At 37.5% G+C, this 65,935-nt stretch overlaps 1 protein-coding gene across 1 annotated transcript; it reads left to right on the top strand.

Moving 5' to 3' along the window:
• The first annotated feature begins 21,789 nt into the window (after positions 1-21,789).
• On the top strand, positions 21,790-65,489 carry LOC150090291 (uncharacterized). The gene is made up of 11 exons (XM_090389790.1): positions 21,790-21,949; positions 40,720-40,846; positions 42,951-43,084; positions 44,501-44,600; positions 48,192-48,406; positions 49,137-49,275; positions 49,587-49,720; positions 53,807-53,900; positions 55,252-55,589; positions 58,739-58,862; positions 63,794-65,489. The coding sequence occupies exons 1-11, from the start codon at positions 21,883-21,885 to the stop codon at positions 64,020-64,022; spliced, it is 1,701 nt and encodes a 566-aa protein (XP_090245916.1). The 5' UTR covers positions 21,790-21,882; the 3' UTR covers positions 64,023-65,489.
• Positions 65,490-65,935: the final 446 nt, after the last annotated feature.

Raw genomic sequence — 65,935 nt, 5'->3', positions numbered from 1 at the left:
CTGATATTCCCTGTCAGAGACTTGGCTATTTGGAATCTCCTCTCTTTGATCTTCTCTGGCTTAAAATCTCTCTGCCTCATTCTGTGAAATTCATCTGTTGTCTCTACCGTTCTCCCAACTCCACTAATCATTTGAGTTCTTTGACTTCCTCTCTTTGCAACTTGGCTTTCTCCAGTCCAATTTTCTTAACAATGAGGTAATTTTCATTGGTGATTTCAATGTTCACAACTCCAGCTGGCTTCCGTTTTCTAGTCACACCGACCCAGCTGGTCGAGATGCTGAGGCTTTTGCAATTACTAATGACCTAGCACAGATTGTTCATTTACCTACTAGAATACCGGACAATCCTAATCATACAGCCAATACGCTTGATCTTTTTCTCACAAACAACCCTTCTAAGTACACGGTCGAAGTGAGAGGTCCTTTAGGCACGTCAGATCACAACTTGGTGATTGTCTCTTCTCCAATGGGACCTTTATCTCATGGTTATTCCCAACCTCGTGTTGTTTGGCATTACAAGAATGCAAAATGGGATGACCTGCGAGACTTCTTTTCTTCTTTTCCTTGGTCGGATTACTGTTTCAAAACTTCTGATGTCAACGTTTGCTCAGATCGTGTCAGTGAAATTATTCTTGTAGGAATGAAATCCTTTATCCCACACTCCACTTTAAAATCTTCTCCTTTATCTAAACCTTGGTTTTCCAATAAATGTGCTAAGGCTGTTCGAGAGAAGAACGTTGCATATCGTAATTGGCTTGATTCCAATTCTCCAGTTTCATTTTCTGCCTACAACAAAGCTCGCAACAATTGTAAAGCAGTTATTAATCAGTCCAAACTAGATTTTGAACAGGCTAAGAGTAGAAAACTTGCTTCTTGTCCTAATGGTAACCGAGCATTCTGGTCTCTTGCCAAAGCTATTGGCCGCAACGTTTGCCCATCTCTGCTCCCACCTCTGTCAACAAAACCAGATGGTTCTGTTGTCACTTCAACCAAGGATAAGGCTGACCTGTTAGCATCTAATTTTTCCTCCAACCCGTGTATTAATGATCTTGGTAAAACACCTCCCACCATCCCCAACACAATACATTCAATACCACCTGTGGTCTTCCGCCAAAAGGATGTCACAAGAATTTTGAAGAATCTTGATGCTAAGAAAGCTCCAGGTCCTAATGATATTTCTCCACTTGTTCTCGAAACCAGTGCTCCTGAACTTACTTAGGTTCTTTGCCGGCTTTTTTCACTTTCTTATTCGAAAGGTGTTTTTCCTTCTGCTTGTAAATTTGCTGATATATCCAACCAGTTCCTAAAAAGGGTGACAAGTCCCTCCCATCCAATTACCATCCTATTGCAATTACTTCTACTCTTTCTAAAGTAATGGAGAAATAAATTAACCGCAAACTCTTAAACTACCTAGAAACCTTCCGTCTGATCAACCAACGCCAGTAATAATTCCGTCAGTGTCGATCCACTGGTGATATTCTGGCTGATGTTAGCCATTTATGGACTAATTCAATGGAAAAGTTCGGTGAAACACAAATAAATAAATTTTCTGTTTATACTTCGGGACGATCACACCGGTTAGAGGAGTTCTCAAGGTAGAGAGAATACAAGAAACAGCACCGTATTCAGCAGTCACTGGCTTGAACCCAGGTCACTCAAGGCACGTATACTTATGCACCCGCGCGCATGACCACTCGGCTACGGTGGTCTTCCTAAGCAGTTGCTTTTGACATCTCACAGTCTTTCGACCGTGTTTGGCATAAAGGTCTTCTAAACAAGCTTCCATCTTATGGTCTGCCAACTGGTTTTTGGAATTGGTTATCAGTTTTCTCTCTGATCGCTCACTGATGGTGATGGTAGATGGCTCTCTGTCTTCTAACTTCTCCACTAATGCTGGTATCCCTCAAGGTTCAGTTCTTTCCCCCACTCTTTTCCTCTTGTATATTAATGACCTTCTTCCATTGACTGGAAATCGTATCCATAGTTTTGCCGATGATAGCACATTGCATTCAACTTTCCATTTTGAGAAACCTTGCCCTGCTCAATCAGCTTCAACTTTTCGAAAATCTGCTACCAATTCCTTAAATGCCGATCTTCAGGTAATTCTCCAGTATGGCAAAGACAACTTAGTTGATTTCAACCCTTCTAAAACTCAGTCTTGTCTTATATCTCGCAAAAAGGATTCTTCTGCTCCTATGCTTATCTTTAGTGACACTCCGATTTCTGGGCAAAATGATATATCTCTTTTGGGGATTACCCTGACTTCTAATCTCTCTTGGCACAAGCACATTACAAATATTGCTTCCTCTGCATCTAAAAAACTTGGTTTTCTCTTTCCCTCTCGGCGTTACTTTTCTTCCAAACAGCTGTTGACTCTGTACAAATCGCAAATCCGCCCTGCCATGGAATATTGTTCCCACATCTGGGGTGGTGCCCCCAAAACCTCTCTCAGGCTTCTTGATTCCGTTCAGAAGAGGGCAGTTAGGTTAATTAATGATTCATCTCTAACAGAGTCTCTCCACTCGCTTTCTCATAGACGTTCTGTTTCTGCTGCATGCCTCTTCTGCAGATACTTCCATGGGCACTGTTCTTCTGAATTGGCTTCTATAATTCCCGCTCTCTCTTTCAAAACAGTCCGAACACGTGCTGCCATTAGCCAACATCATTTACTGTCCAACTTCAAACTCACAGCTTTTCATCTTCCTCGTTTATTCATTCAACTGCCGTTTTCTGGAACAACCTTCCTTCCAAATTTCCTGAAAATTACAGTCTACAGAAGTTCAAGTCCAATGTCAACAAATACCTTTTTTCGTCTTCTCAATCTCCAACCCAAGCACGGTAATAAGTACTATAGGTTCTAATACTTCTCGTGTTTGGGGTTTAAAAAAAAAAAAAAAAAAAAAAAAGATAAACCCTGTGCAAGAGCTTTGTTTGTCTAGCATTACCACACGATACTATGCTTGATTTTCATATGAAACGTATTTATGTATTCATAATTGAGGAAGAGACACGCACACAGTGTCGAAAGCATCTGTAAGTATTTTATCAAAAGAAGCGAGCGCAGCAAGCAGTGGGCGAAGTCCCATTGTTATTATTATTTCTTATTTTTGCTCATATTATTTCTCCTTGATTGGGGGTTCCACCTCGTAACGGGTATTTCTACCAAGCACAGGGTTGTTTTTGTTATGTCTGGTGTTACTGTTGGTCGACGAACTCTCTGATTATCCTACAGGTGTCAGGATTGCCTCTTTCTGGAGTTCCTTGTAGGTGTTCGCTGAGAGACCTATTGCTGCTAGGCTGTTAAGTAGGGTCTTTGGCACCATACCTGTGGTTGACACGATGATCGGGATTGTCGTTACTTGTTGCATATGCCGCATCTCTTTGATCTCCTGTCTTAGGTTCGTGTACGTCCTGATTTTTTCCCCCATGGGTTTTCTGCAGGTTGCCAGTGTTGGGTACCGCTATGTCAATCAGATAGGTAGCCTTTTTCCTTCTTGTCCACAAGGGTTATGTCCAAAGGTGGAAATACCAGTTGATCAAAGAAAGTGTACCTAATTACAAGAACGAACCCTAGGCCGTACTAGAGATCCCAACCCACAAGCAGCATTGCGATCGCGCCATAATAACGGACAAGACAATCCGCACAACAGACCGGACATAACCCTCGTCCACAAGAAGGAAAAGGTCTATCTGTTTGACATACAAATGCCCAACACTGGCAATCTGTAGAAAACCCAAGAGAAAACAATCAGGAAGCATACGGACCTAAGACAGGATCTACGCGTTGTGGCATCCCGATCATCGTGTCAACTACTAGTACGGTGTCAGAGACCCTACATAACGGCATAACAGCAATAGATCTCCCAGAGAACACATACAAAAAAAAAAAAAACTATTATTTTTAGGCCACCCGAATAATTAAATTCATCTGCCGTGCTGTGTGTCTTATGTCTGTTAATTGCGTGTGTTCTCTGGTCGATTTATCTGTTTTGCTGGACGAAAACTCCAGTTTGGGGGGGGGGATCTTGCTATCCACGCCTGAGACCGACTGACTTAGTCGCGGAGTGAAAAAAGTTCCTTTAAAGTTCCTCGCGTCATTGACGTGATTCGAACCCGGGCCTTTTCCACCCGGTGTGGGGAGGACGGTGACGATACCACTGTGACAGAATACACATACAAGTAACTCCAGAAAGTCCCAATCCTGAACACCAGTAGGACTGCTATAGAGTTCCTCGACCAACAGTAACACCAGACATAATAACCGCCCTATGCACTTGATACCGTAACGGTATCAAGTGCATAGGGCGGTACAGGGGTGGAACCTTCCCCATCAGGGAGAAATAAAATAACAAAAATAATAATACAATAAATTGCGAAACACTAGAGTATTGTGTAAACCTGGACAAAATAAAATACAATAAAAAATCAAACTGACAACCAGACATTTGGTCTAGCTCAAAGTGATGGTCAATAGCAGATGATTGTACAATATCATTAGATTTGTCTATGACCATAACCAAAAATTCAGGTTAAACTAGAATCAACCTGAAATATTTTCCATTATTAGTATTAGCATTTAGGACTGGAAGTAGCAAATGATGCAAGAGAGCAAGCTTATGCAGAGTCAGCAAAAGAAAATAATAAAAAAGCACTGCCCATGTCGTCTGTCTGACATTCGTCTAGTTCCCCTTTAAATATAGTCGAACTAGCCACTTTCACAATACTAGCTGGAAGTTTGTTCCATCAATCAACCACTCGCTGGCTAAAGGCAAGCTTCTGTACATCTAGCCTGCAACCACCCTTCCTTAAGTTGAATTTATATCCCCCAATATGTGTAGTCTGAGCTACAGGAAGGATTCCATCAACACTGAGCTTATTCAATCCATTCAAGGCCATAACAAAATTTGTGAATTGCAGCATCTTTGCAAATGCTATAATTTTCAAAAATGAAGCCTTTCCTGGTACGATCAGCCTTTTCCTCCTCTCACTCATCTCGTTGCCCCTCTTCTTCTTTGCATCCTTTCCAACAGATCCACATCCTTTCTAAAATCAGGTTACCAGCCCATTCTCCATCCGATACACCACACCTGCATACCAATATTATAATCATCATTAAAGACAAAATCATCCAAGCAGTGAATCGAATGATCAAAGAACAGCTATGAGCCATGACTGAAATTTGTCTGTATCTTAAAAGCTACATGGAGGTTTATTATTTTACAGAAAAATCAAAGAAACAGACCATTTTCTTTCCAAAAATAGCATCAGCACTCCCCAGTGAGCAATCGAACTACACTTAATTAATTTTCTATATACACTGCCCTACCATTAATATCCGAACACCTGCCTTTAGACAAAAAAAAAAGCTTTATTTCGCCATTTAATATTTTGTGCTGAAACCTTTTTCTTTTATGACGGCCTTCAATCTTCGCGGCATACTCTCAACCAGATTTTTATAAATGTTAGGTGATATATTCCTCCACTCGGCCTTTAATGCAGCCACCAGATCGGCCTTGTTGTTTGGACGATCTCGACGTGCACGTACCCTACGAGCCAATACATCCCAAATATGATCGATAGGGTTCAGATCAACACTCTGGGAAGGCCAATCCAACTTTTCTACACCCATGTCCTCAAACCACTCTGTTACGACCCGAGCAGTATGGCATGGCGCATTGTCTTGCTGAGACAGGTATGGGCCTTCCCCGAAGTATTGCCATAATGTTGGAAGTACATAATTGTCCAGGCTGTCCTGGTTCATGTTTTGTCGATAACGACTAATGGACCAAGCCAAACCATAAAGGGAGCTGGTTGGTTGGGGATTTATTTGGCGCATCAGCATCTATGGCCATAGTGGGCCACCATAAAGGGAGCCCCATACCATGACACTGCCTCCACCAAACTTCATTGTTTGGAGGATACAATCAGAAAGGAACTGTTCCCCTGGTATCACCACACTCAGGAATGGCCATCAGACTGGTAAAGTGCGAACCTCGACTAGTCTGTCCATAGGACTGTTTTCCACTGCTGAACAGTCCAGGATTCGGGCTCCTTACACCTTGTTAATCGGCGTCTAGCATTTGTTGAGGTGATCAATTCTGTTGAACGTGTCATCTTCCATGCCCACTTGTCTGTTGGAAGCCCAGTGTGCATATTTACAGCAGGTTCTGTAACGTGTTGCATACATAGGACCTGTTTCCCAATCCAAAGAGGGGTGTCCAGATATTAATGGTAGGGCAGTGTATATGCAGATGACTTACAAATCGGTATGCCCTCCTGGGTAGCACATTTGCCATAATCACCATCTACCCAACACTGAGTGGAAAAGAACTGACTTCGAATCCAGCAATGACCCGAGGAATTTTTATGGATCTTGTTTACAATGTAGCTGAGTTAATCGGTCTCTGGAGAGGGTAGCATGGCTTTTTATTCCCGAAACTTGGGTTCTCGTTCAGAAAACAGCAAATTAACCATAGAATAAATGGAATTTACAGATACAATATACCGTACATACGATGCAATATGGCCTAAGTTGCTGTTGCACCTAAAATCATATTACAACAACAATTGCTTATCATTTTTCCATCAAATTCTATTCTGGGATTACTTTTTCTTTATGTATTACCTACAATTTTTCAATATTAAAATATTGAATTTCAATAATAAACACCTTGCAACCTTACTTTTTGAAGTATACTCTTTTTTAAAGATATTTCTCAAAAGTATTTTTGAAGTACATTAATTTTAAGTAATTAAATGATACTGTGTTAATTTTTATTCGTTCCTAATGGTTTTTTATCCCGGAAACTCGGGTTTTTCGTACATTAAACAGAAAATCGACCTCAGAACACACGCAATTTACAGATAATAATGTGAATGGAAAATTTTTCAAGTTATTATTACATATTACAATCTAAAATTTAATTATTAATAAAATATTTTAAGTTAAAAACTAATGGCGTTATGACTATTAGCCTATAAGAAAAATTGTAATTAAAAGTTTTCGCGATCCATATTGATCTCACAAATTAACTATTTGCTCACTAGATGGCGACTCTTCAGAAGAATAAAACGTTAAGCTATTAGAATAATTCTATCATTTTTATGCATTTTTTTAGTTTTATATTATCCTAATAATATATAAAAATAACTCTGAAATGGAAATTATTTATTACTGATGTAATGTGAGCGATAATTCTTTATTTAATGGAAACTAAAATAAAATAAAGATAATAAAATAGCTTTGATAAATAAACTAATATAAAAAACAAAAAATATATAATAAAAATTAATTATATAATTTAATTGAATTATTGATAAAATTATTTTATCGAAATTTTAAAATTCATTTTTGCTCTATGAATTTTTCCTAAAATATTTGAAAAATTATAAACAGATATGGAAAATACATAGTTTTATATTATTATGTTTTTTGAATGACACACTAAAGCCATCCGGAATATACTTTCATCTGCCCAAGCGTATTTATTATGTTCACGATCTGCGTGTGTTCTGGTCAGGCAAATCTGGTCGATTTATATGTTTGCTGGACGAAAAACAAGGCCCCTTCCCCCGAGTTTCTGGGGAGGACCTTGCTCTCTATGCCTGAGACTGATTAAACTCAGCCAAGGAGTTAAAAAAGCCCATAAAAATTCCACGCATCATTGACGGGATTCGAACCCGGCCCTTTCCTTGTGGCAAAGACGGCAAGAATGCCACCGTGCTACATGCGCAGACGCTGTAGTTGGATATTATTATGCATCAGGGAGTATTCTACATCTACGTCATGTCCGTGTGATTTATATATTGATTAGCTTCATTGGAAACAACTTATAACCACAACGAAAGAATTAAGAAGCTTTCAGGACCACTTACAGATTTAGTGTCTGGACACACCCTGCTTCATGAGATATTTCTGAGATATTTCAGAGAGTAATGGTCATGGGAAGTCATCAGTTTCTTTAAAACTGTATTGTCATGCTAAGTGAACGGAAAGTTTGCCATATAATATCCATAAATAACTGTTCTCCTCATAATTCATCTCAATTGGAGTTGAACTAAACTTGTTGATTATGTGTAAATAGCCGAAATTTCTTTTTGCAGGAGGTCATTACTGGCTACAAGCAGTCTTCGAATACCGCATTTTTTTTCCTTTCCCTGTTGTGTACTCATTTATATTCCATGTCGATGAACATATAATTATTGTCTCGTCATGCTGATGCACGTGTCAGTGACGTTTAGTTTTGTGCATTTCTTCGAATACACTGATTTTGTCACAGCGTGACATGTGGCGGCTAAATTTATTGCGACATCCTTCGATGTAACTAAAAATATAATTTGTACGGCTGTACACTTCGATGTAAGTTCCTTTAAACAACAAATAAAACGCAAAAATTAATTTAATGTACCTTACATAAACATTTTTAGATATTTATTGTTTATGTACTTTATCTTGTTCTTCTGGATTCTTCAAAATATAAAAAATACTGTAGTCGACCTCGCGGTAGCACAGTGATTATGAACGCCGCCTTCCACAGTGTTCGAAAAGGACTGGGTTCGAATCTCATCAAGGCTGAAGGAACCTTTAATACCTTGGCCACCTTAGTCGGTGTGGTCGAAATGGTTGAATGATACTATTTGTTTTGCAAATTTATTACAGAATACACAAGTGCTTCGTGGTTTTGGTTACCTTGGCATAAAATCGAACAACTAACCAACCAAGAGATAGCCATCTGTTGTTGGGCTAGGAAAGTGGAAATACTTCACATCACAAAACGAAGCAGGGATTTTATATTTTGTAAATACAATATCTAGCACGTTGTCTTCGCTCCTTTGCAAGCATTCATTCACTCTCAAGGTCAGGGTTTCCATTACCCTTGGTGGTGAATTTTCCGGTATTTCCTAAATCCTTCTGAAATCACAATCCTTTATTTGTGCTTAATGTTCTGATGATAATATCTGTACATATCGAACCATATTTTACAATATTCTGAATACAATTAATTCCTTTTGAGTACGACAGAAGATCTGTTGACGCTCTTGATGCAACCATTGCCCTATTGTCTTCGAACAATATCTGTTCAAACGGAAATGAAGCAACTGCGGTGTTTTGCCATTCAATAGCATGTTGATATTTCACATTTACAGGTTGACTCTGAGTTAGTGCAGTGCCGTTTTCAGCCTTATTTGCCTCAGCGCAAATTCAAATCAGCCAACTTAAAGTGTAAAAGAAAGGCAGTTCTGGTTCGTGGTGCCAGTCTGAATATTTCAGCAATGGGGCGATGGTTGCAGCGAGAGCGTCAATTTAGGGCAGTATGAGATAATTTACATATCATTTTCCCCTACAAGGTATTTGATTCTGAAGTTCTATCTTTTGATAAAAATTCCCGTTCTTCCTTTTTAAAAAAGAGGAACGCGAAGGGGTCTGTATTTTAAATCAAATTGCAAAACGCTATTTGATTTAAAATACAGACCAGGTCATGCTGTTTAAAACCTTTATATAGATCAGTTCTTCCAATAAACATAAATGACATACTTTCCTTGAGGTCACTTTTGTAAAATGGCATTGAAATTAATTACAAACGAATTAGCAATTTTTGTTCATTTGAAAGACCAAATTTCAAAAATCTTTTCCTGAATTTCTTGTTAACCATGCTATTTGAATTTTTTTTTTCTATTTCGTATTTTTGAATGATTTGTTATACACTCACCATTATTGGGTTAAACGTGTACTATACATTTACTGAAATTAAAGGAGAAATCAAATAAGGGATATTTGCAGCTGAGAGCATTTATATCGAAGAATTTCTGACCATGAAATTTCCAGGTTCTTTTTGACCTGGAACGATTTTTATATGGCATAAGGGGACAGCGGGAGGAGTTACGCTCAATGGTAGTGTCGAAAAGTCTGTTCTGCTTGAAATGGGGAAAGTACCAACACGTGCTGAAAATAGTAGTAAGAGCACGGGCTGAAAGTGTAGTTAACGCTATTTTTGTATGACTTATGACCTTACTCCAAGAGGTTAAACCCGTATATTTACACTTCAAATTGCAGGATTTTTTTTTAACGTTATTGACCTGATAAAAATGAAGTGATCAAGTTCTTCAGTTCTAAGCTGAAACTAGAATACTTTTGATATGAAGAAATTTAAGTAGGCTAGTACTCCACTTTTATTCCACTGTAAAACAGATGTGTCACGCAATAATTGTAGTTGTTTAGAATTTTTAGGAAACGAAGGACATGAGATTCGGTAATCGTTTCTGTGAAATGGTCTGTTTGCTGGATGAAAAGGCTGGTAATCTAGGATTTTGTTTCGATTGAAACCGACTAACTCGGCCACGGTGTGAAAAACACACGTTTCTTTCATTGGAAATCAAACTGAGGACTGCAACAAGCGGACGGGGTTGCCAAAGGTTGGCAGAGACCGACTAATACAATAAATAAAAGAAATGTCCAGCTGTGGTGGGGGGGGGGGAAAGAGTAGTCCTTAATTTATATACATACATATGCATACATATGTCTTTACTCTTCCTTAAATTTTATTTGAATATGTATAATAATAATGCTTTATTAAATATTTTTTATTTGTACTGTTGTTCCCTTATAACTATATAGACCTCTATTCCTTACACCCCCACGTACACATCTGACTTTGCTTCACAGGAGAATTCCAGATTCAAGGGAACTTCTCAATTATGTATAATTCCCTTCGGAAAGGCTGAGTGTTCAGGAATAACAAACTCACAAATTAATAAACAAAAAAGATTATTTACATATATATATATACAACATAATATACAGTTGAATTAAAAAAACATGTAATATGCATACAAAGTTAAATCAAGGATACCTTGCATATATTATTCTTATTCCTGTTTCCCTTCACTAGCTAATCTGAGTTGACCATTATATGAAAACACTTGATTCATTCTTCTTGCCCTAACTAACTCCTAAGACTTATACACCTTCACCACACCTATTTCACTTACTCCTGGATACAATTGTGTTTCTTATATTAACAATCAATATGCTACTTTCATCATTATATTCTGCGTTCTCACCATTCTGTTACAATACACTGAAGACCAATCCTAACTTTCCTAAAGTCTCTATTTGTTATTAGTCTTTCAGATGAACCAACAATTCTTCATCAATACAAACACTATATTCAATTATCTATCCTCAAAACATATTCAAAGTTTCTTATATAAACCTTACTACCCTTCTAACACATTATAATCATTTGAACAACAATTTAATCTATTACTCATCCTTCGTTTCTCTTGTATTTTACAATAACCTTTTTTTAATTAATTAAACTCTGTTATCATATATATAATTTACTTCAGAGATAATTTATCTGTCATTTTACTTCTAGTGCTACCCCTTTTTTTTTTTTTTTAATTAATCACTATACTGTTTCACTAACAGTCCTTGTTAACTTACAGTACTTACTATTATCCTTTTTCTTTCCTTTTCGGGGAGGTTTGAACCTTCCATTTTAGGCTCTCAGGCTACCTTCTGGGGATCTCCTTCATCTGTTTTCACCTGAATCTGCTATAGATAATTATCAGGAACTCTTTGCTGCATGGGTCTGGCGTCCTTTCTCCACCTTACTCGGGCTACTTCTATCTTTTCCATTCGCTGCTTCCTTCCTTCTCATCGAGCTACTAATTCCGAGTTTTCGCTCCTTCTCTCGAGCTACTAATTTTGCGGATTTCGCTCCCTTTCTCTCCACCTTATTAAAACCTTTCACAAGGAAAAACTCATAGGGTGCTACCCTCGTTTTTCCGCTCCACCTATTAAGAACTCTTTCAAGAAGAAAACTTCCCAGGGCGCTACCCTTCTCTTTTCCTACCACGACCAAACACTCAACTGTTAACTGACACATATTTCCTACCACAACAGAACCCTCAACTGTTCATGTTACTAACTCATTTTACTTATATCGACGAAAATCTCGACTGCTGTGTCCGCTGACTATTTCATTTTCCCTAGCACCAACAAAAAACTCAACTTAGAATCCCACTAACCCATTTTCATAAACACCCACAAGAATCTCAACTTTGGGTTCTGACCTTCTCACATTTTCTAACACAAAAAAAAACTTCAGCTGTGTCTCCCCTAACTCATTTCCATAAACACCCACATGAATCTCAACTTTGGGTTCTGACTCCTCTCTCCCTGTTCACTCGCTTTTTTCATCTCAACTACGTACCGCCCCTTTGTGTCAGGCACGCCCTTGTTTTCAGTCTTAACGAATCTTTCTCATTTTATCAACTTCCACTCTGTTCTAATTTGCCCGTTATCTTTTCCCAAGCTTTCTGTTTATTGCTGGATCTAACTTCTTATTTTAAGAAATTTGTAAAATTTCTCAGGCTGTCTGTACCTTTGAAGTCAGCTGCTTATAGTTAAACTTTAGCAGACTAATTTCCCAAGATCTACCAAACCTGCCATCGCCGACAGAAAAACGCCAATCTTAAATCTAATTCCCAGCATTTGTTCCGTATTTACTTCCTGTCTCTTCTCCAGGTGTCACCAATTAAAGAAATGTCCCGACATGGTCCTTCGCGCCATTGTTTTCCAGAGTTAACACCTTCTACTAATAGCAGTAGCTACTTGTTGCTATTGTTTGGTTTGTCTGTGTGAGCTGGGAGTCGAGTGTACCTAGGTTGCTAATAGCATTTCAGCCTACCGCTCCCCTTGTATAGACGTTGTCTAATTTAATCCCTTGCGAGTGATCTTAGTAATATTCTTGACTTGTAGGGTTTCGTTCCCCCATATTGCTATATTACTGTTTTACTTTAAATAAATCTCACTTTTCTATAAAATAATATATTTGTAAAATTTTACATCTTACACAGCGTTACCAGCAAATTTTTAACGCAAGAGCGAGTGATAGAGATAATTTGACGAAAGTACCAGTATATGACAACAAATCTAATATTGAGAAAATTTCGTTTACCATTAGGAATAATAAAAAAATTCATAACACGTTTGAATCGTAGATGACATGCTCTGATAAAAGGGCAAATAGAACGAAGCTCATGGACATTTTTTGAGAATATAGAAACAGTACGATATAAGACCCGATGAAGGATAGACTAGGAGCACCATGGTCAAAGTTGCCCATGTGCTAACAAAACTGAAATCAATCAGCCAACGTAATTAAGGTCCTAAAGTTACTTGGTTATAGCACAACCGATGTTTCTAGCCTCACCCTGTAACCCTGGGAAAACCGTGTTTTGTCAGTTTAGCAATAAACATAATTGAATCGTATTTATTGTCCGTTAATAAAATTCTAGAACAGATATTTTTCCTCTTTCAGGTAGATGCACTTGCTGAGATTTCTCTAATAGATGTCTAATGACCTTCCTTTCAGTGTTGTGAAGATATACTGCCTTACTGCGAGTTTTTCAATAATAATATACACCGATGAGCCAAAATATTATGACCGCCTACCTAATATGATGTTGGTCTCCCACGTGCAGCCAAAACAGCTCGTACCCAGCGAGGCATGGCCGCTACAAGATTTCTAAATGTGGCTTGTGGTATCAGGTACCAACACATATCTAGCAGATCCTTTAACTCCTGTAAGGGCGCCTCCGTAGCCAGGTGAGAAGGAGCAGCAGTGCGTAGCACACGCTTCTTGATTAGACCGGGGTTCGAGCCTGTCACCACCAAATACGGAGGATGCGGAAAGCTCAGGGAATGGCCACCGCATATCCCGGAGCAATATGGCCTTAGTTGCTAATGCTCCTAAGAACCAAATAACAAACAAACAAACAACAAACAACTCCTGTAAGGTCCGTGATTGTGACGCCGCAGATCGGAGTTTCTGTTCCAACACAAACCCCAGATGCTCAATGGGATTAATGTCTGTGGAATTTAGAGGCCAGGACAATACCTAGAAATCTTCCTCATGTTCTGCAAATCAGTCTCAAACAATCCGGGCGATGTGGCATGGTGCATTATACTGCTGAAAAACGGCACCGTCAGAGCGGATGACCATTGCCATGAAAGAGTGTACCTGGTCATTAATGATGTTTAGGTTGGTCGTAAAGGTCAAAGTGCCTGGCACATGGATCACTGGACCCAGGGTGTCCCTGCAAAATATCGCCCAAAGCATGACACCACTGCCACCGGCTTGTTTTTGTCCTATGGTGCATCTAGGCGCCATCACTTCCCCAAGTAAACGACGCACACGTACCAGGCCGTCCACATAGTGCAACAGGAAACGTGATTCATCGGACCAGACAACCTTCTTCCAATCACTCAAGGTCCAGTTTCGATGCTCGCGTGCCCATTGTAGGCGCTGTCGCCGGTGAACCGTGGTTAGCATGGGCACTCGGAGCGGCCTGCGGCTACGCAGGCCCATTTTCAGCAGGGTTCGATGTACTGTGTGTTGTGACACATTACTCCCATCACCAGCATTTCAATTACCAGCGAGTTGCGCCACAGTAGCCCTTCTATTGCCATGTACCATCCGGGAGAGCCTTCGTTCACCACGAGCATCGATGAGCCGTGGTCGTCCAAGACCTCGCCGGCGGTTCGTGGGTTTGCCCTCCTCGGCCCACCTTCCGTAGGTACTAACCACGGTTGACCGTGAGCATCCCACCAGCCGTGCCATTTCGGATATGCTCTGATCCAGTCGTCTGGCCATTACAATTTGGCTTTTGTCAAACTTGCTTAACCCCGCTGCCTTTCCCAGCTCAAGAACAAGAGTAACACTGATTAACGGACCTCAGCGTCAGGTGTGTTTTATACCGTGTCCCGACCCGCGCCGTAGTTCACTTGCAGTTGCTTCGATTTGCATAACGATTCGCTGTCATAATGTTTTGGTTCATCAGTGTACGTTTCACTTGTACTCTGCAAGTGAATAACTTGCAGAGTACAGAGAACAGAGAATCTCCTAATATAATTCCTGTACAACCGGCAAAGGTGCTAGACCATACTATGAGAAATAATGCCATACAAAATCACATGTACTCAGAAATCCTTGTTGGCACTGTAAGCAGAGAACTTTCTCCAGGAATTCTCAACACCCACACCTTCACATTTAACCGGTTGTTGTTGTTTTTGTGTTTATAGGTCCTTCAGCAACTTAGACTATATTGTGCCGTATGTAATATATATATGTAAATCGCGTGTGTTCTGTGGTCGATTTGCAGTTTGCTGGAAGAAACACCCGAATTTGAGGGAGAAAAACCATACTATCCTCGTTGAGACTGACTAAATCAGCCACGTTGTGAAAAAGGCCCATGCAGAATGCTAAACAACTTCACATGCGCGCCTTTCCTGGCACGTGAGATGTCCAAGTGACATTAAGTTTCCCTCCACGTGTTCTCCAGCATTTACGGTGTAACTGTTTCGATCGCAGCAACAATTCTGAGCTTCAATTAAGTGTTATACCTCAGGCACTTTTCCAGGGTTCTGGAAAGTGGCTGTGGTGAAATTAATTCGTTAAGCTAATAAAGAGCTTACTGATCCCCGTGCCTATAGGCCGATTTCCTTGCTTCCGAATTTGGAAAAAAATTTTGAACGTTTAATAGTGTTGAGATTGACTAATTTGTTGGGGAATCTAATGTTCAATTGTTGTTTCAATGTGGTTTTAAACAGAAACATTCTGCTGCAGACACACTTAAAGATCTAGTGGAATGTGTTACCATCTCTACGAGTAAATACGTTCTTGTCATTTATGTTGACTTTGAAAGAGCGTTTGATAGCGTTTGGCATGAAAGTACACTCAGTTCTTTAAGAGATCTTAAATGCCCACAGGTACTTTATAGGGTTAGTGCCAGCTACTTAAAGAATAAGAAAATTATAATACGCTCAGAACAAATGGTTTATTCTAAGATTGTAACGCGTGGTTGTCCCCAGGGCTCTGTTCTGTGGCCAATGTTTTGGAATCTTGTTTTGAACTTGTGGTTACAAAAGCCAAATGTACAGTGTCATAAGATCGCGTACGCTGATGATTTAGTTTAATATTTCCCAGGTAAGTCTAGACAGGAACTGCAAGACTGAGCGTCTTTAGTTATGGATGATTTACTTTCATGGGCTCAAGAACATAAATTTAAAATATCAGGGAAAAAAACAGTCATGGTGTTATTCAAGGGGAAATTAGATGTGGAGAGACCTATGGTATTTGTTGAGGGTAAGTTAATCCCATGGTAGATACTACAAAACATCTGGGTGTCATTTTTGATAATCCGCTTTCTTTTTCGCAACATACCTAGGGTTTGACAGTTAAATTTAAACAAAAATTAATATCCATACAAAGGAAAATGTTACTCTCTCTGTTTAAAGTTTGTAGAACTGTATCGAATAATGCTCTCCAGGTTTTGTCTGGATGCATGCCCTTGGACTTATGTGTTGTATATTAGACCTTTTTTTACTTTCTGAGAAAGGATTGTCAGCTGATACTCATGGGTATAACTTCTAATATTAACATTGAACGTAAAAAGGATAAAAAGTTAGTAATGGATGAATTAATGAGTGTTTGGCAGGAATGATGGAATAACAGTGATACAGGAATAGTTACTCGATTATTTATACCTGATGTTAAATTTGTTAGTGGTAAAAAAATAACAGGATGGCTTTTCCCTGAGATGGAAACCTCATATTTTATTACGGGCCACGGCTCGTTTAACTCTAAATTACATTATTTTAATTTAGTATTGGATCCTTTATGTTACTGTTGGATCCCTTATGTTACTGATTTTTGTGAGGAGTATTATTGGTTCCTACGCCTTCTTTATATACCGATCTAAATGAGGGTGTTGAGAATTGTTCGGATACTTTTTGGAGTGTTGACTATATACTCATCGAGATGTTACATTGAGGGAAATCACAACGTAATGATAAATTAAGGATAGTTTTCGTTTAAGATAAAGACAACCCTAGAATTGGTTAACACACCCTTGTATAGAGGGTGTTTCTAAATTGCAGGAACAAACGTAAAAAGTCTTTATAATGAAGTAAAATGGCAAACACACCTGGAATTAACAGTAATAAATTGGTCATCCTATAAAGTTTCGTTTTAATAAGCAAACAGAGAAACTCCACGCCACAAAAAAGCAACTTAATCTTCCTGATGTAAAACAAAAGTTTTCCCCATATTAGGTGACGAAGCCGCAAAGTTAAATATAGTTTCCTTGTTGGACAACACAGCAAAGGGCATTGAAGAAAATGGCAGTGACGTTACCAGCAGCTGATTTCAAGGCTACTGACAAACGCTCATTATTCTGGACTCGGTAAAAGTACACACATCTCAGAAATGTTTACGTTACTAAAGTTTACTATATATGTGATTTTAATAAGGTAACGAAGGTATATTTTTAATTTTATTTCATCCGATTTTTCCACGTACACAGCGAGCTAACAATTTCAACACTAAATAATATTATGGTACTTAATAGTCAATTGGTACTTAATAGTTAATAGTCCCTTAATCAAGTGGTAAATGCAGATAGGGAAATCCGCATATCGCGTATTCGAGTGAGCACGACATCAGTAAAGTTACATTGCGTTGTTGACGGTACTTACTATGGTTATAAACTCCTCTGACCACTTACCGGATGTAGCAATAAAGTGGCGCAATAAATAGAACCCAAAGTGAAGGAGCTAAAAATGGTTTTATTTTTATTCAAAGTAATCACCACCTGACTGAATATACTTATTACGCCGGGTTAGGTTTTCTTTATGTCTTCAACATCTTGAAATCCATTTCTTTTGATGGAAGTTTTCAACTTGGAAAAGAAGAAGTCCGCTGGTTCTAGATCTGAAGAGTAGGGTGAATTGATCTGTAGAATGCCATGTTTCGTCAGAAATGTCCTCACAACAAGTGCGAAACTGGACAGAGGCATTGTCGTGCAACAAGAACTAGCTGCTTTTCTCTCGAAATTGGGGCCTCACCTGTGAAATGCGCCTCCGTAATCTTTGAAGTACATGTGCGTAGAACGCAGCATTGACTCTCTCCCCTTCAGTTACAAATTCCTTGTGACTCACACCCTGTTTGTCGAAAAACATGATTAGCATCGTCTTGGTCCTGGACTTCTGTAAACCAAAATTTTGGGCCTTGGTGATGATTTTGAAGTCCACTGCATTGCTCTGACGCTCCGTCTCTGGGTAGTTCTGATATTCTCAACACTTACATCCAGTAACAATACAGTCGAGGAAATTAGGATTGTCTTGACAAGCCTGGATAAAGTCTTCGCATAATTACACTCTTAGTTGCTTCTGCTCAACCGTGAGGCTGTGGAGTCACAAATTTTGCACAGACCTTCCTTTTCCCTAAATCTTCATGCGGAATTCGACGAATTGTCTCCTTATTCATATCCAACTCATCAGCCATCATTCTGAGGATCAAAAACAACCTCTTGGCACAATTTCCCGAATGTTTGCAACATTGGCCTCATTTCGAACGTTTTATTCAAAGTAATCACCACCTGACTGAATACACTTATTACACCGTTCTAAAAGTTTCTGAAAGGAGTCAGCGAAGGCATCCAAAGAGATTTTCTCTTTGGACGCCGTCGTAGGGATGTACCCGATAATCCGCTTCTTGGATTATCGGGAACATCCTCACGTCCGTCTTTGAACTACTTATACTATTCAAACACACTGGTACTTTAACCTTTCATCACCAAAAACAGTTTTTAACATTTCATGCGTTTCTATAGCAGATTTTTCCCAGTTAAATGCAAAATCTGATATTCGTTCGTTGCTTCATTGCAAAACCGTGACACGAAACTTTAACACTACTAACGAGTGTGGTTCTTGCCTGCAACCTGTCAGCTTACTGAACGATTTCTGTACAACCATCTACTAGAGAAAGTTTGAACTACAGCATACCACTTCCATCTAATTTTAAACTCATCGAACGTGACCCCAACAGCACCAGTTTGTGAACTTTATTGCCACAACTAGTATTACCATCCAAGAGTATAAAGAGATGCTTTAATGATTTTTAAATTATTAAGAAACCTGTTTAACCTCCTCCCCCCGTAGGAGTGTATACGTAATATAGATCATATGGGGTTCTGAAACTTTAGTAACCTACCCCCACCTCTTTTAGTTTTAAATTTTTTCTGCAGATACTAGGGATACGCAGAAGCAGGATTGTTTTTAATGCCTTAATTTTTTTCAGCTTTTTAAATAATTATAAGAAATTTCAGGCACTGTTCGCGAATCCCCTGGAGTGTCTTAACATTCAGACAAGAAATAATTTTACATGTAAAAAGCGTTAGAGATTTAAGAGAAAGTATTATCTGAATGCATACAGGGTAACTAGATTCATTCATTATATAGGGCCTGCCCACTATTATTGTGGTAGGTGGACCCTGTTAACCGTGACACGTGTTAATGAGGCCAATGACAGCATTTGTGGAGCTTCATGGACATGCAGAGATACAAAAGGTATCTTGGAGTTAAGTGGAATAACAGCGTTTTCACTTCAACTGTAATTATATGTAAGATATTTTCATGTAAAACCACTGATGGCACGTTCAGACTAGTATTAGGAAAAGTGAATCGCTGAAAACTATGTTTACAACTGATACGATTGAAGGATTCTTATGTAAGTCAAACAAAGACTATTTTTTCTTTCTTTCTTCCTTACTTCCATTTAGATGCTATTCACAAAGCTGACTCAGACTAATTATTAACACTTTTACTCTTGAAAACTATTTTTTTTTTCATTCGTGTAGTGTTTAAAATTCCTTAAGTCGACCTAAAAATTTCCAAAAAAATATTTTCTGCTATTTAAATGCTGAGAGAAATAATTTTCGTCTTATTTTCTGTTTTCTTAATGATTAAAATCGGTGATTACACGTATTTATATGGTTTGGCATCAGTGATGTCGTTTGGCACCAGAAATATCGTTTGGGCACTAGAAATATCGTTTGCCCTTAGAGATGTCGTTTGGTACAAATGTCGTTTGGCATCTGAGATGTGGCTTAATTTTTAAACAAATTTCTAACAAGTTTTATTAAGCAGGATAAACGATGCTTAATATTGTATATTTTATTCAATACACGGTATAAATTCAATTAAAACTACTCGTAATTTAAAAACTACACTAATATACATTTTTGATTAAAAAATCTTCTTTTATCGATATTAATAGATAAACTTATACAATTTTAGCTGTTAATTCCGGGTCTGTAACTGATTTTATTCTATCGCATAGCTGTACATAAATGGTAATGTATGTATTAAAAAAATTATTTTGGCCAGTGTTATTCAAGGCTAAAGGATAGCTTCCGGGATTGCAAAGTGCAATTCCTGGTACACACACTTCGACTAGCTAAAGAAATATATACATATTTTTTTTTATTCCTTTAATGTTTTAATAGAATTGTAAAGTTCGATATGGTGGTGTGACCAAGCCCACTTTGTACTACTTCGTATGAAACCACCAAATAAAAACTGCGCATTAACCTTGGTAAACAACGAGTGCCTCATTTGTGTAAATGACTGCTCATTTGTGTAAACAATTATCTTAACCTCCATTGCCAAGAACAAGTTGCTACCAAAAACAATAATTACGTAATACTGCATTTAAAAACAAATGATTTTATAAGTATTATAAGCAGTAACCTTTTCCAAACTATGGTAATATTGAATGAGTAGAAGGAAGTGACGAATTACAGTAATTTAGGAACTAACAAAACTCGATATTGTTCTGGATCAGAGCCAAACTTTACCTTACTGCCCAATTAGGGTTAAAAATAAGGAAATAAATAAATAAAACTTCCTTAAGAAACGGTGTGTAAACATCTTGAGAAACAAGGTCAAATGTGAAATGAAAGAGAAAGTCATTGAGCCTTCACGTTTGAACAGGATGGGCTTCTAAATGGGGGAAAAAGAAAGAAAGGCTTATGTTTTTTTTTATGTACAAGATGGGCCACAAAAAATTACCCGAACTTAAGAAATTATTAAATCTGAAATTTGTTGTTGCATTTTTTTTATATTATCCATGAATAAACGTAAGTTTTATTTATCAAATTACAAATTTAACTATAAAATCATACGCGAAACGTTTAAAAAGATTGAAAGAGCTGCGCTATCTATAATTTTGGCGTGATTTAAAATCCAAAGACTGCTTTTAATAAATTAAATTGTATTAAAGTATAAAGGACTAAGTATACGTATTGAATAATGAATATGTTTTAAATATGACAAGATGGCAGCTCGGTGGTGTACCCGAAGATTTGAAATTGCTTCATTGGAACTTCTGCATTTCAAAACGAAATAAAAGTTACAAAATGCGGTTATTTTCATATTAATAAGATGCATTTAGAGAAGTCTAACGAAATACCTAAGATGGGAGTCTTAATAATGAGTATTTATGAACACAGTTGGTCTGTGATAAGAATTATTATTACAGACTCATCGGTGCCATTACGAGTCAGTTTATGAGCGACCCCCAAGAGGAGACGTCATTCAGTTGCCACATAAAGAAACCGCTCAACCAAACAATTTTTTTAAATTATTATTTTTAAGGTTGCATTTTTGGTTTTAGACAACTTAACGAACTATCCGAACTGTAAACATCGTACTCGGTGTCCATCAAACGATTCTACAACACCTCTACCCGGAAATTCGTATTAAACCGTAGCATCTACCGTGTCTCGTGGCAGGTAAAAGAGCTTTCACAGTTCCCTATTCCCACATGCAGCTTCCTTCCCCACTTCACGACAACCATGTATAACTATTGCAACAAATGTCTCTCTCACCTTAACGCATGCGTGCTTGGACAAAACATCATTGGTGATTCAGCAATATAGGATAATAGGTACACACGAACATACACACACACATATGCAACCGAAGGGCAAAGTTTGGTATAAACCTGTTTGTGAACGTGCTGCGTAGGATTCATGAGGATCAGAGGAAGTATAGCGGAGATGAAAGTATTTCTGGGTGTTTTCTTGCTACTTTTATGGGGTAAGCCATAGCCCGAGGGCTCTTTTTGTACGCAAGTTTAAATTTTAGATTTTTTTTTCAGCTTTGCTAACCGTTTGTTTTCAATGAATTGAAATTACAATCAAATTTGCTGAGAAAACTATAGTTTTCCAGTTATCTTACATTGCATTTCATCCCGAACTTTATTATATATTTTGGTGTAATATAAATTAGCAATTTTTGATTCCTGATTGTGTCTTTTTACTCCAGAACTGCGCATATACAGGAGAACTCGCTCACATTCGTGGTTCATATCCGGTAATATTGATTTATCGCCAAAAATACATCAAACCATCAACTTCCATCAGCGAGTTTTGTAGCTTAAATTTCTGCGCATTTGTTTCGTATGGAATTTAACAGTCCCATCCATGCGATAAAACAATCTCTGAAATCAGATCATCTGATTACCTGATACAATTGACCCTACGTGGGAAGTACAAAGTCTGAATTCTGTAGACGTGCTAGAGGATTCAGCTGGAATGCAAAGGAAAAGTTACTCTGTTGATGCGAAAGAATAAAAAACAAATGCTGTCCACTTACCAGGTAGTTTAATAATGAGGCGATGGTTTTTATATTAGTATAAATTAACTGATATTGTATTGAAAAATTCTTAATTATCTATTAAGTACGTTTCTGTTGAAAATGATAACCAAACATAAAATCTAATATGTCCTTCGTTACATTCAAAGTTTAAAATAATAATAATTGCAATATTAGACTAGTCTTTATTGGTACTAAACCGTTTCCATGGGATAAGATTCACAACCTTTGTCTTTCAAAGTTCTAATAGAACGCTACATAAGTAGTTGGTGATCTTAGGATTCTCCTTCCACCGACAAATTCCGATTTTACACCGTGGAAAACAAACAAGCCAACCTTTAGATTACCCGTAATTAAACAGATACTTTTGAATAGTATTTTCGTGGGTAACTGATGAAGTATTTGTTTCCTTTCATCAGGGAGGTCAATATAAGGATTGTACGAACAATCTAATAAATCAAAGAAAATTAATATCCCCCTGCAACACTTAATTCTGATCTTGATATCTCTTGACATGACTTTTATATAAAAGATATTAACTGAACATTCGTTTTTTTTTTTTTTTTTTTTTTAAATAGGCAAACAAAAAAGCAATGTTTGTATTTCCTTTGTAAGTACCTCGGTTAATGTAAAATATTATATGCTGATAAATAGCAGTACTGTATTTCTGTCTATGCTTCTTTAACTGGATGGGCAAATTCCATAAGTCAACTTTGTCTCCAAAATAAGACAACTACTGGTTCTGTCTGTAAAAAGGTACTACAAAAACAAAATAGATGAAAGTGAGAAGAAGATAAATTGCAATAAAATATTCACAAAGAGTAGTTGAAGGAAATGCAACCAAGAATATAGATAAAACTGGCCTGGCGAATATAGACGAGGCAGATCACACAGGATAATATATCTGGTAATTAGTTGTGTGCAATTTAGCGCTGCTAACCTGTACCATCTGTCAAAGAAGAGAATGAGGATGCCATATTGAAGAAGCTAATCTGGACCCAATTCAGAGGCCATATCTGCAACTAGTGCAGATAGGACCTCTGAGTTGGGACCAGATTATTCAAACCAGTATCAATGATGCTGGATGTATAGACCAATGAATGATGTATAGACAAATAATGCGATGCTGGATGTATAGACCAATGAAGAAGGCAAAGCATCAGATCGTTTAAATTTATCTACCCAGGAACTCCTGTGGAGTGTGGCCTAGAGTAATAACGGCGTGTCTGCTGAGTGGAAAGATCAAGGGCCAGTGTTGGCCAGAGGTTTCAGTTTAGTGTGGAGAAGATGGAGTTTTGGCGTCCTACGAAGTATTAAATACATCAAGCATTGGTGTATTTTCGCCTGTAGTACCCTCAACACAAACCTTGAGCTTGCCTTGCCTGGGATTAATGAAGTCCGTTCAATGATGGAGGGAAGATTAGATTACCCATGGAGAATAATGAATTTTCATTACTCTACATGGATAATCAACTCATTTCAATTATGCAATCAAAGAATGTATATAAATCAACTCGATAATAATAATAGTATGAACTATAATGATTAATCTCCTCTTTCTCTCCTTCTGTGGAGAGAAAAAGAAACTGAAAACGAAACTTCTTTTTCATTAAGCACAAATGTTGACGTTGTAAATCAACAAACTGTGAGCTTACGAGAAGTTGTAAATAAATTCGTCACCTCTTCCCCTTTTCTACAGGTAGGGTTTGCAATATCTCCAAACCAGCTGTTAACACATGTAGGAAATATATATCAGCTACATGGACTCTTCAGTTATTTGCGAAATACGCAGAAACTCTATTACCAACTTATCTAGCGAAATTTCAATATTGTAATACTAAAAATTTTAAATAAAAATACAGATACATTTTTATTTTAAAAATTAAAAAGGTAGCAATTTATCAAACGCAAGAATTTAACCAAATTCAAATTTAAAAGAAACTAACAACAAAATTGGTCAAAGTACATAGACTATTAAAAATCAATGTCAGTTATTATATATATTATTATACAATAGCCTGTATAATAAATACATAACACTTAGATAAAACAAAACTGCGACCTCGTGTGCCAGTTTCCAATTGAAGGTTGAGGTTGATTTTTACATGTGGACATGTGGACATGTGTGTGTATAGGTAGGGTGGCTCCTAGAACGTCCGTTCAAATCCACCTCGTTTCTTTGTACGTTGAACAGACTCTGCAAAACAGGCCAGCGTGTAGTAGTGCAATGTTCGTGTAGTTTAATGCATGTTATGTTGTTGTGTTATGCTGACCTCTTAGCTACCGAGAAGCAGCTATCACCAGGAAGGCTGCTTCTAGATACTCGTCCACACCACGGGAAGGTGGGCCAGTTCCAGTAGATGGGACGCATAAGGTCTCAGGTTATGAGACAACAAAAAAAAAAAAAAAAAAAAAAAAAAAAAAACCCTCTGGGGGCCCAATCCAGAGCTTAAAAAAAAAAAAAAAAAAAAAAAAAAAAAAAATAATAATAATAATAAATAACACACGTGTATATATATATATATATATATATAAAATAATAATAAAAAATAAATAAATAAAATAAAAAAAAATAATAATAAATAATAATAAAAAAATAAATAAAAAATAAATAAAAAAAAAAAAAAAAAAAAAAATAAATAAATAAATAAATAAATTAAAAAAATAATAAAAAAAAAATAATAATAAATAAATAAAATCCTCCTCATCATCACCAATAGTCTCTTGGGCATTCTGGACCCACTTCAGTATTCTTTTCAACACACTATTCTGGTTCAACTGTTTAACAGGCGTTTCCTCAGTTCAAAGGCTCCCTTTGCAAAATCCTGGAATAATTGAAATACACTCCTATTAGATACAAACACCTCTTCCCGACCTAACTCATTTTCAGCAATGATTTCCCTGATTATTTCCCTGACATTATCGTAAATTGTACACACATATAATATATGGTGCCAACTTTCACTCTCACCACAAAAACAGAGATCTGTATCCGAAAGACCCAACTGAAATAATTTCGCTTTCATCGAGCCGTGACCTGTTAGTAAAAATGATGTTTGTAAACTTGGCGTAAACCAACTTCGAACTGTTCTGTCACTTAAAAAGGTAACATCCGGAATAAATTTCTTTGTCACTCGACCAGTAGATACAGTGTCCCATCTTGTTTGCCACAAGTTAACAATCTCATTTAAACATCTTCTCTTCTCCCTCTTAATATCAGAATTTATGTCAACTTCTATGCCAACAAGTCTAGTAGATATTTTCTTCTTAATGCCATAGCACAGCCCTCGATAAGCCACGAACAAATCCAAAGGGACTGCCCCAGCCATCACTTGAAGTGCAGTCGTAGCTACAGTTCTACATACCCTTAATATACTGAGAAGCATCGTTCTTTGTAGTGAGTTTAATTTAGCCTGAAATCTAACAAGAGCCACTCTGTGAGACCAAACTCCCGCTGCATATGTAACCATAGGCAGAAACACCACCTTATAATATAAAAATAAAGTTTTATTGGACACACCCCAATCTCCTCTTGATACTCTTATAATATAGCCGGCAAATTTCCTAATCTTGCTATGTAGATGTGTTATATGCGCATAATAAGACAACTTGTGATCAATAATGAGCCCCAAGTATTTAGTTTCAGAAACCATAGTCAACTGTCTCCCATTTAATTTTATTTGCGGCGGTCGTCCCAAATCAAGTTTGGTTTTAAAAAGCATCATTTTGGTCTTTTGGGGGCTAATGGTAAGCTTAAATCCTTGTGCCCAGGTATTAATATCATTTATTACACGGTTTGCATTTTGCTCCAAATCGTGTCGTGATCGACCTGCCACAATTAATGTGACATCATCAGCAAAAGCTATCACGTGACAATTTACTTGTGGTCGAACCAGCCAGTTCTGTAACACTAAATTCCAAATAGAAGGACCTAATACAGAGCCCTGAGGGCAACCTCGCGTGATTTGTCTTTGAAGGAGAAAATGTTTAGACCTTACAGTCACATATCTCTCAGAAAAATAACTCCTGAACAGACTGTATAACTGCTTAGAACACTCAGCACGACACAGTTGAGAAAGAGCTGCCTCCCACCATACTGAGTCAAACGCACCTTCAAAATCTATATATATAGCGAGTTCATATTTTGAATCAGAGTTTGAAATGTATGTATGAAAGTCCAGAAGAGCATCCTCGCACGATTTCCCCGGTGTAAAACCATACTGATTAGGTGTAATCATGTCATGGCGTTCTAACAATTAAAAATCAATGTCAGTTATTATATATATTATTATACAATAGCCTGTATAATAAATACATAACACTTAGATAAAACAAAACTGCGACCTCGTGTGCCAGTTTCCAATTGAAGGTTGAGGTTGATTTTTACAACTCTTCCAGAACTTCTCTAAGTATGAACTTAGCTGAAATCGCTTTTGACGTTCTAAAACGAAACAGTACATCAAACAAACCACGCTATCAGATCCTCCCTCTTCCACAAAAGTTCAATTAACCATTTAGCACATGGACTTATTTTTCCATTCCGCTTCAATGATCTCTTTTTTCCCACCCTAATCATCTAGTTGACCTACGAGACCTGCTTGATACAGGATGGGGAAGCGAACAACAGGACCGACAAACTGACACTCGGACACAGGCTACCAAGCATTACACAATTACGGAATAGAGAACATGTCGGAAAGAACGAGTGGGGGAGTTGGCTACATGGAACAGCAGTGCTTCGCTCGAATACCAAAGCGAGGCAGTTTGTCGGCGTCGGATGTTGCGACAGACAGTGACTTGCAGTCGGTCGGAAGAGACGTGCTGTTCGTTGGAATACTTGCTGTGACTTGCTTTAGTTAGGGCACATGGGGAGGAAAGCAAACAACAATAAAGAATTCCATGGTCTATCTATGATCTAATTATAAATGTGGAGAAAATTCATTCATTACTTAAGCAAGCTAATCGATTCGATAGCAGAATAACAATCTGTAATAGAGCTATCAAATATTACTCAACATACCAGGAACCACGGTTTCCATCCGAATAAAAATGAAATAAATCCTTAGGATAATTACCTCCTGATTTCTTCTTTACGATAGGGAAAGAATTTTATATGAGTTCGCTCTTGTAAAACAATCCTCGTCATTTACCATCTAATATCTTTATTTTTACGATGACTCTTTGATATCTCATAACATATCATAACAGGTCGCTTCAGTCATTTCCGTTAATGTGTAGCAAGAGGAAATCACATATACTTGAATAGCTGTTTCAATTACGTTATTTCGACCATTTTGACACCATTCTAGGTTTTACTACAGATTATGCAATTTGGTCAATAGATAAAGTTATGATGTTTCACACGTACTATAAACTACAGATGCTTCAAGATGATGTAAATATCAAGACTAGATAAGTTTCTAATTGGGTTTAGCATCTCTCGGTAGATCCATTTATTTCTTTTAATTCTCATTGAAACGTGCAGAAACCCTCACACCCTATTAAAAACAGAGCATATTCATACAGTTTCAATAGCAACTCTAACGTTCCCACCAACTGTTCCTTCAAAGGTTGAACGACCTTCGCGCTATTGCATTGCCAATGAATGACAGGTGGAGGGGCTGAGTTTCACCCAATAAAATTAAGCTATAACACAAGCACTTTAGTGAAATAAATCTAGTGAACTGTATACGTACCCTGCTGGGAATACTTGTCTTATTAAAGAAGCTGATATTGCCGACACCAAACTTATAACTTGCAGTTTCGCAATTAGACATTCATCTTTGCCAATTACCACTGGTCATTTCTCTTCAATAAAAGTAGTTTCAACAAATGGTAGTCTGATTTCTCGAAACTGCTCGTCCTTTCTCGTTGTAAATGTAAACTTTCGAAACACATTCAAAGAGTCGAACAAGTGACCTAAAGATTGATGACATTACTACATGCTGCGCCCTTAATGATAGCACAATTGGTATAATCATTGTCCTCCCACACCTCGTGAAAAAACCTGAGTTCGAATCCCGTCAATTTCGCAAGGATTTGTTATGGATCTTTTTGGCAACGCGGCTGAGTTAGTCGGTCGCAGGCGAGGGTAACATGGTTTTTCTCCAGGAAACTTCGGTGGGTTTTTCGTCAGCAAAAGAGCAAATCGACCACAGAACATACACGCACATTATATAATACAATGCAATATGGTCTAAGTTGATAATGCTCCTAAACCCCTACAAAAATCACATGTTATAAGAAACGATACAACTCTCTCTCAAAAAAAATAAATAATAATAATAATAATAATAATAATATAACGACTTAAGATTTCTAAATCGTTCTTATTAGTATTAGCATTAGTAGTGGAATATGATGAAAGAAAGAAAACTTATACAGAATCAGCCAACAAAAAGAAAAAATACACTTCCCATGTCACTTATCAATTCCCTCCAAAAGTTTGACTAGTTCTTTCTTGAATTTATTTAAGCTATCAACTTTCACAATGACATATGAAAGTTTGTTCCAGCGATCAACCACCGGCTGGCTAAAGGCAAATTTCCGCACATCTCTTCTGCAACCGTCCTTCCTCAATTTGAATTTATTTCCCCTCAAGTGCGTAATCTCAGCAAGAGAAAGAATCCCATCAGCATTGAGCTTGCTCAAACCGTTCAAATCTTAAACACCTCAATCAGATCACCTCGCAGGTGCCTAGTCTCCAGACACTGTAATTTGCAAAATTTAAGCCTTTCTTCCTAAGAGCACCCCCCTTTGTTCCCCTCAGCAATTGCATTTCCCTTTTTTGTACTCATTCCAGCAGCTCTACATCCTTCCAAAAATGAGGCCTCCAGACCTGCATGCAGTACTCAAGGTGTGGTCTGATAATTGCCTTATACAAAGGGATAATCACCTCGAATGCAAAACAGTACGACCTGCGAGATTTCTATTCTTCTTTTCCTTGGTTTAGTTAATGTTTTTAATCATCTGATGTCAATGTTTGCTCAGATCGTGTAAGTGAAATTATTTTTGCACTCTTTTACAGAAGGACCCTCCCACCGCCATAATCTTGGCTTATATCACCACTGTACATCAGAACTGAGGACAGAGCACAATCCCGACAGCAAATACCAACACAGAGGATTCTCCATATACGAGAATCCTAACATGGTACCCCTGATCCCATGAACATCACATTGGAACAGATGTGGCGTTCATGGGATCAGGTGTTCCATGAACACAACATGAAACCAAAGATGGGACTTTTCCCCAAAGGAAGGGACAGACAGGACGTCTCCGCTCCTGAAATGGCCCATTCCACCAACAAAAACTCCAGCAACGGACCCAAGTACAGAATCTTGTTTTCCCCACGGAATACTGGACTATCTCCGAACCTAACCTCACTACTATTGACTCTCGGACGGGACTTCCCAGTCCCCCTCCCCCTAAATGGACAAGACCCGGACATGGATCACTATGGTGACCCTGATATAGAGACGGTCTATTGGCGACTCTTAATCCGCTCTCCCTTGAACGGATCTTTCCTTCCAACTCCCCCGGGCAGGAGGAGAGGGTTCCCTCTTCTCGCCTCCCTAAATTCACTCTGGTGGGGCATGGGCATGCCCCACTGAAAAAAAAAAAATGGGGGTCACCTTCACTATCGACCCGACTCCTTCCTACTTCACCCCCGTAGTCTTCCGTCTCCCCTCCCAATACTTTCTCCCTACACAGCGTTAGTTCCACACGTCGAAACTAAAATTACAACAAAATTTTTCCCGACCTTTTAAGCTCTTAGAACTCATCCTTTCAGCGTACAAACCCACGCAGCGCTCTTTAATGAAATGTTACCTAAATCAACCGCGATCACTTCAACCTTTTTTTTTTTTTTTTTAGATCTTTGCCATTGCAATCCAAGGAAAGCAGATGGCAGGACCTGCCAGAGTATCACTTACTGGTAACACCTGGCTAGCCTCCACTTGGCGGGGTATGGGCAACGTCGGTTCCCAATAAGCCAGAGGAACAATGGGCACAACATCTTACACAACCCACTCCCCACACACTTTTAAATCGCTGGCTTGACAGTGTTCTGTTTCCGATACAATGTGCATACGCGGAGATGGGAGAAACCCCAGGTGCCGTTTGATCCGAATATACCTTATACCTTATTCTTGTAGGGATAAATATCCTTTATTCCACACTCCACCATAGTCTGCGCGGGTAGCACAGTGGTATCGTCACCGTCCTCCCCACACCGGGTGGAAAAGGTCTTGGTTCGAATCCCGTCGATGACGCGAGGAACTTTAATGGGCTTTTTTCACTCCGTGGCTGAGTTAGTTGGTCTCAGGCGTAGATAGCAAGGTTTTTCTCCCCAGTAAATGGGGTTTTTTCGTCCAGCAAAACAGGCAAATCAACCATAGAACATACGCAATTTACAGACACAAAATACGGGTTAATGTATTTAATTACGGGCAACCCTAAAATAATAATTTAAAACTCCACCTTAAAATCTCGTCTTTTATCTAAAATTCCTGTATATCATTGACAAAATTCCTGAATATTATTTACAAAACCCCATGAACTGTCCTGGCTGCATGTCTACACTGCTCAGAAAAACTTCATATCTGACTGCACAATTACCCCCAGGTCTTATTCATTCTCCACTACCCAGAGTGCAGCACCACAAGTTGGTACGTTATTCTGAGGATTACTGCTACCCATATTACATATGGGTAGCAGTAACTGGTTACTGCTATCTGGGTTACTGCTACCCATATGTAATATGGGTAGCAATAACCCATCTGCAGTAACCCTTCTCAGCCCATCTGTCTAACTTTTCTAGATCCTGTTGTAGTAGCGTACTGTCATTACTGTCATTAACAACTCTGCCAACCTTTGAATCATCTGAAAACTTCGACGTTAACCATGATATACCTTCATCAATACCATTGATAAATATAGAAAACAACAATTGGCCTAACGCGAACCCTGGGGAAGATTAGTGTCCATTATCTACCACTCTCTGTCTTCTCTCACTCAACCATCCCTTTATCAATAGCAGCAACTTGCCTCTAATGCCACTCTGCTCCAATTTGTACAGCAGTCTTTTATTTGCAACAGTATCAAAAGCTTTCCTGAAATCTAAGTATACATTAGAATTAATTTTTTGCATCCAGTTCCTTTGTGACCACATTTTAGTATCCAATCAAATTTGTCAGAAGATTTCCCCTTAACAGCTTTTTAATCAGTAACTCTATTATTTTCCCCGGAACAGACATTAAACTAACAGGACTGTAATTACTCATGTCACCCTTCGATCCTCCTTTGTGAATTGGGGACACATTTGCACATCACCAGTCCATGAGGATCTCTCTTGAGTCTCATAATCCTCTTTGAGTCCCATTGACATCTCATAATCATGGCTAAGGGTTCGCTTACTTCCTTTACTGCCTCCCTTTATATTACTGGATAGATCCCATCCACCCCAGATGCCTTTCTTATGTTTAACTTCAACAACAATTTCTCTTCTACTTTCCTCTCAGTTATTACGAAATCATTTAGCTCCCTGGTAGAGTTTGATAAACGTCTGGCTTCCACTTCCCTATAGAATTCCTCATGTGTACATGTAGATGTAACGTACTCATTCAGTTTATCAGCTACCTGATCACCGAAAAAATGTCTAGTCAGTAGCCTCTCCAGAAGGCATAAGCATCTTGATAGACTGATTTAGATTAGCGCCAGATATGCGTACATGACAGTTACTCTTGAAAGTGTTAGTATTTGCCAACCTGAAAATAAAAGACTGAGTGTTGTTATCACATAAGAAAAGACCTATCGACAAGTTACTGTTATGTATTGTATTTGAGTGTATGTTCTCTCCTGTATGTTGTGTATTCAGAAGAGATAGGGAGGGGCGATAGGATGAGAAGTGAAGACTCTAATCAATAGCTGCCAAGATAGCAAGTATGTTGCCTGAGTAACGCGGATGTTGAGGCAGTGCGGCGTGAAATGAGTTGCAGTAAAGGGGAGATAATAGCTGTGGTATATTACAGGCCAAATAACAATGAGGGATATGATAAAAAATCTCTTGAGGTTGAAAGCACTAGTAAGTACGATTTTGTCATTATGCTTTCTTATCTCTTCTAAACGTTTGTCATTCAACTTATCTCTTCTAGACGCGCACTGAAAATTATACTGGTAAAGGTTTTATGAACAAATTGGATGATTGTTACTTATCCCAGCAAATCCGAGAGAGAGAGTGTGCAAACTGTCCTCATATGTGCAAGATCTGATTCTCACTAAGAAGCCTAACTATATCAAAAACTTTACAATAGGAAAATGAATAGCAGGCAGTGATTACAAATCGTAAAATCTAAGAAAAGATCGAAACCTACCAGCCACTTCCTCGTTCATTTCACAAATATAAGGGGTTTCAGTTCCAGTCTCAAGATGACCATTTCCACTTAAAGGTTGCCAAGCCCCACTTACGATTTCTGATAGATTGCCAATTATCAGTTGATTCAACCACTGCTCATCTCAGTAGTCCTAATTATTCATTGTACAATTCCTTTAGCTACAACGGTGGTATTGTGCATATGTTCGCTCTGATATTTCCTGTCAGACACTGGAGTCCCCTCTTTCGATCTTCTCTAGCTTAAAATCTCTCTGCCCTATTCTATCAAATCCATCTGTTGCCTCTATCGTTCTGCCAAATCCATTAATCACTTGGAACTCTTTGACTTCCTCTCTTTGCAACTTGACTTTCTTCAGTCCAACTTTCCTAACAGTGAGGTAATTTTCCTTGGTCATTTTAATGTTCACAACGCCAGCTGGCTTCCGTTTTCTAGTCACATGAACCCAGATGGTCGAGATGCTGAGGCTTTTGCAATTACTAATGACCTCGAACAGATTATTTATTTACCTACCACAATACCAGATACAGCCAACAGTCGATGTTTTTCTCGCAAACAACCCTTCCAAGAACATGGTCGAGGCGAGTAGTCCTATGGGCACTCAAGATCACAACTTAGTGATGGGATCTCTTCTCCAATGGAACCTTTCTGTAGTGGGCATTCTGAGCGTCGTGTTGTTTGGCATTACAAGAATTCATTCTTCTTTTTCTTAGTTGAGTTAATATTTTTACTCTTCTGATGTCAAGATTTGTTACGATCATGTTAGTGAAATTATTCTTGTAGAGATAAAATCCTTTATTCCACACTCCACTTTAAAATCTAGTCCTTTATCTAAACCATGGTTTTCCAATAAATCTGCTAAAGCTGTTCAAGTTAAGGATGCTGCATATCTCAATTGGCTTGTATCCAAATCTCCAGGTTCATTTTCTGCCTACGCCAAAGCTCGCAACAATTGCAAAGTAGTTATTAATCAGTCTAAATTGGATTTTGAACAGGCTAAGAGTAGAGAACTTGCTTTTTGTCCAAACGGCAGCTGAATATTCTAGTCTATTTTCAAAGCTATTGGCCGTAACTTTTGCCCATCTGTACTCCCACCTCTGTTAAAACCTAATGGTTCTATTGCCAGCTCAGCTAAAGATAAAACTGATTAATAGCATCCTATATTTCTCCTAATCCTTCTATTGCCGATCTTGTTAAATGACTTCCTACCATTCCCAGTACACTCCACTCAATGCCTCCCGTCAAAAAATAAATTTTCTGTTTATACTCGGGCACAACGACCAAGTCAGTAGAGTTTACAATAAATCGTCAATACAAATATTTATCGTATTTAGTAGTCACGGGCTTGAACCCCTGTCCACTCAAGGAACGCGTGCTATGCACTCTGGCCCCTGACCACTGGTCTACGTCAGGCCTGTCAGAAGAATTTTAAACAATCTCGATGCCAAGAAAGCTCCAGGTTCTGATGCCATTTTTTCACTTGTTCTCAAATCCTGTGCTCCTGGGCATACTCTTGTTCAGTGTCGCCTTTTTACACTTTCTTACTCCGCTGATGTTCTCAGCGAAGTAAGAAAGTATAGAAGTCTCCTTCTGGTTGAAAATTTGCTCATATCCAGCAAGGTCCTAAAAAGGGTAACAAATCCGTCTCAACCAATTATTATCCCATTGCGCTTACTTCTTCTTTCTAAAGTAATGGAGAAATCAATTAACCGCCAGCTCTTAAACTACCTAGAAACTTTCAGTCTGATCAGTGATCACCAGTATGGATTCCGTAAGAGTCGATCCACTGGTGATATTCTGGCTAATGTTATCTAATGTTATCTATCCATATGCAAATCCAATTTAAAAGTTTGTCGACTCTGGTATATCAAGCTTAATGTCTGGGTAATGTTACCTAATGTTAAGAATTCATATGCAAATCCCATTTAAAAGTTTGTCGACTCTCAAGTAGTTTCTCTTGATCGTGTTTTGCATAAAGGTCTTCTAAATATGCTTCTATCTTATGGATTGCCGACTGTTTTCTCAAATTGGGTCTCCAGTTTTCTTTCTGACCGCTAACTGGAGTTGATGGCAGACTGCTCTCTGTCTTCTAACTTCCTCACTAACGCTGGGGTTCCCCAAGGTTGGGTTCTTTCTCCCACACTTTTTCTCCTGTGCGTTAATGACTTTCTTCTATTGACTACAAATCCTATCCACAGTTTTTCTGATGATAGCACATTTCATTCCATCTTCCAGTTTGAGAAACCTTGCCGTGCGCATGCAGCTTCAATTTATCGAATATCCACTACCAATTTGAAAACCTTTGGTGTGATCCGTCATTGAAGGCTGCTGTATAAATGATCCTGCTCAGGTAGCTAACAAACTAAATGAATATTTTACATCGACATTCACACATGAGAAGTTATTTAGTGAGGGGAATGCCAGAGGTGTATTCAACTCTGGCAGTAAGCTAGAGAATCTTGTAATAACTGAGATTAAATTGGAGGAGAAATTGTTGAAGATAAACACAAGAAAGGCACCTGGGGTGGATGGGATATATCCAGTTATATTAAAGGAGGCAGCAAAGGAAGTAAGCAAACCCTTAGCCATAATTATGAGAACTTTCTTGGACTCAGGAGAGGTACCCATAGACTGGAGATGTGCAAATGTGACCCCAATTCACAAAGGAGGATCAAAGGCTGACACAAGTAATTATAGACCTGTGAGTTTAACTTCTCTTCCAGGAAAATTAATGGAGGCACTGGTTAAAGAAGCACTGCAGGATCATCTAGACAAGACTTCAGTTATAGCTCGGACACAGCATGGTTTTGTTAAGGGAAAGTCTTGCCTGACCAATTTAATTGGATACTATGATGCAGTCACAAAAGAACTGGATGCAGGGAATAACTTTGATATTATATACTTGGATCTTAGAAAGGCTTTTGATACTGTTGCACATGGAAGACTGCTGCACAAATTGGAGCAGTGTGGCATTGGAGGCAAATTGCTGCTATGGATAAAGGGATGGTTGAGGGGGAGAAGACAGAGAGTGGTAATCAATGGACACTGCTCATCGTGGACTAATGTTATTAGTGGAGTCCCTCAGGGTTCAGTGTTGGGTCCATTATTGTTTTCTATATTTATAAATGATATTGATGATAGTATATCAAGCTTAATGTCGAAGTTTGCAGACGATACAAAAGTTGGCAGGGTTGTTAAGGACACTACTGACGCTATGCTGCTGCAACAGGATCTGGAAAGGTTGAGCAGATAGGCTGAGAGGTGGCAAATGAAGTTTAATATTGACAAATGTAAAGTACTACATATGGGAAACAGCAACCCCAGAGCAGCGTTTCAACTCTGTGGTATAACACTGACAGTGGTAGAGAATGAAAAGGACCTAGGGGTAATTGTGCAGGCAGATATGAAGTTCTCTGAGCAATGCAGACGGACTGCAAGAGTAGCTCATGGTGTGTTGTCAATGATATACAGGAATTTTTCAAGCAGGGATAAGGAGATGATTATTCCCTTGTATAAGGCAATGGTCAGGACACACCTAGAGTACTGTGTACAGGTCTGGAGTCCTCATTTCAAGAAGGATGTAGAGCTGCTGGAACGAGTACAGAGAAGGGCAACAAGATTAGTGAATGGAACAAAGGGTTGCTCTTACGAAGAAAGGCTTAAATTTTGCAAATTACGGTGTCTGGAGACTAGGCATCGGCGAGGTGATCTGAGAGACGTGTATAAAACCTTGAATGGTTTGAGCATGCTCAATGCTGATGGGATTCTTCCTCTTGCTCAGAATAATCACCTGAGAGGGCATAAATTCAAATTGAGGAAAGACAGATGTAGGATAGATGTGCGGAAATTTGCCTTTAGCCAGCGGGTGGTTGGTAGGTGGAACAGACTTCCATCCCTTGTCGTGGAAGTTGATAGCCTAAATAAGTTTAAGGCTCAGCTGGACAGGTATTTCGAACGAACGGAGGGGTGAAATGGAAGTGGTTTTTTTTTTTTTTTATTTTGGCTGATGCTGCATAAGCTCGCTTTCTTGCATCATATGCCTCTACTAATGCTAATGCTAATAAACTGGAAGAAGTTGAAGTTACTGATAAGATCCTAGGCTGGTTAATAAGACGACCTGTTTTCTGTCGGTATTATTAATAAAAATAAACTTAAACTCTCTTCACTAGATAGAATTATGCAGTAACGCGTTTAGACATTACGCAATAGATTTTCGATCATTACTGTATGGGTTAGTAATTTGCTCTTTCATTTATTCCAACGTTCTATTTCCCGCATCGCTGTTGTGTGTGCGCATTTAGCGTACAATAAAAGATATTTTTGTCCGTTTAAAAATGTAAACTAAGGCTCTAATAAATGACCCGTATATTTCCGAGATAGTTTCGAAATCCGACATGATGAGTGGTAATTTTGAGAGATGTCACATAACAAAGATTAAAAAACGAACAAAATATTAAATAAATAAAGAGAGAGAGAGAGAGTGTGTGTGTGTGTGTGTGTGTGAGAGAGAGAGAGAGAGAGAGAGAGAGAGAGAGAGAGAGAGAGAGAGATTAAAGTTTGATTTACATTACATTACGATTTGGATATAGAACTTCTCCAGAACTTCTAGGACTATCTTTAGATGAGATCTGGATATATTAGTCCAAGTGTAATCGCACTATCTTCTTATAATCCCCAATTATTTCTCATCGTAAACGTCCGTTAGGTGTACGTGATAAGCGCCAAAGCAACTAAGGCTATGAAGCATTGGTGTATTGTATTTATAAACTGCACGATTCTGTTGTCGATTTTCTGTTTGCTGAATGAAAAATCCGATTTTCCGGGAGGAAAAACCACGCTATCCTCGCCTGAGACCGACTAACTCATTGTGAAAAATTCCTCGCGTCATTGAAAGGCTTCGAACTTTCAAATCTTTTCCACACGGTGTGCGAGGGACGACGATTATACCAACTGGCTACCCACGAAGGCAGCTTCCGGGAGATAAAACCATGTACCCCTCGTTTGAGACCAACTAACGCAACCACGGAATTCGAATCTAGGGCTTTTCTATATGATGCATATTAATGTGAGAATGACGGTTATTATATGCACTCTGCTACCCGAGTGAGTTCCTGAATATCCTCTAATTCCTCTTCACCCAATCCACAAACTACTAGGCTTCTTTTCCCAAGTGATATACTTTGTATTTGGTAGCCTTAAACTTCAGCTGCCATTTTACTGCCCAGTCGGTCAAATCCTTTCGAAGCAGCATAGCTCAGTCCTGGTCATTAACCAACCTCTTAGCCAGTCGTGCGCAAACTTTGACAGCTTCCTCTATATTGCCCCATCAACAGGGTCTGCTCGTTGGTAGGCATTAGTTGGTGTGAAGAACAATGCAACGCAATGAATATTCAATAATAAACGAATGGAAATACGAAATCGTTTTCAACTTTGAAGTTTAGCAATAGGTGTAACTGTGCGCTACGCAGTTCACATTTAGGCCCCAGTGGTTGAGTGAATACTTAGTTAGCAGGTTCCCAATGGAACCTGCAAACAGGTTCCCAAAGGAACTGCGGACAAGCAATGCCGATTTGAACGGTGCACCAAACTTGAATGAAAAGTTATAAAAGTTATTAATCTATTTTCAATAAATAAAAACCGAAGAATGGATTTTATTTTTAAACAAAATTTCGAGATTACCCAAGTCTGTTACAAACAACAAGCAGTAATCCCAATAGTGATGACCTCGCAACAACATTTTGCTCTTGTTGAAGGACTTTCTTTTATACAAAATCTATAACAACATAGTACTTATGTGTTGAAAGTCCAGATAGAATGACATGGCTATATTACTATTCAACAAAGTCACCATGATTTTTAAGACAACTTTCCTTCTCAAACACGGAAGACTGATTTTTTTCCTTTATATTAAAAGTTTGTATTCTCATGTAAACTAGTATTTGACATCTAAAGGAGCCAAGCCGAAGAGCATGCTGAATGTTCTTGGAAAAAATATAAAATTAAATCCTTCTTATATCGTTTAATTCATTTTAATAGTTTAGTTTGGATTATATTTTAGTTATATAAAACTCAAACAGAGGACAGAATAGTCATTTTAAGGTTCACTTGAACGACAGATTCCATTGAGGCATTTGCTGTCGAAAATATAAACTGATTCTAATATATGATAATGAAAGAAAATAGTAAAACATAAGTAAACAAATCAAACTACATTATCTTTCCAATATTTATTTAAGGATATGTAGTCAAAAGGGAAAATAACATACACTCATGAGTCAAAAAATTATGGTCACCTCTAGCCTCCGTAGCCGAGTGGGCAAGAGCGGGAGTGCAGTAGCACACGCTCTTTGAGTAGACCGGGGTTCACGCCCCTGACTGCTGAATACGGTCGATCTGCCAACCCGCACTGGACCAGCGCGGCAGATTATGGTCCATTTCCCTCAGCATGAATTGTTGAGGAGGCTTCCATCCTGCAGTGGGTTGATAATGGCTGCACTTTACTTTTTTTTTTTTTACTATCTTCACGAGTGGAGACGCGTCACACAGTACATAGGATTCACGTCACTGATCGGAGCACCATATATAGTGACAACACAGGTAGCGCCTACCAGTTCGTCTGTACAGTGGGGAAATGGAAGGATCTGATGGTTTCTGAGATCACCAACATCTCAACAACCGGTGGCATTGTCCTCTGTTCGAAAGGCGTGAATGGTCGGAAGAGAGACACGCAACCACCCAATGTACCAGGATGGGGAGACCACCAGTGGTTCACAGTCAACGTGAACGGCGGTTATCACGTGCTGACCTGGACAACGAATGGTTCACAATTACTCAATTAACGGTAGACTGCAACTAGGACTCACAGAGAAACGCAGCATTCGCCAGTCCATTACTGAATGCTGGGACGTTCTTCTGTCCAGCTGGTGCAGGATACCTGAGGACACTTTGTTCGGTCTCGTGGTCGATGCCAAGCCAGGTGCAAGGGATTATCACGACAAAAGTAGGCCCGATATGCTATTAGGTAGGTGGTCATAATGTTTTGGCTCATAAATGTACATTAAGTGTAACATTTAATTTATCCTTGCAATACAATTTCAATCAAAAGTGGAGAATGCACGCAATACTCTCTAACTGCAAATGTTTGCAGGTTTATGACATGTGATGGTGTACAAAATCATAAAACCATCGCCCTATCACTTCCTGGTTCAAAAACGGGCAAAATCAAGTAGATTTTTTTTTTAATTCGTTCTTAAGAACTGTAGAGGATACTCTATATGAAGAAAAGCATGCGAGTAAACATGGTATCTTCCTAACGCCTCATTTGGTAACTATATTATACGCCTATAACTTAAACATTCAACAGAATAACTTAGATTATACTGCACTGATATTTCTCTCATTAATGATATCTTCTTCTCATCTAGTCCTTAGCTAATAACTATTAATTTCGACGATCAGTAATAATTAAAACATTCAGGTCGACTTTATTTTAATACAATAAAAATAATCATCTCAGAAAATTCACTCTTAATTACATCGACAGCATTAGTTATCTCTGATAGGGGACTTCTACTATAAACAGGTCGTGACCTGAACTCTATTAAATGTACCCAATTTGTTCACTTCATAGTACTTTCAGAAAGGAACACAGAAAAGGAGCACAGGGGAAATATCCTCTATGGTGTAATGCTAGCGAATATAGGTTCAATTTCGAATCGACTGTTGGTAACATCGAAATAAGACCATAACCTAAATGTATACCACACGAGTTAAAAGAAGTTTTTTAAGTACATAAGATTTTTTTTCACTTTCGTTTTTCAGTGATAATATGCAGAAGCCAGTATCAATGTGGATATGAAAAGTTCCGACAGTGTCAACAAGCAATAAACCAATCCATGCAAAGAAAAGCCAGCGAATTGTCTGGTTATGAAGCTAAAAATCACTGCAGGTAAAAATAAATTCTCTTTAGCAAAAGACCTAACAATTTAATAGCATTTATTTCTTAAAATAAAACTATTTATTTTTAAAAATTATTTTAAATAATTTTCACCCGGTATAGAGAGGATGGTGATTATGACCACTGTGTTACCCTCGAAGGTATATGACATGGTAAAATTCCCTCGTGGGTAGCACAGTTGGTAGAATCGCCATCCTCCCCACACCCGGTGGAAAAATACCTGAGGTCGAATCCCATCGATGACCGAAGGAGTTTTTATGGGTCGTTTTCTCAACGGCTTTGTCAGTCCTGGAACAACGAATTTTATAGTGTGTGAAGAAGAAAAGAACGAATCATATCGGACCTACTGAATACGGAAAAGTTGTTGATTGTCCAACTGGAGTTGCCGATGAATTTAACAAGTACTTCGCATCGATCTGTACAGATGAGTGAAGCTAGGTAACGTGGAATTAGCGATGTTGAAATTACAGGAACTTTCGGGCTTAAAGGAAAGTAACACTTCTATGGCTGATGGCATATTCTCAGTAATTTTGAGGAAAGCAGAGAGAGAGAGAGAGAGAGAGAGAACCCATTAAACTATTAAGATTAATTATGAGGGCTTCACTAGACTCAGGAGAGATTCCTTTGATTGGAGAAATGTCAACGTATCACCAAGCCATAATGGTAGTTCTATGAGTGAATTGAGTAACCACAGACCAGTCAGTCTAATTTCAACGTTACGGAAATCATGGAAGTGATGATTACAAATGCAGCACAGGGGCATCTTGATAGAAATGCTATTCTTAAGGAAAGAGAACGGTTTTGTAAAGGAAAACTTTGTTTCATTAAATCTGGTTAACTATTATGAGAGTTACTCATGAGTTGGATGCGAAATAATTTTGAGATAAATAATATCAAAATTATTTGGAAAATTATTTCTCAGAATTAATTCTCCAAAATTTTCAAAAATGAATTCTCCAAAATCTTCAAAAATTAATTCTCAGAATTAGAAAATTTGATTTTGTCCCGCACTGAGGTTGCTGGATAAATTCTAACTTATTAGTATCAGGAGTAAAATTCTTAGATGGTTGCAAAGAAGGGTGCAGGAGAGCATACAGAGGTTTGTGATTAATGGATAGTGTTAGAAATGGAGTCTCTCAAGGATCAGTGCTGGGATCACTACTGTTTCTGATTTTCATAAATGACATTGAAAATTTGCAGAGGCTATATGAAAACCAGGTGAGTGATCAGTGAATAGTATCAAGCAGTGCTTCTTCGGAACAACTTGAATAGGTTTCAGGAATGGTCAAAAGAGTATCAGATGTTTTTAATGCTGCAAAATGTAGTTTTCCTCATGAGAAATGGCAGTCTCAAAATGATATAAATTAGGAGGATATAAGTTAAAGACAGGAGGAGAGAGATTTCCAGGTTACTGTTCCAGGCAAACATGAAATTCTCAGTGCAGTGCAGTCAGGAAGCATGTAAGGCCCGTGGTATCCCATTGGGTGATGTATAAAACATTTTCTTGTAAAGATAGGAAGATCATAATTCCAACGTATAAGACAATGATGTGACTGCACTTGGAATACAGTGGAGTAATTGAACAAGCATGGCGAGCACACCAGTAAGACATCTAGCTTGTTGAACAGGTTCAAAGACGGGCGACGCGCTTGGTTACACCAGCAAAAAAGGTGACCCGGAAAAGAAAGTGATCGGAAAAGATGTACTGGACAATAATCCTGTTTTTTAACAAATTCTCGCTGCACGCATTGAGCCCTTTCTGGCGTATGCAGTATGCTCTGGCTTCTTTCTACCATTCCGTTCTTGTCACCTTTCACATCAACAGTTCTTTCAAAAATTTTAAATAATCTCTCTTTTGATGATATTGTCCAGTTTAGTCCAATTTGGCTACTTTTACTATTTAAAATAAATTCATTTTAATATTGGGGCTATTAATAGCGACTTGGAAACATTCTCAAACTACAGTTTGAGAATGTTTCCAACTCAAAATCACTTCATATTAAACAGAATCTTTCAATCACCTATTCATTTCAGACTTTTCATTCATTTTGTAAATTATCTATACCCTTGTGGTAATTCCCTATCTTTTATGCAGATCGGTTCACCAAAGCTTTGGCTGCATTTTATGGTATACGTACGGCTGTTCAGGGCAAGAAGAAAAGCAACGCAATGGAGAATTCATTCGATTAGCACACAGATATCTAAGAGATGGATGTAATCAAAATGCCGGTGAGTTAACTAACTATAAATTAAGAAAAATTTATTATTATTATAAATTCATTGTTAATCTTTGTTTACTAATTGCAAAGTTAGAATTTAAAATCGTATAATTGTGAATAGAAAGCTTCATTCTAATTGTATTATAACCACGCTGTTTAAAATGATTTTTATAGTTTTCATGTAATAATTGGTCATGTAAAAATCTCTAAAATAATGATTATTAGATACATAACTTTTCACTTAGAGTACTTTATTTATAACTATTTAGGTCTACATTGAATTCTATCCTCGGATCTCAATGAATTATTACCTGCACTACTTTTTATTTACAATACAGACTATATGTTTATTTTATGTTAATAACTGCACACAACAGGTTGGAAATCAATAAAAATATGCAAGGGCATTACAAGGTCACCATATTCTGTCTGTTTATAATAATAACCTGATGGAACATAAACTGAAATTTTACATATCTGCTACAAACACTGGAGATGTCCACCAGAATATTATTATTATTATTATTAATTATTTAAAAGCGTTAATTCCTTTACGAATTATCAGAATTTCAATATTCCCATTTTCTTAAAGATGGTACCATTATTTGTTGACAGATCTCATGCAGTAAACGCTTCAAAATCATTATGCTTTCCCGTTGTTTAACATCATCCCCTCATCATAAAGAGCTACGATATTGGATCATTTCCCTACTATTAACGAAAAGGGAGCTTTTTACATATACTCTCAAGATAAGAACATACCGAGAATCAGTTTCAAGGCTGAATCTCGATTTACAAGAATCTGTGAAGAGAATATTGACCCTTGGTCTTGACTCCACAGACGCGAAACTAGACACGAACACTTCTGTAGGCAAAAATAATGGAGAATATAAGCGATGGGCCATCTCGTTTAGAGTTTCCTTTCCCTTTTTGAAGTCTTATGTGTGGAGTTTGACTCTAAACTCGTTTGTGTGGCCACTGAGAACTCAACAGGGTTCTTTTGCTATCTTCTCCTTATAAAGTCTCGTTAATATCAGAGCGAAGCCATTCTGGTATGCTGAAACTCCTGGCCAACCTGAAGTTTTCTTTTGAGACACCTTCACCTCTTCTGTTGTCTTATTTTGTTGGTATACCCATAAAATTATCATTATGGACACGTTTAACGATCTGGTCACCCCTTTCTATGAATGCAATAACTACGAACTTTTATATCTGACCTGATTTGCATATTCTGATCATATTGTTCATCTATCATGTTACCACATCTCAGAAAGTCAAATTTTATGTAAAAATATAAGCAATTATATTTTAAAAAATAAAAATTTGGTTATTAATTAACTTTTTGATATATAACACAGTTCAAGTTTTTATCCTTAATTATTCAAGACAATCGACTGTTCATTTTTTCGACTGTTTGCTTTATCAGACTGGAGAACCAGTGAATGTTTTAACCGGGATGAAATGAAAAGATGCGGAGATTCCTACGAATCAGGATCAGCAACATCATTTTCATTTGACAACTGTAGGTAAATAAATACAGCTATCTTGATTTCTTTATTGGTAAGGAAATTATTTGAAATATAACGTACTCTTGGTGCAGTTATTACTTAAATGCTTGGTTATTTGTATTTGAAACAGAATAACTTTTATAAAAATTGTTCGAAATATAACTTAATCCTGATAGTTTTATTTCGCGTTTAAGATCGTAATACTAAATATTCTCTTGCCAGGGTGGAGGGAAACACTCATCATATTTTTCACGATGATACATTTAGCCTACTGCACTTTCAAAGATGCTTCACTTGGACTGAAACTAGCAATGTATAGGTACAATGGCGAACAAAAAACTGCATCACCTTAAAAAAAGCAACGTTTGTAGTGAAATGTATAAGATATTGTTTTATTACAATCATTTTTGTCGCAAAACAAAGGTATTGCGTCAGATAACACTTCTGTTGCATCAGACAGTAATTTCAAGGTATTGCATCAGCCGTTTCTCACGGTATCCTGTTTTGCGGAGGTGTTAGCATGGCTCCATATGTTCAGTTGACACCAAGAAAAAAAGAGTGTAGCCGGTGCTCTGTCTAGAAAGCACTTTCTGAAGTGCTTTCTATGCGTGTTATCGCTGATAAAATAGCCTGCCATCGGTCAACATTATCCCGAGTGCTGAAATTAAAGCGTGAAACCGGTGAAGTGAAGATAAGACCTGGATCAGGCCGTAAGAGAGTGACTACGCCTTTCCAAGATCGATATTTGAAACGACTATGCCTTCGTAATCGCGATGCTGGTGCTCCTGATTTAAAACTGGCCTTTGAGATTTTTTTTTTTTTTTTTTTTTGATTTGGTAGTTGTTGGCGCATCGGCTTCTGTGGCCATATTGCACCTCCCAAGGTTTTTGCAGTACTTTGATCCAAGCCCGAGGCGGGAATCGAACCCGCGACCTTTGGGTTGCCGGGCAGGTACTTTACCCACTCGGCTAGCCCGGTCGGCAAGGCCTTTGAGATGGCCTCCGGTGTTGAAACAAGTGCACGAACTATCAAAGTTGAAACAAGTGCACGAACTAACAAAGACGGCTTTCGGAATGTGGTCTGCGTGCCTATCGGCCCAAGAAGAAGCCTTTGTTGACCCAACAAATGAGGAAGAAGCGACTTGCTTGGGCTAAAACGCATGTTTCATGGACAAAAAAGCAATGGGACACCGTCATCTTTTCTGACGAATCGAAATTCAACCTGCATTTATTATTATATTATATTAGGGCCACCAGTAATTTCTTTCATGTATCTGTTTATATATTATGTCTGTAAATTTCGTTTATCTGGTCGATTTGCCTGTTTTCTTGGACGAAAAAACCCAGTTTATGGAGAAAAACCTTTTTATCTACACCTGAGACCGACTAACGGAATTCCACGAAGTGGAAAAAGCCCATTAAAGTTCCTCGCGTCATCGACGGGATTCGAACCCAGGCCTTTTCCACCCGGTGTAGGGAGGACGGTGACGATACCGCTGTGCACACAGGCTATTCAACCTGCATGGATCGGATGGGAAGCGATATGTCAGAAGACGAAAATCGGAGGTATACCATCCTGACTGCATAACACCGACTGTAAAGTTCACAGCCGGTCAGATGGTCTGGGGATGCATAACAAGCAAAGGGGTGGGGCGAATTAAGTTTATTAACGGAACGGTGAATGTAGAAACCTACACTACTATCTTGGAGGAGTGCCTGAAATCCGTTATTAGGGACCACCACACAGACGTCCGAACTGCATTTTTCAACAGGACTCAGCACCTTGCCACACAGCAAAATTGGTAAGTTTTATGCTATTTAGATTTAATAATGAGTTTGTCTTCTTGTCTCACGAGGCTTAAAACATACTTACGCCAATGTTTTCCCTCGTTTTTCTGCCTTAAGGTGCAGTCATATCTCAGAAATGCTGGCATTACAGTATTGGACCAACCCGACAACAGTCAACATTTGAACTCTATTGAAAGCTGGTTGAGAAGAACCAACAAATAAGATTGAGCTGCAGGAGAGCATTTTAAGGGTGTGGTACCACGAAATTGGGCAACCATACATCCGGAAGTTTATTAACTCTATGCCAGATCGTTGCAAGGCTGTAATTGCAGCTCGAGGAGGAACAACAAAATATTGAGGACTTATTTTGCTAATTTACAGTACATAATACTATTACGTTAAATTGTCATTTCAGTTTGTACACGTAAATGCAAAAAAATGTATGTTTGGTTGTCATGATTGCCATTTGTATGATTTCTCATATTTCCGTTAATTATGCATTTTACCCTTTGGGAAGATATTTGTGGAAGTTAGGTATATCAGGTGGAGACTTTTTATTGGATTTCATTCACAGAGATATATATATATCCCATCTAACAAATGCATTTCGAACATTTCTGCAACCCACAATGCAGCGCAAAACACATTATTTGCAAAATTCACAAGTGATGCAGTTTTTTTGTCCGCCACTGTATATTGGTTGGAAGATACGGCTTTAGCATTACAAATACTACCAAAATTTCTGAACCTCACATGGAAACATTTTTCCAAACCCAGAATCTCGAATACCAATGGATGAAACAGGAGCGTTCTAGTACCAAATCTCGTGTGTACTACTTCTAACTATATAATAACAATAAAAATATTTAATTTGCATTTTAATGATAAAAATCTGTGTTAAACGTTTAATACGCTGTAATAATAAACATAATAAACGTATTTAAATATATGTTTTTCATATATTCTGCAATTTTTATATTTTTTTTCCCAAGAGTGTACATATTGTTTATGGATATATGATTTTTATACAGGAGGTAAGCAAAATAATGAAAACACCTGCGGAAGAGTTACAGGAATACACAAATATGGGTTGGGCCACCTCTACTCTGGAATAGATTCATTTAATCTTGAACTGTCTTAAAAGGAATATTGGACCATTCTTCATGGAGGAATTTCAAGCTCCTTGAGTGATGAAGGTGAAGGAAATTTGATTCTCACTCTTTTCTCTAACTATGCCTATAGTGGTTCAAAATGCAGACCATGGAAGATGCTTAGCCTCAATTTCATGCTCCTCAAACCAAGATTGGACATATCTAGCTGTGTGTATTGAGACATCATTATCTTGAAACATGACATCGCTTGTTGGAAACAATGTTTGCACCATGGGATGAACATAGTCACTTAGAATATCAAATTAATCAGTAATTAGCCCATCCAGGGTGATAACAGGACCTAAAGAATACCCAAGATATTGCTGTTCAAACCATTGTTGATCCTCCTCCTCCTCCTCCATGGTTGACGGTCGACACAAGACAGTCTGGATGATGCGCTTCCTCTGGCATTTGCCAAACGTATTCGCCCTGATGTTGGAAAAAGCATGAATGATAATTCGTCTGAAAATATAGTATGTTTCCAATCATCAGGTGTCCAATTTCTGTGCTCCTTACACCACTGCATGTTCATAAATACGTCATACAGCCATCACAAAAACTACTACTTTCATATTAGGTGTTTTCATTATTTTGTCCACTCCTTGCATATCCAGGAAACTGTTTTCACATTTAATATTTTTATTGTTTTTTTTTTTACTGTTGTGTTCCAGGAGGTACAACACAATGCTAAACTGTGTTAATGACATAGTCCGGAACAGATGCAGTTCTGAAGAAAATATTTATTTGGCAAGTTATATGGTAGATAAAGGTCGAGAAAATGCTTGGTTATGTTCAAGTGATGATTCCTATAGCTCAAGAAGATCGGGAGTTGGAACAGGATCATGTGATCAATGTCCACCCTCAAACTATGGATATGGCAGAGATGGTACGCAATTTAACTTAACAATAACATATTTTTTAAAGTTTTTAAGTGGGTAAACAATATAATCATTACATAAAATGTTTTTTATTTATTTAAATTCATTTAATAAAATGGAAACCGAGAAATATACTCAGGTACAAGCTATGATTGGCCCCAGGAGAATTTAAGCAGAGTTTTCATTCAAAAATTCTTAGTTTGAGAGTGAAATTCAAAACATATCAATATAATTAATTGTAAACTTCTGTCTTGATATGTGAGGCTGATGGTGTCATAAGAATAGCATTACAAGAATGTAAGTATTCATGACTATATATTTATGTAATTTTATTAAATTTTAATCTTATTTAAACTGCTAAATTTAATCTTTATTAGACGTTCACTAACAGCTATCTATTGACTAATTCATGTTCTATTACGCATATAATTATAAAAGGCTAGATATTAAAAGTAAGAAATTTGTAGTCGAATTAACAACTCAATGTAAGTGAAGTCACCATTATTTACCAGTTCTGCTGTCTTTACAGTCATTAAAGAAGTTGTATGGTAATAATAATATCCATCGGAGGCTCCCTACCATCTGGAAGCCCCAGATGGTAAGTGCCAGAGGTCCATTATCGTATACAAAGATGGCATTGCCACGAACTAGTTAAATTTAGTGTGTTCTCCAGCTTTAGAATCAGCTTCAATAAATCATTGTTAATTAGATGAATACACGTTTGTCTTCCACTTTTAGGGTCATCGGGTCAGATTACGTGCTGCCGAAATGAGTACTGCTCTAATAGTAGGTCACAACAGTGCAGAGACTTCCTCCAGCGAAACGTGATTGACAGTAGAACCAGTTACCAGTCCTACGACACCCAGCGAATATGTAGGTGAGTTTTGGTGTCTTCCATATAGATAATTTCGGTCTGAAGTATTGGACAGAGTTGTAGCTTCACGTTTGCACATTTTAGATGGTAAAAAGTAACAAAAAATAATAAGTCCACTAAGCTGGTGTAATTGATAAAGTAAATCTAAGTCATCAAATAATAATTATTACGAATCTAAAATATTACAAGGTGATAGCTATTATTTGAGTTACAATCCATTATTTAGTCCATTCATTTAATATAGCATTTATATTTATATCAACTTACAAAAATTACTGGTATAATTAAGCTTATATTTATTATCTGTGCTTTAGGCAACTGCTAGATAACTTCAACTGTTTCTTGTGGCAAACTTCTATGTGTTCGAGTCGTTCAGAGAGGGAGAGAAACAGCGACCTCTTGAGGAAAAGTAAAGATTACATTTCCTCAGCTTGTGGATCGCTTGGAAGTGAGTAGTGATGGGAAAGTGGATGATATTAATTGCAAAATTTATACAGAAATGTGCAAATCGCATTAATAAATGTTTTTGCTTTTTGGAATAATTCACATATCAAAAAATAACAAATATTATTATGCCAATAACAAAAAAAGAGCAAAAAATAAATAAATAAAAGAAAGTGCGCATGCGTGATAAGTCGGCTATATATTTTTGCTCAATCTTGTAGGCCCAGCCTTCTTGAGTAGCACGGTTGGTATAATCACCGTCTTCCCTACACCGAGTGGAAAAGACCTGAGTCCGAATCACGTCAATGACGCCAGACATCTTTATGGATCTTTTTCACAACATGGCTGAGTTAGTCGGTTTCAGGCGAGGATAGCATGGTTTTTCATCCAATAAACAGCAAATCGACCACAGAACACACGTAATTTACTATACAGAAAACAGCGCAATATGATCTAAGTTGCTGATGCGCCTAAAAGCCTACAAAATCAACCAATTTGGAGGCCATGAATGAAGAGTGGGGTCTTCCACAAAAATAAATTTAAGCATTTTTAATTCTTACGTACTTAAACCATATATAAATCAAATATCTCCCATTTAAATATTTGCTAATAGCATATTGGGTTACACCAGTTTTTATTAAGTAATCATGCAAGATACCACACACTTATATACGCAGTATCCATTCCATTAGGTACCACAATGTGATATGCAAATATACTTGACACGTAACGCTTGATCAGAATCAAGATCTTCGTGTAAGACATTACCATTAAAATTAGTCGTGACATATGATGCAAGAAAGCAAGCTTATACAGCATTAGCCAAAAAAGGGGGGGGGGGGTAAAAAACTTACCATTTCACCTATCCATTCACTCCAAAAGTTTGCCCAGTTCTTCTTTGAATCTATTTAAGCCAACAACTTCCACAACGACAGATGGACGTTAATTCCAGCAATCACCCACTCGCTGGCTAAAGGCAAATCCCCGCACATATATTCTACAACTGTCTTTCCTCAATTTGAATTTATGTCCCCTTAGGTTCATAATCTGAGCAAATGGAAGAATCCCATCAGAATTCAGCGTGCTCAACCCATTCAAGGCCTTATACACCTCAATCAGATCATCTCGCAGGTGCCTAGTCTCCAGACGCTTAAATTTGCAGAACTTAAGCCTTTCTTAGTAAGAAAAGCCCTTTGTTCCACTCACCAATCTGGTTGCCCTTCTCTGTACTCGTTCTAGCAGCTGTACATCCTTCCTTCATCCTCTAAATTCAATGCAATTCACGATGGTAAACACAGATGTCCTCCAAAAATTCACCATTTGTACTCTGAAACGAAACCCGTCCACACCTTTTCCAGAACGGTATTCCCACAGTACAGTATGTTGCTAAACTGAAACTTAAATGTTTTCTGAACATAATCATGACGAAATTTCCCATCTTTCGTTGACTAACACGACCCATCATCACAATCTCGTAATGCCTGTGATGACGATTAAACTTGGACTCGTCCAAGAAGATAAAGTCGCCCCATTAATTGCAATTGGCACGTCTATTCTTTGGCCATTTTAAGAGAGAGCTTCACGCGCGTTCTTCGTCAGAAAAGACTTTGTCCTAGTATGATACGCTTTCAGTCCCACATAACACAATCGTTGGCGAACAGTTATAGCACTTACAAGTATTACAGCACGCTCTTCTTTGGTTATAACACAGTTTTTGAGAGAAGGGTCATACAAATTACGATCGTGACTGAGAGTCTGCACGGTAGCACAGTGGTATCGTCCACCTTCCTTCCCACACCTGTGTTAAAGGCCCGGGTTCGAATCCCGGCGATAACACAAGGAATTTTTATGTGCCTTTTTTCACTCAGTGGCTGAATTAGTCGGTCTCAGGCGTAGATAGTAAGGTTTTTCCCTAGAAACTGGGGATTTCGTCTAACAAAACAGGCAAATCCCAGGGGCTCACATCTGGTGAGTATGGGCTTGGCACACCCAGGGTCCTCAGCTGGATATCATCATTCTGCTCTTTCTTGATTATTCCTTTCTACTTCTCTCTCTCAGGGTAATAGGGAAATTTTTTTTTTTGGCCGGTGCAGCAAAAGCCTCAGGCTTCCTTGCACCAATATGGCTAATAATAATAATAATAATAATAATAATAATAATAATCGACCAGAGAACATACGCAATTTACAGACACAATACACTTGGTTATATGTAATAACTTACCAGGTGACCCTAATATAATAGTTTGATCCTGACTGAGAACAGAAGTTTTTTTCTCCTTTCCATTTCTAATTTTCTTTGGTAGTATTACCCATTTCTTGGAACTTGGATATTAAACAGGATATTACAGAGAATTATAGTATTTTCTTTAAGAGGCAATTAATCTTTGGGCAAAACACATTACAATGAGATATTACTGCACATTTTAAGGGTCTTGATTTATCCATGATCGGTACAAAACAGACTGATCTGGAATAATAGATCTGAACTTAAATACAAAATATGATGTCAGTTCACAACTAAAAATGGCATCAGTGATGTTAATCAGACGACGCTCAAAAGTGAATATGCTTTGCATAACGCTGTAATTTAAATGTTTATGATAATTTCAGCGATTTGCACAGTTTCAAGGTTTTATCCACTACTATATACACTGTGCTGCCACTTTATTAGGTACACCCCTGCTGTGCACACAAATGGTTTGTCCCACAACGTTGCAAGTCACATGACCACAATTGTGGAGATAAATGCAGCAGAACAACCTTTCTAGTATCAATTAAGCGTACAAACTGTAGCAAGAATGGGGAAAAGAAGTGATTAATCTAACGGACTTCGAGCGTGGCACGGTAGTAGGTGCAAGACATGCTGGACAAAGCATCTCTGAAACGGCAGTTCTCCTGAACTTTTCACGCACCACAGTTTCAAGGGTGGGTGTATCGAGAATGGTGCAACGAACAGAAAACATCCTCTCAACGGCACTCCTGTGGAAGAAAATTGTTTGTTGATGAGCGAGGTCAGAGGAGGATGGCTAGAACTGTGCAAGCAAACAGACTGGCCACAATGTCGCACCTTGGTGCGCAGAACAAGATATCGCAACAGACCACTAGTCACACTTTGTCGCGATTGAGCTACAACAGCCGACGGCCACATCGCGTACCTTTGTTATCAATGAAGAACACGAGAGCACGCCTCCTGTGGGCACAGCAACACCAGCACTGGACTATCGAGGATTGGAAAACAGTTGCTTGGTCTGACGAGTCGAAGTTCCTGGTGCATCACGTTGACGGAAGGCTCAGAATTTGGCGAAAACAACATGAATCCATGGACCCGTCATGTCTGACGTCTACTATGCAAGGTGGTGGAGGCAGTGTTATGATGTGGGGAATGTTTTCTTGGCACACGTTGGGTCCATTGATACCCATAGATTCACGTCTGAATGCCACATCGTACCTAAACATCGTTGCTGACAACGTGCATCCGTTCATGTTGACAGTTTATCCTCAGTCAGATGGTTACTTCCAGCAGGATAATGCGTCGGTGCACAAAGTCCGAATCACTATGGAATGGTTCCAGGAACATGACAACGACTTTTCTTTGTTGCAGTGGCCCGCTCAGTCCGCGGATCTCAATCCTATTGAACATCTTTGGGATGAGCTGGAAAGGGCTGTTCGCTGCAGCCCTACACCTCCGTTGAATCTCAAGAAACTGCGTGACACACTCATGTCTGCATGGTACTCCATTCCTGCACAACGTTTTCAGCATCTTGTTCAATCCATGCCTAGACGAATTCAGGCTGTTTTGAAGGTTAACGGAGGCTCAACACGCTATTAGGTAGGTGTACCTAATAAAGTGGCAGCACAGTGTATATGAAAATATCAAACTTTTCGAACATTTCTGTATATTATTTGTTAGCTATAAACCGATGAAATATATTGTCCAGTCCTTTTTTTATGTTTCTCGTGAGATTTGAATTTAGGAATTCATTTGGGAAACACTATAGTTCAATAAGTATCTTTACTAGCTGTGTTTGCTTATCTTATTATCGTATTCTAGTCTTCATAATTAACATAATTTTTAAATCTCCTCCTAGGGTGGACGGACAGGCAGTGTTTCCGAAGTAACGAATTCCAGCGTTGTGAAAACTACCTTGCCAATACCAGGGGTACCTCATACGAACCTTGCAGGTTGGTGAGATTAAGTGTAGACTAATGGTTAATAATTATAACAATAAATTACAGTTTATTCAGTTAATGTCTCCAGGCCATGCATGAAAATTCTTATTTGCATTTAAATGCTCTAGTTTTTCCCTTCAATAGACGAAGTGAACTAAGATCTCGCAAACTAGACACCTTTTGGCCTGCATATTGTAAAATCGTAATGAAAAGCGATCTTACAGGTTGGGATTGTTCGGCTTAGCACCAAAGCATTTCTGATCACGAAGAGTCCAAGTATCGTGTACCATTCTTCCTACACCAATCAGTAATTCCTTTAGTCCCATTGAGACTATAAGCATAGTCCGTCAAGCACAATATTTTAATCCCGTTATGAAAATCCCCAAATAGTTTTAAACATGTTAAGACCTTTATAATTAAATGAAATTTCGAATGCAAAAACAAATGGACCGACAGCGTAAATTTTCAACTACATCGTAATGATATTATCGTACCATTCAGACTCGCACGGTTCATTATTCCATAAAGTATGACTGGGAACTGTGGGTATTCTAAGAAGATCCACTTCAGTCCTTGTTACCCTCTCAAATGTATTCACGGACTTTGTGTTCTATTTTCCAAATAGAAATACTGCTTTCATTTAATATATGCTTTCGTTTTCAACCTGAGAAGAGGTTGTGGGGCGTGCATTGGCGTAAAATTTGATTACATTCTACATTGGATTCATTCTCCCTTTTTTTTTAAATTGATACTGATGATTACACAAGCATTGGCTCATAAAATTTATGCTACAAGAAGGAAGGATAAGATCTGTATATATAATCAATATCTTTCATTTATTATATGAAATAAAAGCCCATAAAATTCTGCGTCACTGACGGGATTCGAACTCAAGCCATTTCCACCTGGTGTGGAGAAGATGGTAATTATATTCACTTCGTTACCCACGAGGACAAAGTATTTGGATTTTGGAGTTTGTGACAAAACTTTTGGACACTAGTGTAATACAATTTGGTATTTTGATATCAGTTCGTCATTTAATAATTTTTATGCATTTATCTTTTTTGTTGATCGATTTTGAAACTACAACTAGAGATTTCATTTTAACTTAAATGCGTAACCGGACCATTGGGTTCGTGCGATGAATACATTCCTCTTGTTATACGAGTTTAAAAGTGGCTATCTTCAATAAATCATGTCATGAAATTCACGTGGTGAAGTAATTCGAACTTCACTATATACCATTTTAAGTACTGGCCTTGGTAACTCACAATAACAATTTCTAAACAGTTTAGTGTAATGTTACGCTATTTCATGTTATCTGTGTGACACTGTATTTATTTGAGATTTTATCCTTTTCTAGGAGCTACATATTATTCCGTGACTGTGTTAACTCAGAAATTCGAACACGATGCTATCAGGAAGATGACCTTTATTTAGGAACATACCTAATGGACAAAGCCCAAGAGTTATCATGGCAGTGTGCATCAGACAGGACGGATTCTGGTGGTTCTGGTAGCCATCCAGATTCCGGTTATCCAAGGAATTATCCAGATTCTAACTCCCCAAGGAATTACCCCGATTCCAATTACCCAAGGAATTATCCAGATCGCACGAATTATGGTGATAGTTACCCTAGAGTGACGAGCTATCCGGGCACTTATGATCCATATAATCCGCAGCAGCATTCCGGCGAACGAGGTAGGAAAATACTTGCTAATCAAAAAATGTACGTTGTTGTTTTTGTTGTTGTAATAGGGTTTTAGAAGCATCAGCAACTTAGGCCATATTGAGTCGTATATACACCGATGAGCCAAAACATTATGACCAGCCAATCGTTATGCAAATCGAAGCAACTGAAGGTGAACCACGGCGCGGGTCGGGACACACACGGTATAAAAAACGCCTGATACTGAACTCCGTTAATCAGCGTTACTCTTGTTCTTCAGATGGGAAAGGCAGCGGACTTAAGCGAGTTTGACAAAGGCAAATTGTAATGGCCAGACAACTGGGTTAGAGCATATCCTTCATAATCTTTGTTTCTGTTCTATGGTGGCCCCAAGACTCTCGTCCAAATCCACCTAAAATTATAATCAAACATGTACTCTATGAATATTACAGGTGACCTGAACATTATATTCAGGCCACCCCACCACCAGGAAGCAGTCACCCCTAGGCAGCTGCTTCCTGGCACCCGTCCCAGTCACGTTTTCCAAGCTGGGCCTACTAAAACTCTCATTGTGCGAATTAGCACCAAACCCACACCCACCTGAGGTAGTGCTATACAGGTGGGTGCCATCACCCCGCACCCAGGCTACCCAATCCCGAGTGCAGCAAAAAAAAAAAAATAATAATAAATAAATATAATAAAAATAAAAAATATTAATAATAAAAAATAAATAAATTATAAATAAATTATAAATAAAAATAAAATCAGAAATAAAAATAACAAATTAAAATAAAATAAAAAAATAATAATTAAATTTTAAAAAATTTTAATTTCTCCCCACATAGCCAAAGTAAGCCGGGGGGCGGAAATAAATAAATATATAAAAAATAAATAAATAGGTCAGAGCATATCCGAAACGGCACGACTGGTGGGATGCTCACGGTCAGCCGTGGTTAGTACCTACCAAAAGTGGTCCGAGGAGGGGAAACCCACGAACCGCCGGTGAGGTGTTGGACGACCACGGCTCATTGATGCTCGAAGTGAACGAAGGCTCTCCCGGATGGTACGTAGCAACAGAAGGGCGACTGTGGCGCAACTCGCTGGTAATTGGAATGCTGATGACAGGATAATCTGTCACAACGCACAGTACATAAAATCCTGCTGAAAATGGGCCTGCGTAGCCGCAGGCCGCTCCGAGTGCCCATCTAACCACGGTTCACCGGCGACAGCGCCTACAATGGGCAGCGACCATCGAAACTGGACCTCGAGTGATTGGAAGAAGGTCGTCTGGTCCGATGAATCACGTGTCCTGTTGCAACATGTGGACGACCGGGTACATGTGCGTCGTTTACCTGGGGAAGTGATGGCACCTGGATGCACCATGGGACGAAACAAAGCGGTGGCAGCGGTGTCATGCTTTGGGCGATGTTCTGCTAGGATACCCTGGGTCCAAATCATCCATGTGCCAGACACTCTGACATCTACCACCTACCTAAACATCATTGCTGACAGGTACACCTTTTCATAGCAACGGTTTTCCCCTCTGGAAGTGCCGTATTTCAGCAGGATAATGCGCCATGCCACACCGCCCGGATTGTTCGAGACTGGTTCGCGGAACATGAAGAAGACTTCCAGGTATTTCCCTGGCCTCCAAATTCAGCAGACATCAATCCCATCGAGCATCTGTGGTTTGTGTTGGAACAGCAACTCCAATCTGCGGTGCCTCAATCAAGGAGCTTACAGGATCTGCTGGTTATTTGTTGGTACCAGATACCACAAGACACATTTAGAAATTTTGTAGCGTCCATGCTTCACTGGGTACGAGCTGTTTTGGCTGCACGTGGAGGACCAGCATCATATTAGGTAGGTGGTCATAATGTTTTGGCTCATCGGTGTATATTGTCTGTAAATTGCGTGCGTTCTGTTGTCGATTTTCTGATTGCTAGACGAAAAACCGTAGTTTCCGGGAGAAAAAACCATGCTACCTTCGCCTGAGACCAACTAACTCAGCCACGTTGTAAAAAAAGTCCATAAAAATTCTTCACATCATCGAAGGGACTCGAACCCAGATCTTTTCCACCCAGCCACGAGGACAAAAATGATAGCAACGTTAACATTGCTAACCCTAATGTTGCTAATCATTTTAATGTAATGTAAAAATTTAGATATTTTGGGGAAATCTAATGAAACGGGTTATTAATATATTTTAATATTTTCCTGATATTATATAAACCTCTACACGCCTGACAGATCAAATAATACCACTTTCAGTGTACTTCTTTCTCTATTGCTACTAAGAGAGGGAATACATAAAGATAAAGTCAGTAAGAAGGACCTTGAGATTATCTCATACCTTAACGTTTTTTATTATCGGAACTGATGATATCGAAATTTATTTACTCAGAAACTACATTTATTAAATCAATTTATTAATTTATTATATTTACTAATTTATTAATTTACTAATTTATTAAATCACAGAGCCTGAATACATGTTAGATTTCGACCCGGCAAGTTATGAAACGCACTGCGTGCGTTACATAACTTGCCGGATTTTTTCCTTTTTTATTAGAAAAAATAAACAAAAACGGCTTAAAAGTTCCAGGTTACTGCAGTTTTAAATCAACTTGGAAAAATTTATTTTACTCCACTTGAATTATGCAAAATATAGAATTACCTACTGACCATAATAAAGCGCAAGCAATAATCGATAACATATTTTAATAATCAAATGGATAAGCAAAAATGCGTTCAAAAAATTTTCGCATATTTTATCATAATTAATTTTTTTTATTTAATTTGAGTATACTGTCTAGGGTTCTGCTGAAAATTTGGATTTAAAACCTAACACGTATTTCAGGCGCTATAATTTAATAAATTAAACATATAACAAAATGTTCCTCAGATCGTAGAATGTTGTCAACACTTTCGTAATGTTCTTTACGTATTGCTTCATGGATTTTAATAACAGTTGAAAACTAACACGTGGTTCACATTTCTGCTGTTATTAGTATAATAAGAAAATAGCACAAAAGGTTTCGACAGCCGAAAAAAGTTGAAAAGTAGTGTTATAGAATACAGAAAAAGGCTATCCAGAGTATATAAAACTGTAAATGTTATTTTCTACTATAAAAACTGTATAAGAAATTTTGTTTAATATTCTGTTTCCTTTTTTCTATAGATTCCTGGTGTTTGAATAGTGTCCAAACTAGGTATGACACCTGTTTGAGCAGTTGGAAAACTGAAAGGAGAGATGCAGCACGATTCGAACCGGATGCAGACAAAAGGCGAACTAGAACGTGCTGGTAAGTGGACGAAAAAAAAAGAAAATATATCAATATTGGTTACATCACAAATTAGTTGCTGAATATTTGCTGCGAACGTGCCGCCATCTAGTTGCCATTATTTAAACCTTTCGATTTCTGTGCACAGCAAGCAATAAAATTAAATACTTTAAATTCGATCACAATCGTGAATAAGTTAATGTATTAATGAAGTTTACAACATTTTTTTTAAAGTTTATATATATTTACTTAACTAACACATTATAACTTTCCCCAACAATCTGTGCGAGAATAAAAGACATTTGAGAGCAGTGTTAAACAGACCGGTTGAAAGCACAAAATACAATACAGTATGGAGAACAATCCAGTGGTTAATTTTAAGTTATAAACCAAATTTATAAATTAAAAAAGAAGATATATGGCTACCTAAATACTCTATATCATAAATAAATCAAAATATGTACTTCGTTTTTTAAAGTTCGAAAATAAATGGAAATGAAAATGAATGCATTGTAGGAAATGTAGATTGTTCTCTTAAAAACCAAGATGGTGCAATATAAACTAAGAGTATTAAAATGTTTCTGGCGATGTCAAAAAATAAAAATATACGTTAATTTGTAACATTTGGAAATTATTTCAATTTCCCTTCTTTTTTTAATTAAAAAGCTCTGTCGCTCTCGCTTTCTCTCTCTCTCTCTCTCTCTCTCTCTCTCTCTCATCTAAATCAGTGACTTTTTAAAAAGGTTCACCAGTTGTAAACATTTTACCTATCAGCTAATTGCTAGTAGTAGTAGGAGCAAATTATACAAGAAAGCATGCTTATATAGCATCAGCAAAAAAAACCTGCACACTTTTCCCGTCCATACCCTCCAAGAATTTGTCCAGTTCTTCCGTGAATTTATTCAAACCATCCACTTCCACAACAACAGATGAAAGCCTGTTCCAACACTCTACCGACCGCTGGCTGAAGGCAGACTTCCGCAGCACATCTATTCTGCAACCACCCTTCCTCCACTTAAATTTATACCCCTTCATGTGTGTAGCCTCAGCAAGCGGAAGAATGGCACTCACATTCAGCTTGCTCAATCCATTCAAGATGGACAACTGGGATTGGATAAACTTGAGCAAACAACGTATGGATTAATTAAACAACAAAGACTGTCACGGAGGTCCACAGATTTGCATTTGGAGGTCTACAGTTGTACAGGGTTGCCTATTTATCTCCAATCCATTTATTAATAGTCTGTACTGAGGGCACTGTAACAACAACCAGGCAGTTTCCTTATGACAGTAGTAGCATTTTTTACTGCGATGCAAAACACTGATTTTTCCCGAGAAGAACGCACATTCAATTCGGAATACCAACCCAAGTTGCGTGGTCTTTCAACTCCAGATCTTTATCTGTGGAATAAATAGACTTACGCAGACAACATATGATTAATTAAACAACAAGCACTGTCAGGGAGGTACACAGATTTTCATAAAACATACCTAAACGAGCAAGGTGGACATTCCAACACATTCTTCAACAGTTTTAGTTAAATTCTGTATTCCTTTTTATGGATTGCATTTTAATTGGACAGCCCTGTATAAGTAAGTAAATCTATTAGAATAATAAATTCGAAATGTTAGTAATAGTAAACATAATGAGCTTCAAATTTTCGATAACTTTATATTCCTGTCAAAAGGAATTCACAGCATACAGACATGTGCTTTAGAAAACTGCTATCATCATTTCTGGTGTGATTTATGTTATTTTGTCTGACGTTCTTTTCGTGTGTGTGTGTGTGTGTGTGTAGCAAGAGGGTGGTGTGAGCAACATCTATCCTTCAAGTCTCTCCCAAACAGAAAAACAAGTGGAACTGCCAAACAACCTTTGACATTACCCGATCACTGAACTATCTGACACTTCAAACGGACTGTTGCCAGGTCTTAAAAAAATACCTTAAATCCTAATCTTCAAACATTTTTGTATAAAGTGATGGGTATCAAATAGCACTATGATTTTCCTTGGAAAGTAGATAACCTGATGACTTTTTCCTAATTTCTTAAGTGCTACTGTGTCTTTCATATCATCGACGAGCAACTACGGAAAACTGACTGTTCTGAAATTTTCTATATCTTTAGATATAAATTCAAATGGCTTTCAATGAAGAATCTGAGTATATATTCCACTGAACCGCAGACTGTTCGTGTAGAATACAAGAAATGATGCTAACTCCCTATAAAGCAATAGGTGAATGAATCATGCATGAATGATTCGCCCATACTGAGCATGCATGAATCAACAGCAAGTCTACGAGTGGGTGAATAAACTTAAGAAATTTACTGGACGTGTCAAGGAATCTCTCTAGACCAGTGGTTCTCACGAGAAATATTTTTTATTTTTATGGCAGCAGTCGTTCAAATTTCTATAATTTTACTATAAAAGGACTATAGTTATTTTTAACATTTTATTCTTGTGATGATTACCTGTGTAATAGATGATATTAATTCACAAACTTATTAAAAAATATAGCAAAAGCAATCATTTATACACTATAGTACATACTTCTCAAGTAGTAACATGTAATCCCTAACCATCTGCATTTGTATTGAAATTTAAATTTTGTAAAATTATTCTAAAAGGGGTTTCAGAAAATAAATGAATGTTTTGTAAGTAGATTGTAATATTTTTTGCATTTTTTAATAAGCACAAGACAAGTAAAGATTTTAAACAAAACTGAATTATCTAAAAATCGCAATGGTTAATCATACAAGAAATACCAAATGCAAAAGCATATATGTTTTATTAAAATAACTTGTTAAATGGAAAATCGGATACACTTCTCTCTTCCAAAGCAAGATGCATTGCTCGAGGAAGGTTTTGATCGCTAATTTTATTTCGAAATTTGTTTTTTATGAAATAAAGTATGCTAAACGATCTTTTACAAGTAACTTTTGTTGAAAATACACAAAATTAATATAGAAATAAAAGCAACTTCTTTATAACGTCCTGAGTGTTGGTACAGATCACACCAAAAACTTTCTACTGTGGTAGAAAGTTTTTGGTGTGATCTCTACCAACTCAGAAAGATTTTTACAGTTTACAATAAACCACGGCCTACACATGCCCTTGGGATTTGGAGGTGGGACACCGATTGCATGGTTTGCCTAGGGTATCACTTGCTAGTCGATAATCTAGGGACGTCCATGAACTTCCATAATAATAAATTATTTCTATTATTTTAATAAAAATCAAAAGATATAAAAGATTTTGGCGGTCCGCGCAAAATATATTCAATGAAAGATGTAATATGGATAGGGAAGGACGTTACGTGGTTTCTATCCATTTAAAGTATAATATTTATATCTAAATTACCACTCTTATACCACTTGGAGTTTAATATATTTTATTTAGGTGTTACCTAAACTAATATACATTGAGTAACGTTTCAGATATCTTTCCGATACCCATCATCAGACCTTGCTGTAGGGAGACAAAAATAATCTATATTTTACATTGAGCAGATCTAAATAATAATCAACTAAGATGCATTTACATATGATCAATTCTAATTTATAGAAAATAGATGAAAAGTTTTAGGTTATAATAACAAATTAGCAATTTGCCAATTAGAATTTTTCATCTATTTTCTGTAAATTAGAATTGATCATATGTAAATGCATCTTAGTCGATTATTATTTAGATCTGCTCAATGTAAAATATAAGTTATTTTTGTCTCTCAATAGCAAGGTCTGATGATGGGTATCGGCAAGATACCTGAAACGTTACTCAATGTATATTAGTTTAGGTAACACCTAAATGAAATATATTAAAATTTCACGTGGTATAAGAGTGGTAATTTAGAAAAATTATAATTCAATGAAAGATGGTTAAATTCTAACCTTTTCCGTATCGTAGGAAAGATTAAGAATCAGAGATGTAAGCTGTTTGTGGCAAGGCCTTCAGAATTTATGCACATACATGTAGAGAATCGTGCAAACTATTCTGTATACCATGTTCCAGTTAATCAATTTTAATGATTTTTTAATCCTGATTTACTTTAATTCTAAACAAAATTTTTAACTGCAGATTAGATGGTCATGCTTTTATGAATGACATGCGAACAGAATTCCACAAAAGCTACACTTTAGATATACATTTTTTTATGAAAAATTGTATTTGCTTTGGCTCTGCTAATGTGTATTCTGATGCTCCAAAATAAAGTTATGATTGGCTGATTGGAAAAAAATACTGATGCTCTAGAAACAGGGAAAAAAAAAATATATATATATATATATTTAGATCTGATACTTTACCGTATGGAATTTTGAAATATTGTAGGGTGATCTTCTGCTAAATCCATTCTTCAAAACTACCCTGACAGCTTAACTAAACACAACCCCAAACGTTATTGGGGTTCAGATGCAAAATTATTTCTTCGTGTTATTGTAAAATAACATTTGCAGCTATTAAAAATATAAATTTCAATGTCATCTTTGAGATAAATTTCAATTTTAGATGATAGACAGTTCAGAATTTCAAAAAAAAAGAAATAATACTTCATATTTAGGTAACTTAAAAGTATTGGAAACGTACTACTTTCTCATAGCAGCGATATTCAAAATAGTTGAGGAGTTGTGCAATAGCATTCCAGTGGGTATATAAAAGTAAATTGTCACCCCATTATAAACGGCTTTTCTAAGTTATTTCCAGACAATTCTAATGTTACTTCAGTGTATACTAGCAGATGATGACAAATGTGACAAATGACAAACCCTTTCGTTTGAATGGATCCAAACAACTCAATCCTAGAACTTTAACTTGAATTTAGCTTTGAAGTGAGGCAAATGACCCTTTAACCAGTTTAAGAATTTTTCTTTAATTTTGAGTATCAAATCTTTAAAATTAAAATAGTTTCGTTTTAATTGTAACTGAAAATATTTTATTTGTTGTCAAAAATTTCTAGTGCTACTATAAAATTAAGAAGATGTGTCATCGACAGTGTTCGAGAAGTCTGTGGTGCATCAAAGGAATATGTAGCCGATTCACTGTTGCATGAAGTCAAAACGGAGATCAGCACAACTTGCCGTGATTTTACTGAAGCCACTTGTGGTAGTGCGAAATTAACTGTACAGAACTTTCTGGCCATAATCTTCATTTTTCTATTATCCAAATTTTTTCTTGTAGAAATGTAAGAAATGTTTATAAAAGTAAAGAACAGTAATTTATACATGCGATATGTATTGTAATTAAGAGTTTATGCTTCCAAAGGAAAATAAATCCTGGACGAAAAAGTACCTAAAGTTCTGCAATTCCTTACAATTTTTACTTTTGAAAAGGAAGTGCTTATATAAGGAACCATAAAGTCACAAAACGAAAGATTCCAAAGAGTTATGGAAAATATTTCTTAAAGTGGTCAAATTTGTTGAAGTATATCAGGTATTAAGAATGTATAAGATATCCAGGAAAGCATAAATAATCCACTTTCTAAACATGGTTTTTGCCATTTTTATGTATCATTATATTGCTAGCCAGTGACCCTAGATTTATATAGAGTCAGTGCACTAATTGTTTATATTTGTTAAACATTCTTTCGCTCTTGTCTGATATCATGTCTACATCTCGTTTGATATCTTCTGTTTGCTTCATTTTTGCCCCCTCCTTTCAGGTAATCGCATCAATCACCACAGTTGCTCGCTAATAAATAATTATTTATTTCCAAGTATCATGCACTCCAACTCACAACCTTATCGCTAGGTACAGGGAGGTGAATAGAGAATTTATTGTGTAATTTATCATTTAAAATCCTGCAGTGCAGAACTTTTTAAATTAGCAATCTGAGAATAGATTCACCGAAATAAATTTTTATAATAAGCACAGAATCGGTTTTTTGATAAAGCTGATATGTTAATGCTGGATTTCATTTCAAATTATGACCTTCTGTTTCTCCTTATTTCAGTTTCTTTCCAGGATACTTCGTCATCTTCTGTTCCAATATCGGTTTCTCCATTTTGATTTATTCTAAGTATTTTCTCAAGTCTCTTCAACGGCATATCTTTCTTATTTCTTACCATTTTTATGGAGATCTCGTCAATTTTCATTACATTTCCCTTTTGTGGTCTTTCTGATCGATTGTTTTTTCTCCTCCCCTCTTGTAAAAAACTTTTCTCATTTAATACGATTTGTATCTCTCTTGCTTTTATCACTAACACTCATAAAATACTGTTCCTTTCTTCATATTTTTTCCACTCACTTAGCGTTCAGAATCTTGTCTACACTCTATAGGCCAAGCTTATTATTTTGGCACTAATCCAGACAATCTGACACTGGAGCCTTTCTCAACCTTCTGATTTTACTTTCGTTGGCACAATCATACTAAAATTGTGCTAGGGGAATCGTCAACCTAATAAATAAACTCGAAAAAAAATACAGATTTGTATTTTGAAAAAGCTATCGAGACAGGATGGTATTCAGCCTCATTATCACAACAGATAAGATACCGTGCCTGTTTGTAATAATACAAAATGAATCTTTTTTATATTACAAAGCATGTTCAAGGTTATAAACTAATACACAAGATTATTCATGGTCATCATCACAATTCTTTCACTCTGTCTGAAATCTGGAAGATTCCTAAAAGGATTATTTAAAATTCAACCATGATTAATATAACGTTTATAATCAAATACCGAAAAAAAAAATAGTCCACTGCATTTATTACATCATCTATCAGTTTATTTAAATTAGTTTCTTTGTCCCAATATCGTGATCGAATCAATCCAATGTTTATTTATATTATGAATAGGAATGGATTAAAAAATAAATTTTATGTATGAAGTTTTAAATTTAAATTGAAGTTTAGTAATTATAAATAATTATAACATCTTATGTCATAATCTGGTTTTTGTCTACTCATATTTTTATACACTTGAGTTTATAATGAAGAATTGCATTTAATAATCTACCGTGTAAATGTTTAGCATGTTTTAAATTAAATTAGTATAGTATGTTTTAAATGTTTGCTTTTTCATGTAATTTTTTCTCATATATGTGTATATATATACATCAAATATTGCACTTTGTAAGTGGTGTGTAACAACCCACTTAC

The sequence above is a fragment of the Mastigoproctus giganteus genome, chromosome 2, assembly GCF_048544385.1.
Source record: "Mastigoproctus giganteus isolate SK-2022 chromosome 2, ASM4854438v1, whole genome shotgun sequence".
In the NCBI taxonomy this organism is placed as follows: domain Eukaryota; kingdom Metazoa; phylum Arthropoda; class Arachnida; order Uropygi; family Thelyphonidae; genus Mastigoproctus; species Mastigoproctus giganteus.
The sequence above is the reverse complement of the archived record's forward strand: the minus strand, read 5'-3'. Positions and strand labels throughout refer to the sequence as shown.

Coding starts and splice junctions, on each gene's coding strand:
- LOC150090291 (XM_090389790.1), top strand. CDS start 21,883: ATGAGGATCAGAGGAAGTATAGCGGAGATGAAAGTATTTCTGGGTGTT. Junction 44,601..48,191: donor TTTTCATTTGACAACTGTAG/GTAAATAAATAC, acceptor GTTGTGTTCCAG/GAGGTACAACACAATGCTAA. Junction 49,721..53,806: donor AGCTTGTGGATCGCTTGGAA/GTGAGTAGTGAT, acceptor ATCTCCTCCTAG/GGTGGACGGACAGGCAGTGT.